Consider the following 72,089-nt stretch of genomic DNA (forward strand, 5'->3'; position numbering starts at 1 on the left):
CACACACACACACACACACACACACACACACACATATACACACACACCACTTCAAATATAGCCCATCTTTAAGACTTCCATATTTCAGTTTATGGTACCATCTTTCCATTCACCTAAGTTTGTAATGTGAGAGTCAACCCAAACTCTTCTTTCTCCCATATGACCCATATCCAAGCAGCTGATTCTAACTTTCCATAATCTTGTGAGTCTTGTGACTCTATCTGTCCCCTTCTTTCCACTTAAATGGTAATATTCTTATTTCAACTCTTATAATTTTTCGCTTAGAATACTACAATGACTTTCTATTTTTTATGTTTTCATCTTAACTTATGAAATAAAACTAGCATGTCCAAGAAGATAATTGCATGTGAAAATTTATTTGTAACTTATTATTTTATGTATGAACTTATATTTGTAATATTATTTTTACATATGAAATAAAATTAGCACTAATTATTTCCTCTCTCCTCACCTTAGAGATGGCTCTCCTTAGACATAAATGGGGATAGTCATAGATATATCTATTGATATTTATGTACATAATTATTTTATACTTTTCTATTTATCATTTATCAATTCTTCCTCTAGATAGCATCTTTCTTCATATATGCTTTATAGTTAAGTTAGGTATTTATAATAGTCAACTTTTTCATTCAAAGTTTTTCTTAACACAGCATTGCTGTTATTATATACAAGTTCTTTTGGTTCTACTCATTTTGCTCATCATTAAATCATGCAAATCTTTCCATGTTTTGCTAAGATCATTGAGTATGTCATTTCTTATAGCACAGTAATATTCCATCACAATCATATACCACTTGTTTAGCTATTCCCTAGTTGATGAGTATTCCTACATTGTTTTTCAAATGCATTTCATAGCACTCATTGAAGTCAAGGAAGTGGGAGACAGTCCATGAAAAGCAAATTAGATAAGAAATGGAGTAACTCTAGAAATAATGGTAAAGAATCCAAAGTGATCAGATCATCATGTGAGGAGGGTAATAAAATGTAAGAAAATGAGAAAGACAGAAAAATGGAATGGATTTATTCAGGAGATAGTGGGTTCTGATCATTGAATGACCCTCTAGTCAAAGTTTCATGATCACTTTCCAGGTTATTAGAAGAGAAGATATCTTTTTCAGTTGAGTTGGATTAGATGGATTCTGGAGTCCTATATATGACTAATTCCCAGGTTCATTTTTTCCATAAAAGCTATTGCCAAACAGTGCAAGCAAAACCAAACTCATTATTTGAATCATGTTGCTTCTCCATAAATTCTTAATCACTTTTGTAGTTTAGACTCTTAGTTTGGCTTAAGAATTAGAGTATCATCTCTTTTCTTTAGGTTTTTATTTCTGATTCTTCCTCTTTCTCAGATCTGTAACTAGCATAAAGTCATCAGGACATTAGACTAAGGCAAGGCAGAAAATTTAGAGGAAGAAACACTTACTATGTATGCTTCCTTAGAAGAGTATAAGAAGATAAGTGGAGTAACATTTCAAAACTGTCCATAAGACAGGAAAATCAGTTTCCTGCATTTGAAGGGACACTGGCTTGCAGTCCATTACATCGTTTTCTCTGTTGTTCTGTTCAAGAAAGAAACCTCTAACTTGTCTTAATAGTTTTTCCCTAGGACTTTCCCTTTCCCATTTCATTCTTAAACTAAACAGAGTGAGCAATGCATTAGGATTAGGAAAGAGATTCCTTCCTGGATAAAAAAATAAAACCAAAAGACCCCAGATTCCATTGATTGGCCCCATCCAGGTCTGAATTTGCACTCCTAGGTCACCCTAATAATTCTTCCTCTTTCTCCTATCTATCTAAATTTATCTCATTGACTATTTTTATTGTAACACCATGAGTTTCAAAGAAAAGCAAGATCATCCTTCTTTTATCATTACTTGCTCCAAGTGCTAAAAGAAAGAGTTCTGAAAGTTCTAGTTTTGATCATAGAAATCATAAGAACAGAAACCTAGAGCTGGGAGTGATCTCAGAGTCCATCTTGTGCAATCTTCTCATTTTATAGATAAATAAACTAAATTTCAGAGAGGTCGTGATTTGTCCTATTTCACACAGATAGTGTGGAGTAAAAGAATTACTAAACCTAGGTCTTCTGTTCGCTGCATTGCACTACTTCATCCCAATTCTATGAGTAACAATGAATTTTTCTAATAAGCATTTCCTCAAATCTCTCCAATCTGTTGGCATCACCCTTTATGCCATTAATGTCATCTCCTATCCCAATCTTCTACCCAACCCCATCTCCCAACCAAAAAGAAAGGGAGGTGACCTACTTGTCATCCATATTTTAAATACCCAATCCCAGATCCATGCTGTCATACACATCTGCATTCAGAAGTAGAATTTATTTTGTAAATATTTGAGAATTAATAAGGACATGTGATGAGAAGCCTGAGGATAGAGGAAAGAAAATTGAAGTACCAAAGCAAATTGCTATCTTATGATAAAGACCAAAGATTTGAAACAGACAGCCCTTTGAGCGGAAATCAAAGAAACCACTTCCCATCTGAACGTACATGGTATCTGTGACTTTGAACACTTCAGGGGCATTTCAAATATTTCCACACCATAAGTTTGTTCAATTTTATTTAAAATTCATCTCTTCTTGAGATATAGGATAAGGGGGAGGAGGAATCATCAAAGCAGAAACTTATGAAGGTTTCAGTGTTTGGGAAATGGAAACCTGATAGTCATTCAAGTGGGTGGAAAAGTCACTGAGTGGAAAGAGTTTGACATTTCCCCCAGAAATGACTCCATGAGAACTATTCCAGGTGACCATTGTACAGAAACTTTAAGACCTGTTAGCCCCCCATTTTTCCATAAAAGCTGATTATTCTACAAAGTTTCCATTTAAATAAAATTAGGAAACTAATTAAAACCTCCAATATCTACAGGGCAGTTCCTGGTACAAAGGAAGAGTTTAACAAATAGTTGTTGGTAGGTAGATTGATGGATGATAAATAAATGGACTGATTTGTAGTGTTACATTGTACACTAAGATGACACTACCACACCACATTTAAAAATGGACTTGATCCAACTAATACATTACTAAAGGAAAATAAATTAGAACAGTGGGAAGTCATGGAGTCCATGCCATTGAGAAGTATTTAAGGAAACTAGTAATGTTTAGTTGAGAAAAGAAGACAAAGGAAAAATAAGATTATGATCTTCAAATATTTGAAGAACTATTGAATGTGAAAAGGATTAACTTTAGTAATATCAATAAGTGTTTATGCAGAGGCTGAGTATAGAGCCACTCCATATTCTATATCAAGGTATAAAGTTTGAATGAATCAGTCCTGGGGAGTGGGAAAGAGAAGAAGGTCTTGTTCTTATGCCCCAGCTCATGAAATCTTAATCTAGATATGATTTTGTTGATTCCCTTATGTTTAGGGTTTCAACAAAAAGGGAGAGCTAAAAAAAATGAACAAATGAATGGATGGATAGAGGGTTAAAAAGGGATTCGTGATCATATAATATCATGTATGGAAGAGGTAATGCCCTTAATTTATTCCTGTATGCATGAAATGGAAAACAGAAAAGACCAGCGTAAAATTACACAATGGGAATCACTATCCTGAGTTATAATTACTTATCCATTCTACTAGAAGTAAAATACTAATCCCAATAGGAACATAATACTGTGTGCAGGAATGCTAATTAGGCATTTTAACATTTTACCTTGGCTCTGCACTGCCTCGACAATTCCTGGTATATACCTGTATGTTTGTAAAACAGACAGTCTCAGACCAGTCTCCTACCTAGATAAATAAAGCTTGCCCTGCTATTAACTAGTCCCAGCCTAATGGGACTTTTTGAAGTCATAAGGTTATTTCTAAATTTGAATATGCATTTCTTATAGCACTAGCTCACCCAGGATCCATACAGAAAGGTAGTTATATATATATATATATATGCATATATATGTGCATATATAAAACATTATAACACATAAGTAATATATATAAGTAATATGTATATAATGTAATATATATAAATAATAATATAGTAATATATAATAATAATATAGTAATATATATACATATATATATATAAAACATTTCCTTTGTGGGTCAATATAATGTAGTGGAGAGGCAAATACAAGATTTGGTGTCAAAGGAATTGAGTTCAAATTCTATTTCTGTCACTTATTATGTATGTGTCCTTCAGCAAATTACTTCAACTAACTGTACCTCAGTTTGCTCATCTGCAAAATGGTTGGTTTAAATGGTCTTTAAAGTCCCTCCTGGTTCTAAATCTATTACCTTATAATACCTATTAAAGAGGTGTTGAAGCACATGGTAGATTGCCATTTCTGAGGAATAATATTGTAGATCTGTGCTTTTGATAAGAGTCGGACTAGATAACATTGAAAATTCTTCCCAAATAGAATATTTTAATCTATTTCAGAAAAAAGTTTTCAATCACAAAATGAGTTTTCAAGGATTTTTTTTTAAATTATTCCTTCAGTAGAGATAAGATTGCCAGATAAACTCCAAGGACCCTGCATAAAAAGGAGGATCTTTCTCAGAGGAACTTTTCTTAAGTCTATAAAATGGTTACCAAAAACCATTGAGGGTGGGGGATTACTCATCTAATTTTTCTTTGCCTTATATGAATATTTTTCAGCATGACTTTTTCCCCACTCAGTGAATCTCACTTTTTTATCAAGAATTCTTATTAATAGGTCATAAAATAATTTAAATCAACCAAAAGTAACTGGGTGCTCAATTTTCCCTCAAATGATAGACAGTAGGAAAATTTCAATTATAAGATTAATTATACACAATCTTATGAGAAATCAATGATAATCTACAACATGATATGGCAGTCATAAGAATTAATACAGTCTAAGACTATGGTTTCCAAAAATAATAAAATGTTAGTTGCAGAGACTGAATAGAGCTTGAATAGTTATTATGTTCTTTCCACTAACAATGGTAAAATTAATTTGATTACCATACCTAGCAAAAAAGACAGAAATATAAAGATGGTACAGCAGCAGGACAGATAGCAAAATGATGGATTGGGCTCTGATTTTGACAGTATATGGAACATATTTGGGAAAATTGTGTCTACTTATGAGCACTGGGTTTTTAGAATGCTACTAATAATTTGAAGAATGTTCAATATAAGGCAACCAGAATGTTGAAATACTTGGAGATCATGTTATATAAGATTTATTTGAAAGAATTTAGAATATTTATATTGGAGAAGATGACATTTAGGAAATACTTGATATACTTGATAATATTCATTAAGTATATGATAGAGGATAAATTAATTTGGCTTGACTCTAGAAGATAGAAGAAAGAAGATTAGTGAAAAGTGCTAAGAGGCAAAATTAAATGACCTGGGGAAAACAACAACAATAGTTTCTCATAGCTAGAATTAACAAAATTCTAATGGTTCATCTTGGATCGTAGTGAGTTACTTTTTATTATACATCAAAAAGAAATTATATGGCCACTTGTCAGCAAAGCCATGAAAAAGAGGGATGAATTAGATAGCTCCTTGGGTGATGGTTCCAACTTCAAGATTTTGTGATTCAATAAATTGTTTTAGGTCCACTATCTAGTGGTAATCAATAATCTCACATTCATTTAACTAAATTGAATTACATGATTATATCTCCAATAGTACTGTTTTGCTTTCTGTTTGTTTCTGATTTAAGAGAAACACAATTTTCAAATTAGAAGCATGGATACAGTACCAAAGTATAAAGCCACAGCATATGTCCTCAGGATTCTTACAATGTACTCAGTAAGATCAAAGGTTATAGGGGTCAGGAAAACTGTCACAATTCTAATGGCCTTCTTTTCAGAATCCACTAAATAAATTTGCAACATGAATGTGCTCTGGCTCCACTCTCTGAGGACAGTTCTGGTCCATTCTTCCATTCTGTCTATCTCTTAAGACTGTCTGGCAAGTAAAGGGAACTGGAAATCATTTTTTTCATCTCAGCCAGTGGCTAGAGCCTTTGTTGATTGTCTTCTCCCCAGTTTGGGAGAGTCACATATCTCAAATCCATTAAAGCCACTTAATATGAGATTAGGTTTGGTTGTTGTTATTGTTGTTGTTTTTGGTTTTGTTGTTGTTGTTGTTGTTGTTGTTGTTGTTGTTTTTGCTTTTGTTTTTATGCAAGACTATTTAATTTAGAAGTATAAAATGAGCAAACAAATGAACATTTACTCCAATACTTCATATAAATCCCTCTTATATCACTTCAGTCTCTGAGGAGTTGAGGGGAAATAGGCTCACAATTTAGTTTAGTTCCTACATAGCATTAGTTCCCACTAAATTCAAGTGTAAAGCTCCCTGGACTAGGTTTAGAACCCTGGCTTCTCAGGACTTCTCTACTGAGCTGAGTACAATACCTGACCCGGAATCATGGACCCTGAGGTGCCCAGATGCTAGCTTCTGGTTTGGGAACTCTATATCCTGTACCTAGAACCTAGAACACAGACCAAATTTCCATACCTGTCTTTTTGGGCCATGTGGATTAAGAGTAAGGGAAGAAGCCTTTAGAGCAAATGAAATAATATAAGGAAAACACTTGGAAACCTTAAGCATTATTTAAAAAATCATCATAATTATACATGTGCGATGTCTATATTGCTTAGTATTCTTTGTCTTGGGCAGAAGGGGAAAAGGAACAAATATTTATTGTTTCTACTTTGTTATCAGACATTGAGCTAAGAACAATACAAATATTATTTCATTTAATTCTAGATTATAAACTCTTTAAGAGTGACTCTTAAAAATAGCAACCCCTATATTTACAATAGTGGATAAAAGGTGGACCTTTGAATTGGAAATACCTGAGTTTAATACCCATGTTTAACACATACTAGTTATGTGACTATAGGTATGTATCCAGGTGGTTATAGAGGCTTTTGAGTTTACTGGATAGGTGGGTGAAATGGTAAGACCTATACTTCAAAAACATCTTGGAAGTGGATGAATGATGAATTTTAGTGAGGAGAGATGAGCAGGGATTCCAAATATACCTTCGACAGTTTGATAAAAAAGTATAGACAAGTTCCCAATGTTCAATTACAGAGAAAGTTTTTCTACTAAGAGTTCTCTTTGTTAGTGAAATCAGATGGATCATACCCAAACTCACAAACTGAAAGATACTATTTGGGATATTGGAGATATAAAGGTAAATTTTTAAATGTCCTCAAGAAGTTTCTTTTTATTGAACTACAACTTCATAGGAAGGTTTTTCATTTTTCTTGAAGCCTTTCAGATAAATTAGAATGTTGATTAAAAAAAAGGGGGGGGGAGAAGTTGATAGGGAAGGCATTGAGGAAGAGGCACCATTACACACTGCAAATCTCCCAAAGGAAGCAGTGACAATGACAAGAGAAGGAGAGAAGGCCCCAATGTCATCTGAATTTCCCCCTCCACCAAAAGTTATCCTTCCAGAGAGGAATATCCACTTCTAGCAAAGCAGCATCTTTTCTTCAAGACCAGGTAATCAGATACTGTCAAATTCCCGTCAGTATCTTGGGGTAATCTGAAAGTAAAAAAGAAAGAGAAAATACCACTGTTCAAAACAAGTTTATTTTCATAGCTGGGTGTGCCACATTACACAGGGAGGAAGTCAATGTAATCAAACATCCTGAAGCAGGTCGGTCTTTGGTTTGCTCCCTGTCCTAGATCAGCTGAGAAGCTTCACAGCTGCACCTTGTTGACAGGATCATAAGACATCACCTACTGAATGCAATCATATCACCTCTATGTGTCACTCTGAGGCTATTGTCTGCATGAAATCAATCCAACTGGCTGCTAAAGAACAAAAAGAGTTGGAAAGTTCAACTCAACAATAAATTGAATTCATAGAATCACAGATTTAGAATTGGAAGAGACATTAGAAATGATGTAATCTAACTGCTTTGCTTTATATATGAGAAAATGGAGAAGCTAAAAGAAAGAAAGGGACTTGCTAAAGATCATACAAGTAAAGATTACTTAGGACAACAGAGCAAGGACTTAAACAAAGATCAACAGATTCTAAACTGCAGTGCCTTTCCAATGTTCCATGTTATGATGTTTGTTAAAAACAAAATCAAATAAACAAAAAGCTTTACTTACTTTTCTCTGTTGGGTGGAAATCTGATTGTTCAGATTATTTGAGAAATTATTGAAGATGCATAGACAGCTTTAATCAAACCTAATTCTTGATGTATAATTCATTCTAGGAGCCTTTTAAATACATTTAAAAAATCTGTCCAGAGATTGCTCGGGATCTTCCTTGGCCATCCCTACTCTCTACCTCAAATGAAGATTTTGTTCTGTTACTAATAAAGACCCAAATTTTAAAGTGTTTTCTTGATATCAGCTATGATGATAGTGAGGATCATAATGTCACAATAACATATTTTTTGGACTTTGCCCAGACATTTGGCACTTTAACAAAAATATGTCATCCCCCTATCATGATCAATGTCTTGAAAAGGCTTGAACTCCTTGGCTTGTCCTATGTTGTCATTTCATCAACTATCCTCAACTTATGCTCCTATAACTCCACCTGTCTGTGATTTCCCAGGCCATCATGTTTGCTCTTAGCCTCATTTGTGACTTCCTTCAAGGTTTTTTATTCTATAGTTGGCCATTATACCTTTATCTAATCCCTTAGATGTTATGAAGAGCAAATGAAATAATGTTTGTAAACTATTTCACGAGCATCAAAGTTCTTTATAAATTCTATCATACTGCTGTTACAAACTCCCTTTACAAATTCTGAGCCTGGGTTATTTCCATTATCTATTTTCTTCATCCCTGCTCAAGTGTATTCAGATGCTCATGAAGGAAATCTCATAATCATATTGATTAGGTCCACTTCAAATTCATCTTCTCCAAACTTAATGGGCCTCCACTGCTACATGACAATCCTCTAACACTTTCTTCATTCACTCTTTATCATGCTACCTATAATGTTAGTTCTAAAGAAATGTAATATTTAGCTCAACTCCTTCTCTATACAGAAACTCTTATCCACTTCAATAAAAAAATGTAGCCACATATCTCTAGCTTTCTCTTCAGAATTTGGAATCATAGAATATGAGTTCAAATGCCATCTCTGCCATTTACTATGTTGGACAAGTTACTTAACTCTCTTAGGTTTTAATTTCCTCCTCTGTAGAATGAGAATTTCAGACTGGATTATTCTTAAACTTCCTTCTAGCACTAGTTTTATGATGCTATCATCCCATGATCTCAAATTATTACCTTTTCTTCCCTCCTTTGCTTGAATGACCCTTGAACTTGCCAATATCAAATCCTCTACTCATTTCTCTATCTCTCTCTTTTTCTCTCTGTCTCACTCTCTTCTTCTCTTTCTCTCATCTCTCTCTCTGTGTCTCTCTCTCTTTCTCCCAACTTTTCCCTTTTGTTCTGATTTTTCTCTCCTAACATGATTTATAAAGTAATATGTATTAAAAATAAATAAATTTACTAACAGGGAGGTAGTTTTAACTGATCAATCCTTGTCTCTTAAATTGACCACAGAATTCTCTATTAATATTTAAAATTTTTCACCAAATGGATCTAACCTTTATTTCTAGAGAGGTTTGTAGGATTCATACAGATAATGCCCCCTCAAAAGAAACCTTTGTAGGTAGAATGATCAGTTGAGGAAGAGACTTAGGTGAGGAAGGGCATGATAATATGCTTCACCTATATCAAGGACTCATATGGGAAAAGAATTAGACTTGTTCCCAGAGGATAAAACTAAAAACACTGGATAGAGATTATCAAAAGATATATTTAAGTTTGATGCAGGGACATTTTTTTCCCAATTTGAACTATGCAAAAGCAATATGGATACCCCAGTAAGTAATATGTTTCCCTCCACTAGAGATCTTCAGGCAAAAGCTATGCAAGTACTATTTTTTTTTAGAAAGGATTCATATTCAAATACAGTTTTAATTAAATGGTGCCCCCTCTTACCCTTGAGACCTCATGATTCTGCAGTTTAAATTTCCACAATTGTTCTAGTTCAGGCCTTCATCACCTCATACCTGGACTATTGCAACAGACTCTGAATCTAGTGCTTTCCCTCTAATCCATATAGGAGTAATGTTCCAAAAGCATTAATCTGACTACATTACTCTCTGGCTCATAAACCATCAATGGGTCTTCAATGCCTACTCAATAAAATCCAAATTCTTTAGCCTGGCATTTAAGGCTCTCCACAACCTGTCCACTTCTAGCTTTATCATCCATGAATTCTTAAGTTCAGTTACCCTATAGACCAGCCAAAACTTGAGTATATCCAGTGCTTTACTGCCTCCATGCTTCTCTTTATATACTTTCTGATGCCTACAATCCCTCTTTTTTCTTCACATATCTAGCTTAAAATATAATTTTCTCCTAAAGTTTAATGATATTTTTCTGGTCAGAAATAATTTTCCCATTCTGTTTACTCTCAGAGCACTCTGCTTGTTTGTACATCTTTTATACACTTATCATGGTCTATTTTAGGGATATGAATAAGTGTGAGGGACAAGAGCAAGGATGGAGAAAAAATAAATAGAAATAATATAGTGACAGGGAGATGGAAAGAAATAATGATAGAGAAAAGGACAGAACCTATGTTTTCAGTGATAAAGGCAATTTCAAGGTGATTTCTTCTGCTTTCTCTTTACCAATTCAACTTATACTCTTAGAATTTACTAGAGCTCTAAAAATTATTCTATTTTATATATAAGATATTTGGATATAATTCTTATCATCCTTTCTAGACTTTAAATCTCTGGAACAGGAGTTTTCAACCACTATGTGTCATGGATCTCTTTGCCTGTCTGTTGAAACACAGACCTCTTCTCAGAATATATTTTTTTCAAATCATAATTGAATGAAAAGCTAAATTTCATTTAGAGGCCAATGAAAATAAACATGCATTTTCTAACCCATTCACAGACTCCACAAAATCTATTCATGGATGTTTTAGGTTCTGTGCATCCCAGATTGAGACTTCAGGCTCCAGAAGGAAGAAATTACTCTTAGTTATCTTTAGAGTTTTTGTAGGTCCTAGCTCAGTATATTAGGTCTAGCTGGAATTTGTAAAAAGCTCATATAGAACCCTTAAAAATTGCAATATTCAGTCTGAGTCTCAGAGAAAAGGAATCAGAACTACTTTCTTTCATTGAAGGAGTGAAGGGCCATCAGTATAGACGTTGTATATACTGTCAACTGTGATTACAGTACTGAAAGGTTGTGTTTGTTTTTCTTTGTTACAAGGAAAAGGTCATTAGTTTAAGGGAAAAGTGCTGGAATATATAGAAATGACTGTGACATAAAAGGCAAAAGACATCATTAAAGGTTCCCGTTAATAAAAAATGGTCATGGTTTGAATGAAAGGATAGTAGCAGCCAGACTAGTGTAAAAGCCCTAAAGAAATGGGACACCGTATAGGCGACAAAGGGATGAAAGTGCCAGGAGCAAGGTAGAGAGGTGCTGAAATAAGAGTCAGATAAATTTTATCTGCTTCACAAATTTGGCTGAGTCTGGTCCTGGGCACACAGCCTGACACTAGCAGAGCTGTTCTGCTTTACCAGCTGGTATGTTATCCATTGAAAACAATCTCAAACAAAGTAGTGTTGGTTTCTCATACCTGGCTGGCTGGTTGGTTGTTCATCACACACTCTGAATCCCTCTCTGTTTGCTGTCAGAAAGAGGTAATAATCCCATTTTCTTTATCCTATTTCTGGGATCTTAGACCGATTCATGAAACTCTAGAGAACCAACATGAAGGAATTCTTATTGGGAGCTTCACTAAGGATTATAGACAGTGGTTGATTGATTCATAATTTTTTCCTGGTCCATGCATGTCATTCTGGATTGATTAACATTTTGGCCAACTCATTAGAATAAAGAAGCTCCATTCCATTCATGACTTTTTATTCAATGAACAGTAAACAATTGAAATATATATGAGTGTACATAGGTTGGATAACTTACTACTTTTGTTCCAGTAACACAATAAAATTCATGTTTCTTCTCTCATAATGATTGATTGCAGAAGTGAAAGCTAAATGTTTTCCTAGATCTGTGAAATTATTACATTGGGTCCCTGTCTTACAAATTCTGAATTTAAAATTAGTTTTCCATATATTGAATGCATTTAAGTACTTCATTCTTGGCAGTAGACAAAAAAAATGACCAATTTTGCCCGCAGCTCATGAAATCTAAATTATTGTCATGACGAAGTGATTATGGGGACTAAATTCCAATCCTTATTTTATTATTTAATGAGCCTCAGTTTTCTCATCTGTAAAATAAATTGCTTGAAATAAATATAAGATTTTTTTCTACAAAATTGTGAAATTATGAAAAGCTACTAAGAAATCTATAAAGTATAAACAATCACTATTTTTATAGACCCACAGGATCTAGCAAATGAGATCAGAGTAAGGTAAAGTTGTTATACTTCCCTTAATCAATAAGTGTCTTCAACTTTCTATCATCTCTTGGTTTGGAGACATAGGGATCTATTTCTCATGTTCCAAAAGCAGGGGCCTTTCTGTAAGATAGTGCTACCTTTTTAGTATCTTAGGAAGTGAGAGCTGAAAAAAAACATCACTTAGTCTAACTTCATTTTATACATGAGGAAAGTGGAGTTCATAAGAGCAAAGTGACTTTCACAGGGTCACAAGATTGAATAAATTTCTGGTGTTTGGACTCCAAATCCAAGTTGCTTTAATTTTTCCAATGCTTAAAGAAAATTCAAATTAAGAAATTTTCAGGTATAAAGAGAAGAAAGATATTGTTCTGTGATAAGCCTCTGAAATGAGCTGGAGATAGAGGGTATACTTCTTTGCAAATCCTTCCAATCCAGGTTGTACTGGATAAGCTCTTAGTGTCACATTTGGTACTGATGGTATGTGTCTTTTTGAACCTAGGGAAATTCAATAAGGATGTAATGAAATAGAAATGGAAGCATGGGAAACTCAATCTTTTCCATAGATTTCATTGTAAGATGATATCTGCACTGAGAGTTGCATTGTTTTCAGCTGAACAAGAGATCAGGGAAAGAGGGAAGAAGAAATAGGACCTATTATTTTAAAATGATGACTCAGTTATTTCCATAATCAAATCAAATCTCCCCCTCCCCAGGCAATTGGAGTTAAGTAGCTTGCTCATGGTCACACAGCTACTAAGTATTAGGTGTCTGAGGCTACATTTGAACTCAGGCCCTCCTGACACTGGGGCCAATACTCTATCTTCTGTACCATATATCCATCCCCTCAAATGTTATGTCAAAGTCCATCAATTTATCCTTCAATTTATTTTTTGACAATACCATTTATGATCTAGAAATTATCTCTTACAAACTAGTAAAGAAGAAATCCATGTACTTCCTACACATATTTTAGACAATCTTTCAGAATTCAACTAAAAAAGCAGTATTAGGACTGGATAGTTATCACTCATAAAACTGTTTCTCACAATAGACTGAATATAATGTTACCAACAAAAAAATCAAAACATTTTATATTGATTTCACCATACCAAATGCTCAGAATGGCAAAGATATATGAAATAAAACCCTACAAAATACAGAAGCCTAGGAAAGTGATAGGATGTAGGAAAATGATAAAGTATATATCATCCCCATTTTTCTGATTGTCCCTGATAAACAATTTTGTCCTCTCTACTATCTAGCTGCTCCTGTCTCAGATTCTATTCTTCTGTATATACTTATTTTGTGTGGATACCTTGAGCTTTTGATCTTCTTATTACCTGAAAACTTGGTTAACATTATCTCATTTTGTAAATAGATTTGATATTTCTCTGATTTAGTTTTGAAGTTTGTACTATGCAAATGTTTGCACTATAGATCTTCCTAACTGGTACTGAATATAGTTCTCATGAGCAGTGGACTTAGAGTAAAATAGAACTAGATATGAAGTCCATTTTAGAGAGTGACTTTTTATGGGACTCTGCAAAAGTTACTTAGCCATATTGGTCTCTCTTTCTTTATCCATAATAAAAATACCTATTTCAAAGCTCATAATGTATGTGCCTTATAATAAATACAGAATTAGAAAGAAACTTAAGAATAAATATGTGGAAATTGAGTCCCAATCTGATCAAATGTCTTTCTCAAGGCAAAAATAATTTTCCAACTCCATGTGAAATCTTTCAATTATATCAAACTTCTCTCAAAATATTTTGGAGACCTTAAAAAGTTTTTAAAATATTAGCTAGGTTTTTTATTTTGTTCTTCTCATCTTTATTTCAATGGAGTCAAATAGAAACAATCCTAGGACCAGTTGCTATGCAAACATTATATTTAATGTACTAATGACTGGCAGAGATGTATGAAATAATTTTATTTTTTGTAATTGAATAAGGACATTGAGATCCAGATTCATCTGCAGACTTGCAGGACGCATCATTGGGACGGCTTCAGGGTTAATCAAGACTTTTATTTCTTCTGCTAAGCTTCTATGTTTTGTAAGGTTTCATTTCATAAGTCTTGTATTTGCAAATTGCAAATTTTATTGCAAATTGTTCTATAACTGTTTGTAGCTGATTCCAATGAAATAAACTTAAGAAGAACAAAATAAAAATAATATAATAATTGATGTGATGTATCCCTTTAAGGTATGCAAAATGTGTTAGGAGAGGAAATATAGTAAAATTGAAAGATTACTGGATTTGGAGTCAGAGACTATTTTTTTTTTCAGAAGGCCCCCTTCTGTTTATATAAACAAATCAACATGACTTGACTATTTGTCCAGTACTTTTCATGTTGACATATTGTTGATTGAGTTCAAATGGAGATTGCCCTGAAGCACCTGTTGATTTCCCCCTTATATCATAACTATTTAATAGGTTCCTTCCAAACATAAAATACTGCAGTTACTTGTTTTTTCTCAATAGTATTTTATTTTTCCAAATACATGTAAAGATAGTTTTGAACATTCATTTTTGCAAGACTTTGTGTTCCAAATTTTTCTTCTTTTCTTCCCCTCTCCAACACAGCAAACAATCTAATATAGTTAAACATGTGGAATCCTGTTAAACATATTTCCATATTTGCCGTGTTATGCAATAAAAATCAGACCAAAAGGGGAAAAAAAGAGAGAAAAAAAGCCAACAAACAACAAACAAAGATGAAAATACTATGCTTTGATCCATATTCAGTCTCCATAGTTCTGTCTGAATGTGAATGGCTCTTTCTACTACAAGTCTTGGAATTGCCTTGAATCATGTCATTGTTGAAAAAACCCAAGCCTATTCTGTTGCTATATACAAAGTTCTTTTGGTTCAATTCATGTAAGTCTTTCTAGTCTTTGCTGAAATCAGCCTGCTCATCATTTCTTATAGAACAATAATATCCCATTACATCCATATACTATAGTTGACTCATCCATTTCCCAACTGATGGGCATCCATTCAATTTCTAGTTACTTGTTGCTACAAAAAGAGTTGTTACAATCATTTTTAAACATATGGATTCTTTTCCTTTTTATAACCTCTTTGGGATACAGACCCAGTAGTGACACTGTGGGATCAAAAGGTATTACTGCAGTTACTTTTGACAAATCTGGTAGCATGTACAACTTTTTATAATTTATTCTTCTTAAAAAAGAGAAAATTATTTCTGTAAATTTTTAAACAATTTGTGATTTACTTTGATATTTTGTCTCAATTTTCCTTCTCCTTTTAGGTGGCAGAGTATTTATTTATTTTATAGATGCTTGAAATGCCCTTAGGATCTTGGATTTCATTCATTCAATACAAATATGTGTTAGGATACTTTCCAAATCTAGTAAAGTCTATTTCACAGTTCTAAAACTACATTAGGAGTAGCATTGTGTAGGCATTAATTGTTTTAAAACTGTTCTTCCAATTGAACTTTGATTTTAGTATGTCAAATGAGTCCTTTAACATACACAATCTTTTCACTTGATGATGTTATGCTTTTTACATATCATTCCTGGAGAAAACCAAGACTTTGAATCACCTTTATCCAATGGTTTAATTTGACTTCCAGTTTAAGTTCTAAATCTTCAGTCTCTGTTTTTCTTTGATATACTTAAGGAACTTTACACATCTTAAGTTCAAATTAAAGTGTATCTTTGGAGGAAAATATCCTGAGATGGAAAAGCCATTTAATTAATTTTTCTCTTTCAATAGAATCTTATATGTTCATGCCACTTAAAAAATGTTGACATCTTTATTCCTTAATTTAGAATCGTATTCATTTCTTTTTAGGGAATGTGGTAATGGATTATTTAATGCAAAACTATAAAATTTTTAAACTCTCTGCATGGTCACATGGCCACAATGTTTATTATTATTTGCATTATTTTAATTTTATTTCATATATATAACATATAATATTACATGTAATGGTATATTATAATGTATTATATTTTGGTGTTGGTAGCATATTTTAAAAAGAGAATTGTTTTCCATGTCTAGGCATTAAACAAATATACCATGTTCTTACTATACTTGAATCTTATATACAAGTGTACAAGAATACACTTGAATTAATGTATATTTTCAGCACAAATATATAATAGTCAAAAGCTCTGCAATAATTAATATCAGGTATCTATCTCCCAAAGCTCTGAAATAGCTTCACTTTTCTCCCCATAAACTTTCAATTGGTAATCTCTTTAGATTCTTTTTATTCAGTTATCATCGCTGTTCAGAATGTAGATCTAATAATCCAGCATTAATATTTCTTCTAGTACCAGTTCCATACCACAAACTATTGGACATTTTAAACTGGATGAGCTGTAAGTATCTTAAATTAAAAACATTCAAAGTAGAATTCATTATCTCTAGCCTCAAGATCCACTCCTTTTCCAAATTTCTCTGTTATTGTCAAGGGCACTACTATCCTGCCTATCATCGAAATTAACAATAATAATGGAATTCTCATTTCCTTTCTGCATCACCACATATCCAATCAGTTGCTAAATCTTCTATTTTCTTTCTCTGTAGAATTTCACACTTGTATGTTTGTCTTCGCTCACATAGATATCACTGTGGTTTAGTTCCTCATCACCTTTGTTCATCATATATTGCAATAGATTTCTAATTATATTTCATGTTTTAAATCTCCTGTCCCTTCAGTCCAGTCTCCATACAACTACCACAGTAATTTTTTTAGTGAAGATTAAATAATGTCACACCGTTTCTTAATTAATTCCAAAAGTTTTCTATCACCCATGGGATCAACTATAAAGTCTTCTATTTTGCATTTAAAGCTCTTCATAACTCAGATTTTTTCTTTAAACACTTTACTCTCCTACCTACATTCCGTAGTCAAGCCATATTGACTTATTAGGTGTTTATCACACTTATAATCTTCTATCTCCCATCTCTACACTTACACTATCAACTATATCCAAAATTCTCTCACTCTTCATCTTTAAGTCTTATACTCCCTGATTTCTTTTCGAGAGTTAGCAAGAGCAGCACCTCCTTTAGAAAGTCCTCACTGCTATTAGTGACTTACTTTACCTCCAATACTGCTTTCTATCTATTAACCTTGTATGTAGGGAATGTTTTGGTTTATCATTTATATTTCCAACTATCAGCATAGTGTTTGGCACATGTTATTGTTGTTGTTTAGTCATTTCAGTCACATCTGACCTTTTGAGATCCCATTTAGTGTTTTCTTTGCAAAGATACTCAAATGGTCTGTCATTTCCTTGTTTAGTTCATTTTAAAGATGAGGAAGCTGAGACAAAAGACTAAGTGACTTGCCCAGTGTAACATACCTAGTTATTGTATTAGGCTGGATTTGGATTCAGGCCTTCCTGAATTTAGACCTAGCACTTTATTTACTGATTGATAACCCATAAAGGCAGTATAAATTTAACCTTCACATGGTTATTATGCGATAATCTATTTTGAAAACAGATTTATAAAATAATCACTTTCAAGTGATTTGTTCAGCTATTGCATGATTTATAATGACTTGCTTTTTATATCCCTTGGACTTTGGACAAAACCTATTTTTCCCCCAACCAATATATTAATTCCTTGTAAATGGTCTTAGAATTTTGAGGAAAAACAATCTTTAAATGGTTTGTATAAAATAGACAAACACTTTGGGGTGGGGGAGCACTGATGCTTTAATCTTTTAAAAATAGATCATAAGATCATAGATTTTTGAATCAGAAATTACTATGGTAATCAGCCAGGCCAACCACCATCCCCATTTTACAAAGAAGGAAATAGAGTCCAAGAAAAGTTAATAGGGTAACAGAAATAAGAAGAGCCAAAGGTCTGGATTTAATCCAAGGTCCTCTGACCCCACCCAAACTGGCAATTGTTTTTATATTCTATGCTGCCTCATAGATAAACCTGCCTTTAAGAAAAGTACAATCTATCTGAAATCTGAGAGGAAGCTGGTAAAGTACCTAGCTTAAAAAATAACATAGCAGAGTGAGGAATTTGAGCTGATAATTATGGATCTTAAAGAAGCTAGAGTTTCAGAAACTTCCCTTTGCACAACTATTGACATTCAGTATATTTACATTTGATTTAACTTTTATGTCCATTGTATTTCAACTCCTTACTACCATATAAATGACCAGAAATTCCCTATGTCCTCCATCTGGGACTCTTGTCTCACTGATTTCTTTGTTTCTCAATTGTCTATAACGAAGTTTTTTGAATGTTTTTGAAATGTTCATTTTATTCTTTGAGTAACATGGAGCCCCCATTTCACTGTAACTTTTGACTTTTGTTGTCAACGAATCTGCAATGTTTGATAAAATTTTGTATTACACATCTTGCTCCATTTATTTTCTTTATTGTCTTTACTGGATATTATGGCATTCATACTTTCTCCTGCACATAATAGCAGGGTGATATAACTGTTCTAATACTTTGTCTCAGATCTTCAGTAGCTTTTCTTTACCCTTGCTTCTACCCTAGTGCTGTTGGACACTTATCTTTTAGAAAATGACTTGACAACCATTCCTTCCTTTTTAGAATTTTTATTATGACCACTGAAGACAGTATTTTGTATAGGTTTGAAAAGAGTTTTACTCTTCTTATAAAAATAGTTTTACTCTTATAAAATATTATGGGACAATTTGCTCATTGATGAATATAAAAACATGTTTGTGTATGTGTGTATTTGTGTGCTATATATCTATCCTACTTTTTTGAAGTTCTTAATTTTAGTATTTTTGGTCATGTACTAATCAAATCCAGGTATCTAGGTGACATGGTAGATAGATGATTAGGCCTAGAATCAGGAAGAACTGAGTTAAAATCTGGACTCAAATACTTACATGTTCAAGTCACTTAACCTCTGTTTGTCCCAGTTTTCTCATATGTAAAATGGGGAGCATAATAGCACCTGCCTCCAAGGTGAGGCTCAATTGCAATAATATTTGTAAAATACCTTGCACATTGCCTTGCACTATATAATTATTAGTCATTAATATACCTAAGAAAGGCATTAGTATTCCTAGTTTGTATCATTTGTAGCTTGCCTTCCTACTGACTATGGTCTGTTTTGTGTTTTGTGCATTGATAGGACAGTTTTGAGTTGTCAGCATGTAACCTAGGTAGTGTACTGGATACCAGGGGTACCAAGCCCGGTATCAGGAAAACCTGAGTTCAAATCTATTATCATGTACTTATTAGCTATATAACCCTAGGCAAGAAACTTAACTCTATCTGACTCAGTTTCCTCATCTGCAAAATGAACTGGAGAAAAAAATGTCAAATTATTCCAGTATCATTGTCACAATGGTGGGATTATGAAAAGTTCGCAGTGACTAAAATAACTGAGATCCTTGCTGGACATTTCCTTTGACTCAGCACCAATTTAGTCACTCTGCTTGGAATTGTATAATCCAATTAGTGGTATTACCAAAATCAAACTGTCCAGGTTTTCACAGGTTAGGTGTCAAATTCAAATGAAAACAAAGTTGGGAGCACTAAAACTTGCATAAGGATCCCTATAGTGCATATTAACTTCGACAACCTTATATTAATATTATTCTTTGTTACATTGTATTTTTATGTTGTTAAATATTTCCCATTTACCATTTTAAAATTTCACAATTTTAATCTTATAGGAACTACACTTGGGAGTATTATAATTGCAGTGTGACGGTGGACGATATACTTTATTCTTCTGCTCTTAAAAAACTGAATTTTCCTGCAAAATGGCATCTAAATTTTTCCCCTATTGTATAAATTTCTCTCTTCCTCACAGCATGAAAAATGGGGTGGGGTTTTAGAAATTTATTAATTATCATTGCTATCACCACCATCATCATCATTAACTAATAATAATCTTATTCCTCCTCACTCCATCTCAAGAAAGATAGGAATTGGCCATAAGCTAATACATATTAAAAAAAAAAAACTATATGTAACCACAAATCATCTACTAAATGACAGCTATCAACATCATTATAATTAACATACCATTTATTCTATTATTTCAATAAAACTGCTGTTTAGTCTATAATTCACCTTTGCATTTTCTATCCTATGCCACTTTCTCTTTCCACTGATTTTTTTCTTTCTATTACCTTATAACTATATTACACTTATAAAAATTACCTAAGACTTCATTATATAATTTTGTAACTATGATCTGTTATTATCTACTTAAATCTAAGACTTTATTACATAATTCAACATTGCAATATTCAATTTGAAAAGTGTTTTGAGATACTTTCCTACAAAGGTTCTATATTAAATTACATTCATTATTCTTGCTAAATGCAGACAAGTCATGGTTCAGGTGAATTAGGTGGTAACACCCACTATCCTGAGCATATTCCTTCATATTTAGTATTTTATGTCTTAAAGAATGAAAATAATTTCAAATTCCAAAGCACTTAACTAGCACTGAGCCATGCCTTATAAAATGAGCAAATCCTCATTAGCAGGAAGATAGGTCCTTGCAAGTAACTCTTTCAGGTCACCATGACATATTATTAAAGGGGAACTTGGCAATCTGAGGCTTTGCTCTGCTGAACCTAACAAGCATTAGTTACAATCAATTCTTCAATAATTCAGGATGTGACTTTTGAAAATTCATTGGCTTGAGCAATACCTTCATAACTTTCATGAGTAAGTTTTCATGAATTGCTGGGATGTAAACAAAATAAATCAAAACAGTATTATTTGGTGGCCAATCTTCCATTGAAGAATTTTTGCATTTTTAGCTAAGTACAATATTATTAGTCCAGTACTGGCACTTAATAAATGCCTTGACATAATTTGGGGATACAAAGAAAATTATTTCCTTGCTCCCCTAAATCTCTGTTCTCAACTAGTTCACAGTCTAAGGGGACAGAACAACAATGCAATTATATGCAAAGAAAATATATGCAGAATGAATTTGGGGTAACTAAGGGGAAGGTATAATGATTAAAGAAAACTAATTAAAGCTGTTAGGATTTTTTGTTTTGTTTTTGTTTTTGTCAAAAATATGATTTTAGTGGGGAAAGAGACAGACAGAAAGACAGAGACAAAAAGACACAGAGAGGTATCCAAACATGGAGGAAAGTAGTGAAAATGCCCAAAGTGAGTAAAGGAGCCCATTGTAGTGGACATAACAAGGAAACCTGTGTCATTGATTTGTAAAGTATATGAAAGGGTTTAAGGTATTAGAAAACTGAAAGATAGGGAGGGGCAAGGTTATAAATGACTTTGAAAAGAAACCAAATAATTTATATTTGATGCTAGAGGTAATGTGTAGTCACTAGGAGCATAGTTACTAGCTTATAGTACCTGCCACAACTGGAATTCAGCTATTATAGCTATTAAGAACCTGGGGCCATCTTTATAACATTATGAAATATTAGAGTAAAACACTAATAAGAGAATAATCTTCTTCAAAAGTTCTACTATGAAGCCTCATCATGATATGAAAATGACCTTACTATCACAAAAGCTTTACATAATTTTGGTCAAGTCTTACTCTGCTGGAAGGCAATAGTGCATTTACGGTGAAGCTCATTCATAGTAGGTGGGCTGTTTGATTATAAATTATTTGACCATTGAAATTCTTGAAACAAAGAATATTTCAAATTACTTTCAAACTTTGCCCTTTCAATAGTTGCTGGAATAAAGGACAGGAAGGCAAGGCTGAGAGTTGGGCCAATGAGTCCTAAGAATCATGTAATTATACAAAAGATATGAGGAAGTTGTGTCTAAATTCATTGGTTTTCCTTGGAGAAACAAACAAACAAAAATAAGTGGATGAAGCCATTTGATCCTATGCCTGAAGAAAGTCAAACTCAGTGGACATTTCAATCTCAATATACTATAGAAAATTCAACCTCAACACATTCAAACAGAGCTAATTATTCCTCCAAAAATTTCCACCATCAGAAAGTCTTCTTTTCTGTCAATGACAATCACAATCCTTTGAGTCATCTAGATTCACAACTTCATTGTCATCCTCAATTCTTCACTGTCACTCACTCTATATAATCAGTTGTCAAATCATGTCATTTCTATCTCCACAACATCTTTTATATATGCCCCCTTTTCTCCACTCATACAGCCAGTCACCCCATAGGTCAGACCCTCATTAAGTCATTCCTGGACTATTATAATGGCCTTTTAATTCAACTCCCTGACACATAAATTCCCCCCACCCTCTGACTCTAATCCATTCTTCACTCGGCTGCCAGGGTAAGTTTTTTATAAATCTAACCATATCATCCCACTATTCAAGTACTTTCAATGTCTTCCTGTTATCTCTAGAATTAAATAGACCTTGTAGACTTTACTCTCTAGACACTTCTTTTTTCTTTTGTGTCTCCCCTTTAAAATATCAGTTCCTGCAGGTGACAGTGTTTGGCACTAAATAATTGCTTCATTTTCATTTATAGCTTTTACCATTTGCATAACAAATGGTAACATTTTCCTTGTCAATGCATTTTAGCTTCATTTTCATTTGTTTTATGTTTGAATATCTTATTTAACAGGTAAATTTGAAAATTGTTTATTTTATTTCTTGCAATGTAGAATGTATTTTTATTTGTTCTAACAAAATTATGGTCTGACTTGCACTAAGTAGCTAATTAGGAAATAACTCTAATATTCATAATAAGTACTTCCCTATCTTTTAAGATGTAGTCAATATAAATGCAAGGCTTCTATATGGTCTTCAGATCTTTGAAATTTTTTTTGTTTCTTAATAACTGTTTTCCCCCCAACATCCTTTGTCATCCTTCCCTGTAATCACATTTGCAATGAAATAATGATGTCTTAGATTATTGGTTGGGAAGGAGGAACCAAGATGATGGAGAAAAGTCAGGAAGTTTCCTGAGCTCTTCCCCAGTTTCCCTTAGAAACACCATTATATCAAGCTTTTAAAAGAATTCTGGGACAACAAAATCTACAAAATATGAAGTGAAATAAATCTCCAGTGGAAGATAAAAAGACTTCAGGAAAAAGTCTGTCTCACTTGGGTAAAAAGAGAAACATAGCCCAATGCAGGTGGCAAGGCAGTAAGAGACTCTTAGCCATAGCAAAGATCAGCATCTGAGAACCCACAGTCCTAACTCAGCAGGCCAGTGGCACAGCAAGTCAGCTTAAGACCTCCTGTCCTAGAACAGCAGGCAAAGTGCCATCACTAGGATCCAGGGCACAACATGACTAGATTGGGCCAGCCTAGTGCAATAAGCAAGCCACCAGCCTTACAAATCCCAGCATAGTAAGCTAGTCTCCACAAGCCTGGTTCTCAAGAAGTTTTGGACAATGCTTTCTGTACAGAGCAGAGCTTAACTTCAAAAAAATAAGCAAAAAAAAAAAAAAAAAAAAAAAAAAAACCCTGATCATAGAAAGTGATTGTGGTAACTGGACAGATGAAAATACAAACTGAATTGGGAAGAACTAAGAAATCTTGGAAGCTCAGTCTCCATAGGGAGGAACACTTATTCAAAGGGAAAAATTAGTAACAAAAAAATTTTTTTGAAAGTTTGAAATCAGTGAATCTCAGAAGCAAGAAATTCATTTAAATACCTTGACCACAACCAGATTATTAAAAAAACAGAAAAGATATTAATAATAGAAGAAAATATGGCTTCTTTATCAGTGAATGAACTAAGCATCTATGAATAAATATTACAAGGCAAGAGAAAATTAAGATCTGATAAGACAGAAGAGTCTGTGAATTCCCAAGAGAACATTTAACTACAGCAGGAAGTTCCTGAATGACTTGAAAGAGAAATAAAAATTGTGAAATCAGGATGTATGATAGCCTATTCAGCAGAAATCATTGTCAGAATAGAAAAACTTAAATCTAAGGTGAAAAATTCAACAAAAAAACAAAAAAGACAACATTGAGAATTCAATATACAGAAGTGAAAGAGAATCTGGAAGAAAAGAAGCAAAAAGCAGTACTGTTAAAGAAAATATAATCATTAAAATACATTGATTTCAAAAATATTATATGCAGAGACAAATTAAGGATTATAAATCTCCTAGAAGAATATGACTGAGCAGGTAAGCTGATATGAGTCACAATCCCATTTTACCAGTGTAATGGATTATTGGCAGCCAAATCTTTGTGGCTGAGTGAGTGTACCTGTATAAAACAACCACAAGAATTGGGAGCAGTGATGGGGCAAGGACCCTCTGAGAAAAGCAGTGATAATGCAGACAATGACATTAGACAATGGGGAAAATAATATATATGTTATATTTGAATCCTATCTAGATTTGGAAGTTTTAAAAGTAGAAAATTAGAATGGATGCTATGTTCCTGAACCACTTATCGCCTTTTCATACATACCCCCTACCTATAGGGCAGTGATTCATTTTCTCATCTATCTTTCCTCACTTTCTCTGTCCTGGGAGGATGTGTACTGTCTCCCTCACCTCCATTTCTTAATACTTTATTGAAATTTCTGTTTTCTTCAGTTATTAAGTGCAATAAGCATAATCAACTACTTAATTGTCCATCTTTTTATTTTATTTTAATGTTGATATTTTATTTTCTCAATTACATGTAAACAGTTTTAACGTTATTTTTTTCAAATTTTAAGTTTCAAATTCTCTTCCTCTTTACCTTATCTTCCTTCATTAAAAAAAAAAAATTTGGAATAAGTTATACAGGTGTGATTATGTAAAACACATTTCTAGGCAAGTCAGCAAGTCATTTTGTGAATGATAAGATTGAGGGGGGAAAGAAATATAAAGAAAATAAAGAAAAGATATCTTTGATCTATATTCAGACTCTAACAGTTCTTTATGTGGAGACAGACAGTACCTTTCATCATAAGCTTTACAGAAATGTCTTGGATCATTGTATTACTGAGAATAGCTAAATTATTCAAAGTAAGTCATCATAAAATATAGCTGTACTATGTACAGTTTTCTCCTGGTTCTGCTTACTTACTTCATTTTGTATCAGTTCATGTAAATCTTCCCATTTTTTAAAATCATCCTGCTTATTATTTCTTAAAGCATAGTAATATCCCATTACAATCTAATACAACAACTTGTTGAGCTATTCCCCAATTCATAAATATCCTCACAGTTTTTAATCCTTTTCCACCACTAAAAAGAGCTGCTATAAATATTTTTGTACACATAGATGTTTTTCCTGTTTGTTTTTTCGTCTTTTTTTATCTCTTTGAGAAATAGACCTAGTAATGACATTGTTGGTCAAAGAGTAGGCATGTGTTTTTTGGTTTTTTGTTTTTTTTTTTTTTTTTTAATTTTGAGGCCTAGTGTTTTTATTTTCATATATTCCCTGCAACATTTGTCATTTTCTTTTTTTGTGATATTAGCTAATCTGACAAATATGAGGTACTAGCTCAGAGTTGTTTTAATTTGCATTTCTCTCATCAATAGTGATTTAATAGATAGTGTAAATTACTTTGTCTAAAAACTATCTGTTCATATCCTTTGAACATTTATCAGTTGAGGAAAAGCTTTTATTTCTACAAGTTTGATTCAGTTTTCTGTGTGTTTTAGAAATAAAGTGTTAATCAGAAAAACTTGTTGTAATTTTTTCAATTATTACCAACTATGTATTACATCCATACTATTTCACCCATTTATCCTAAATTTTCTCTCCTTTTACCCTGCCCTTTCTTAAAAGTATTTTGTTTCTGATTTTTATCTCATCTAAACTGCCTTCCCTTCTATCATCCACACACACACACACACACACACACACACACACACACACACACACACACACAATGCACTGTTCTCTTATCCTCCTCCCTTCCTATTTTCCTGTATGGTAATAGAGATTTTTATACCCAATTGAGTGTGTATATTTATTTCCTCTTTGAACTGATTCCAATGTGATCAAGGTGTATGTGCTCCCCTCCCTACTCCCTCCATTTACTCCCTTCATTGTAAAATCTTGTTTAAGCTGCTGTTGTGTCAGATAACTTATTCCATTTTATCTTCCCCTGTCTTTTTCTCCCAATGCATTCAGGGTTTCTCATCTCTTAATTTTATTTTTAAAAATCATACTCAAATCTCTGCTTTTGGTGTATGTACATTCCTACCTAACCTAAAAAAAGAGAGGGACTAGGAGTTATTAATTTCATTTTTCCATGAAAAAAAATATAAAGCTTAATCTTAAAAATCCCTTATGATTTTTTTTCCTGTTTACATTTGCATTTTGTATTTGAAGGTCAAATTTTCCATTTTTCTCTGATCTTTTCATCAGGAAAGTTTGAAGGTCCTCTACTTCATTGAATATTTATTTTTCTCCCTGAAGGATTACACTTAATTTTTTTCTAAATAAGTGATTGAACATAATTCTTGGTTATAATTCAAGCTCCTTTGCCCTCCAAAATATTATATTCTAAGTCATCTTATCTTTTAATATAGAAGCTTCTAAATCCTGTGTTACCGTGACTGTGGCTCCACAATACTTGAATTGTTACTTTTTTTACAGCATTCGGGTTTTCTCCTTGATCTGGAGGTGTGGAATTTCACTACAATACTCCTGAGAATTTTCATTTTGGGATCACTTTTAGAGGGTGGTTGGAAGAATAACTATTTTGCCCTCTGTTCCTAGAATATCAGAGAAGTTTTACCTGATAATTTCTTATAAGATGATGTCTATTACATGAACTGGTGCTAAGAAAAGTCACTAGAACTAAGAGAACATTGTACACAGGAGCAACAAGATTATTTAATGATCAACTGTGATGGACTTGACTCTTTTCAACAATGAGATGGTTCAAGCCAATTACAGTAGACTTACAATATAGAAAACCATCTGCATCCAGAGAAGACTATGGGGGCTGAATGTGGGTGGCAATATATTCTCACCTTTTTGTTGTTGTTGTTGTTCACTTATTATTGTTTTTTCTCAATTTTTCCCTTATGATCTGATTTTTCTTGTGCAGCATCAAAATACAGAAATATGTTCAGAAGAATTGCACATGTTTAACCTAGATTGGATTAATTGCTATATAGTGGAGGGAGAAGAAAGTAAGAGAGGAAGGGAGAAAAATTTGGAACCAGGATTTTTCAAGAGTGAATGCTGAAAATTATTTTCACATGTATATTGAAAAATAAAAATCTATTATTATAAAAAAGAACTATAAAATAGCAAGAGTAACAAAAGTGCTTGATTTAAAAAATGATGTGTAGACTTTTTTCTTTGTTTGTTTTTGGTCACATATTTCAGGTAGTCTTAACAATTTTAAAATCATCTCTTCTGGATCTATTTTAGATTGATAGATCTTTTTCCAATGAGGTACTTGACATTTTCTTCATTTTTTTCATTCTTTTGATTTTGCTTTATTGTTTCTTGATGTCTCAAAATCATAAATTTCCACTACCCAATTCTTGCTTTTAAGAAATTATTTCCTTCAGTAAAATTTTCTATCTTTTTTCCATTCAACCAATTCTCTTTTTTGAGTTCTTCTCCTTGGTGATTACATTAATATAGAGAGATATTTTTCATAAGCTATTCTTTTCTTCATTTGATTTTTGTGCATCTTTTACCATTTGCCTGTTCTGCTTTTTAAGATATTAATTTCTTCAGCATTCTTGTTCTTCCTTTTTCAGGGTATTGAATCTTTTTTTCTTGACTTTCTTGTAACATACTCATTTCTGTTCCCAATTTTTCCTTTAGCTCTCTTACTCAAATTTTAAAATTCTTTTTGAGTTTTTCCATGACTTGAGATTAATTTGTAATTTTTGTTTGAAACTTTGCATACAAGAATTTTGACATTGTTGCCTTCTTCTTTCCTCTCCTTTGCATTGCTGATAATAGTTACTCAAATGCAGGGAGGAGTTTTGATTTTCCTTGTCACCTTGTTACTTTCTATGGTCAGAATTTTTTTATTGTTTGCTCATTTTGCTTATTTTTTGACCTTTAACAATATGCTAAACTGTGACTCTGTTTTCCAAGTGGAGTGGGCACTGCCACAAGCTTTAGGGATTTTTTCAGCTGTTTTCAGAGGTAATTCTGGGAATCTGTAAGCTTTCAGCTTTTCCAAATGATTTAGGAAGAGATGAGTTTACTACTCTTAAATACTGTTTTTGAATGACCACAAGCACTCTTTTCAACACTGGAACTGTAACCAAGTTCCTATTCTCCTGAGAACATAAGTTCTCCTGTGCTAGTGCCTCTTCTTGCACTATATTAAGATGTAGGGCCATGATCCAGATGCAATTAGAGTTAATAAAATAGAGTTCTACTCCTGGTGCCAGCAAAGGGACCCCTATAAATCTTCTTCTGATCCATTGCCTGAACCCCATACAGTCTGTGGGCTGAGGTCTGGAAAATGACACTGCTGCTACTCATACAGTCTTCCTGCGCCTAGTTTCCTTGGGCCCAACCCAGGCAATGCTAACAGGACCTTGCTGGACTGTACTCCTCTCTTTCCCTGATGCAACACACCTTTCCTGTAGACATTCTAATTTGTCTTAGGCTGGAAATTGCTTCACTTCATTTTTATGAGTCCTGCCACTTTTGAATATATTTAGAATCATTATTTAAAATTATTTGAAGGGAGAGCTCAGACAAGTCCCCACCTTTACTCCAACATCTTTCCTCTGCTTTGCATTGCTGATATCTATGAATAGTTGCTCAAATGCGAAAGGAGGGCCATAAGGAACAATTCATCACAGAAAAGATATACAGATTTACAATTATAGCATTTTGCTCTAGTGGTTGACTCAAAGCTGAATTATTGATGTTTTTTAAAGAACTTTCCTGAGCATAGAGAAAAAGGACAGCCTTATACCACAGTCTGCCTGAGATTAGAGGAATGTAGCTGTCAACAGAAGTAAAGAGTTCACCATTTTTCTTCTTTCCAACTTAATTCAAAAGGAAAACCACTGGTTTTGGTTTTGGTTTTATCCTCAGAGAAGAAGAAGCAAAACAATGGTTGGAAGAAAAAAAGTCACACTTTAGAGCTCAAATGACTCAACCTGCAAAAAAGTGGGAATAATTATAACTAATTGTCCTACACCAGAAGAGAACCACACCATCATATCACTTGTTGTATTCAAGAAGGAGTAGAAAAGATATTATCCCATTAGAAAACAATTAGAGAAATAGAGATGGATTTTTAATAGGATAAAAATGAAGAAAAATAAATGGATAATCTGAGTCCTAAATTGACTTACATTCACATGATGTTGAAGAACTTTAGAGACAGGCTTCTACCATACTGTGTAAGCCTACAGTGGAGAATATGAAAAAAAAAGACTTGCACAGAAGTCAATTGGTCAACTAGTATTTATTATGGGTCTATTTCATGCCAGCTCCTGGAAATATTTTTAGTTATTTTTCAATTTTTTTCTGACTCTTTGTGATCCCATTTGAGATTTTATAAATAAAGATACTGCAGTGGCTTTCTATGTCAATCTCTAGATCATCTTATAGATGAATAAAATGAAGCAGTGTCAAGTGACTTGTCCAGAGTTGCACAGCTAGTAAAGGTCTGAAGCTAGATTTAAACTTCAGAAGAAGAGCCTTCCTGACTCCAAGTCTAGAGCACTCTCCACTGTAATTTTCCATTGGGGATATAAATAAAGCAAAGCATAGTTCCTGTTTTCAAAAAGTTTTCAGTAAAATCGGGGAAACAACATGCAAATATTAATGTTTAAACAAACCATATACACAATCATATGGAAATAATCAACTAAGGAAAGGCATTAGAATCAAGAAGGTCTAGGAAAGGCATCCCATAGAAAGTGGGATTTTTATTGGAATTTGAAGGAAGGTGAGAGGGTCAGAAGTAAAAAGGATGAATATAGTGGACAGCCAATGAAAATGTGTGAAACTGCAAGATAAAATGACATATCTGAGGAATAAGGAAACTGGAATTGCTGGATCAAAGAGTCCTTGGAAGTGTAAGAATACTGAAAAGGTTTGTGTGGGGTTGGGGGAAGGCATGTTTATTTTTTTATTACACCTTTTTATTTTCAAAATATATGTGTGGATAATTTTTCTACTTTACCCATGAAAAATCTCATCTTCCAAAATGTTCCTTTCCTTCCCTCATCCCCTCCCCTAGATTGGCAACAGATTCTCTAGATTGGAATTTATTGAGTTGGGATGGAGGAGTTAACATGGTTGAACTTAAGCTTTAAGAAGATAACTGTCATTATTGAAAGAGTAAATAATAGGGTTGGAGAATAAGAAGCCCTGGGTTTGATTTTTGAGTTCATAATTTATTCATTTACTCACCATGTGCCTGAAATCATGCCATTTCACCTCTTTATTACTTAGTTTATCTCCTAAGTATAAAAATGAGATAAACATTATAGTACAATTAAGTGGTATAGCAGATAGAGCAATAATTTGGAATGAGGAAAACTCATTTTCATGAGTTCCAATCCAGCCTCACTTACTATTTGTGTAATTCAGGGCAAGTTACTTTCCCCTATTTGCTTCAATTTCTTCATGTCTTAGATGAGCTGGAGGAGAAAATAACAAACCACTTCTGTCTTTGCCATGAAAACGCCTCCAAAGGAAGAGTTAGACACAACTGAAATGACTGAACAGCACACTTATCTCAGAAGATTCTAATCAGTTTGCCAAATTAAATACACTATTTAAATGTGGATTGTCTTTATTAAAATGGAGGTGGGGGCTCTTGGAATTCAGGAAAGTGAAGAGTGGTTCCCGAGAGGGCATCTTCTCTATTCTTTCAGCTTATGAGAAAAGATATCTGTGTATCTTCCCACTCATTTTCCTGATCCTATTGTTGCTGCTCTGTTTAGCCCCAGGATGAAGGGAAAGAATCTTCGTTAGCTCCTTAATTACCAGACCCCTAAGCAATTGGCGTCCTTCACCCTCTTATTATTGGCTCATGGAATCCCAATAGGGGAAATTCCAGTTGCTCTCCAGCTGCTGCTGTGGGGACCCTCTTTTCTAACTCCTCCCTCACCCATTATGGATCTGTTAAATGTTAACACCAGCTCAAACAGAAAGATGCTACTGTGAGCAGAGGCTGATCATTAGGAAAGCAAGCTCCCAGACAACCAGACACCCTTAATATGGCTGCAAGGGATGGACTTAAAGAATCCGTCCTGTAAATTAGGCCCTTTCTTGCTGATTTGGCTGTTTCAGCTTGCACTTCAACAGAATGCAGAGACTCACCTTCAATTTACCATTTTTCAAAATGACTGAGGCAGCAAGATTGCAGAAGTCCAAGTTAGAGAATTTTTTTTTCCTTTCAAAGTACTGCCACACTTCCTTCTCCAATGATTCCTGTCTAACATGACAGAAAGTCACAGCCATATTTTCTCATAAAGTACATATCAGGAGATCAGCCATGTGGGCCTTCATGAGCCCAAACCCATCACAAAGATTAAGAGTCCTTTGTGTTAGAAGAAGACTGACTGTTTCATAACTGGTCCATTATCAGAGGCTATGTTTAAATGCTAGTCATTGTCTAAAAAGGACTTGATATGGGACTAAATGAGCAAATCCTGTTTAATTTCATTTTTCTTTTCTTCAGTTCACTTCCCTCCTCCTCCCCTCTTTCTTTTGATCTCACTGTTTTATTCCAATTCAATTCAATTATTTATTATATACTTGGCTCATAATATACTCATTTACACTGCTTTTGTTGTTTGTTCATATATGAAAGATATGTCCCTAAAATCAGTCTGATCACCAATTCAAAGCAAAAAAAAAAACCTGATTTTGTTGTTGATGATGATGCTCCATAATACACCTAGTGTAGAGTTTTATAACATACTAGTCTTTCTGTAACAGAACTAATTCTCAGTTACCCGGGGTGGGGGATAAAAAAATTTAACAACCTTATTATAATACCAAGTTTTTCTCTAAAACAGAGACATCTTCTTTTTTTAATACTAATATCCTTTCTATAATGTTGCAGTCTGGAAATCATGGAATGTAACAGTCTCCAAAGAGTAAAAATTGAGAAACTCTCAAGTGGAAATGGAGAAGTACAGAATGGGTATGAGCAGGTTAAAATATATTGCAAAGTAGAAGCAAAAAAGAAGTGGTGCCAGAGATGTCTTGGATGGATGGATAGGATCAATAGATAGATACATGAATGGATAGATGGATGGATAGATGGATAGAGATAAGATAGATTAACAGATGAATAAAGAGATGCATAGATGGTTAGATACTGCAAGAGAAAGGTAAGATAAATGGCAAATAGGCAAATAGTGAGAAAAAATAGAGGAATTAATAGGTATACAGACAGTAGAATATTTATTAAGTGCTTATTATATGTCACAAATACTATGTTCTGTGCTGAGAATATAAATACATGCAATAAAAAATAATCCCTACCTTAAAAGAGTTTATCTTCTAATGGGAGTGGTACAACACATAAAAGAGAGACTAGAATGGAGAGAGAAGTCAGGATGAAGGAGTATAGAGAATGAGAAGTAGAACTAGAATATACATATGGCCTTTGTGTCTCATGAAGAATGATCTGGGCAAAGGATTTACCACATCAAAAAGAGAACCATTGGAAGTATTTTTAAGATGAGAAAGATGCTAGTTGAGATATGTAAAGAGTATCACTAAGAAAGAAAATGAGCCAGTTCTTTAAAAAGGTGAGAACTACCCAATGAAGAGCCCATACCAGTATTATTACATTGGTATGCATGTAACATTAAATGAATATCAGAAAAATCCCAATATATTGGATAGTCCCCTTTAAAGAATTTATATGAAAATATTGATTAGAGTTGCATAAGGTAAATAGAATTTTCAGCATTGGAGAGAATGTGCACATGAGATCACAATCAACATCTTAGCAAAATAATGATGTTAATTTCTGACATTTAAACAGAAATTAAAGGTTTCAAAAACATTTTATAAAAGTTGTCTCATTTGAAAGACATTACACAGTCTCAGTGGTGAAGTGAGGTGTTGGATTTAGAGTCAAAGAAAGAACTTAGACTCAAATTCTAGTCCTGATACTGAGAGATCTTGAGCAAGTCATCACTTAACAGCATAAGGCCTCATTGCTTCATCTCTGAAATAAGGAGATTAAATTAGATATTCTCCAAGGACCTTTCCAGATTTAAATCTCTAAGCTATGATCTAAATGGTCTAAATCTGTGATTCTCAAAACAATTGTAAGAGGTAACAAGTATAGGAATTGTTATCCCAATTTGATATGTATGGAAACAGACATCTGCCATTTCTGTTATCTTGAGTAAGCCACTTAAACTCTGAGTCTGCATTTCATCATAATGGTGGAAGGGACAGAGGCTTTCTAAATGACTTCTGAAGTCTCCATGTAAACCATAGTTCCATCATTCAATATCTGTGTCACCTTGAACATGTCACTTCTCTCTGAGATTGATTTTCTTCATTTATGAAATGAAGGTACTGATACATGCTCAGCTTAGCTCATAAGACTCAAATGAAATAATGTACATAAAGTGCTTCTTAACCTCAAAACACAATACAAATGTGAGCTATAATTATTATTACATAAAACATAATCCTGTATTCTTGTAAAAGACAAAAGAGGTGAATCACCAGCCCACATGTTTATGAGCCCGAACATAAAATGGAATAATTGCTTTGTCAGCTGATGAATGAGAAAAGCTTTCTCCCCACCCTCATGTTTCTTTCCATTGGCATATTTCTTGATGTTGCTGAAAGTTAGGAACGAGGAATCAACATAAAGAGGGGCCATTTCAAGTAGCTGGAGGCAGAACCATTCTTTAAACCCTTCCTCACCATTATCCCATTAGCTTTGTCTATAGGTCATAGAATAATAGCTAGAAGAACATTTGATATTATCACTTGCAACTCCAGAATTATATAGATGGATAAACTCAAAATTAGAGAGGTGAAGTGATTTGTCTCATCTCACACAGCACACAAAATATGAGAACTGAGATATTTGAGAGTGAAAATGGGCAGCAGTAAAAAAAAAAATTCATAGAGACTACAATTAGGAGAAAGAATGCTCAGATATTGTTTTCAAGGGTGAAAAATAACAAAGTTAGTTATATATTGTTGGGCAGCAAACTCAAGAAGTTGCTTTGGAATTAATAATTCAACAGACAAATCTGTCAAGCAATAAAGATGTATTAAACACCTACTGTGCATCAGGTTCTGTCCTAAGTGCTAGAGTTACACATACACACACACACACACACACACACACACACACACACACACACACACATACACACACATACAAGGCAAAAAGAGTCTCTGCTCTCACAAATCACTTATATGCTAATCAATAGAATCATCTTATGCTCATTTGTTTCCCTGCATTGTATATCCAGGGTCAGTGGATTGTCATAAAAGTATAACAAATATTCTAAACCCATGATGTGGTTTCAACTTGGAATTATCAGCGTGAGCCCACATTAGAAATAATTTGTTTAGTTGAGATCAATAAATTTCAAAGGAGCCAAAGCTCTTTTGAAATTCATTGATCAAAATTAGACAAAATGGATTATATCTACAGGGATAGCAAGAAAACTCAAACTATTGTGAATATTAAGTAAAGAGAGAGAGAGAGAGAGAGAGAGAGAGAGAGAGAGAGAGAGAGAGAGAGAGAGAGAGAGAGAGAGAGAAGGGGAAAAAATGGAATATTTAACCTATAGAAGACTTAGAGTAGATAAAATATCTCTTGACAAACTTTTAAAAGATTTTTAAGTAGAAAAGATAGAGATTAGACTTGTTATCCTAGATTCTGGAGGTCAAAAAGAAGAGCAATAGATAGAACTTTCAGAAAGACAAGATTTGTTCTAACTATAAGCAGAGAAATGATTTATAAACCAGACCTATACAAAAAATATAAAATCATCCTTAAGAGCTTATGAGAACTATGACTAGAAGGGCTCAAGAAGAAAATGAGCAACTAATCACGAAAGACTTTGTGAAATGTATTATAATCCAGAGTAGGAAATTGTACTAATTGACTTGCTAAAACACTTTCTAGTTTTCTCATTCTATGAATCAAATGAGAAGTTCAGAAGTCATCAGTTGGAATAGAAAATAAAAGTTAAAATATTCACTAAATCAAGAAAAAAATCAGATGGTAAATCTCTCTCTCTCTTTCTCCCCCTCGTTTTCTCTTTCTCTCTTCATATACATAGATGTATATGTGTGTATGCATGGATACATTTTTGTATATATAAATATCTGTGTATATATTTTCCCAGAATAACATTTTAATTTTAATGTAAATCCAAAGGAAAAAATTATTGAATTATCTATATGTTTGTACATCACAATATATTTTAATATATATGTATATGTTACAATGCATGTATATTTTATCAGGTTGCAAAGGAGATATTTATATCGACAGTTCAGAGACACAGATACCTAGATAAAAAGATAGTTAAATATATATGCATGTATGTTAACTTATGTAATTACCTATATGTAGTTATATTTTGAGATATGTAGAATTATATATGTTAAAATATCATCATATCTATGCACATACATTGTAATATATATACATTAATACATACATGCATTGTAACATATATACATACCTATTATAATATTGTGATAATCTATGTTTTATGAACTTAAAGTTATTCTGGGAAAAAGGGGCCTTTTATTAAAATAAAATTTAAAAAGTTAAGTCCTGCCCTAAGACTTCCAAATAATTTCTATGCTAAGTAAAAAGGCTGCTGGGAAACAGGGAAAACTGAGTCTTCATCTCTCATTCATAATTAGTGAAAGTCATATTCTGAAAACCATGAATGAAAAAACTCAGATGAGGTTTGAGGAAGTTACTTATCAGGAATGAGAGGAGTGTGATCTTTCAAATCAGAGGGAACTCAATACTTCTTAATTGTCTAAATCCACAGAGAAATAGAAGGAAAATTTAACAGTACCATGCTGATTAGAGAGGGTCTGATCCTAGTTCTCACTAGAACAGACTTTGACTGCCTATAGATACAACACTTCCTGATATCCAGAGTGCCTCACAGTACTTTAATAGTTTCTGATTGGATTGGGTCCTTTTGTCTTGATTTTTACCCAAATCTATTATGTGTTAACCAGATTTAAATACTGCATGAAGTAGGACTTTGGATGATGTAGCTCTGATAATTGAGCCATATTACTGGAGAACCAATTCCTCTTCTTGGCATAAATCCAGGAACTTGAACCCCTTTCACCTATTAGTATTTCCTAATCTTTTGTTGATCACTCACAGTACAACTCAGAGGAATTTCCTCTCCTTCAGATCTTTACACTGGCTCATCACCATGGTTCAGAGAGCAGCCAAGCCAGCTCCTTAATTGTCTGCCTTGTTGCTACAGCCAAAGTATGTTTTGCTGCTTTGTTTCCATACTTGCTTTCTTTTTTAGAAAGCATACCTCAGAATGTTTTCCAAGGTTTGTTTGCAAAAGGAAAAAATGGCACAAATTCAGAAATAATGCAAGAGGACAAAAAAATGAAGGTATGCCCTCCCAAAAAAACAAAACAACAACAAGAAACCCTCCCCAGTTCCAAACTAGGAAGTTGTCAATTTCTATGCTACTACACCATATAATGTCTAGTTTTTGTTCACCTAGACTCATGTTCATCCCCTGTAGATTAAAGCAAGTATCCCCCTTATATGGAGGTAAAGCTTTTTCCAAGTATAACACTTAATTGATTTGGAGATATCTGAATTGAACTCACTATTCCGTGGTCAATTTTGGTCTCCAGCTCATCTAGTCAAAAGGTTTCCTGATTTCGTTGCAGATTGTAGTTGCTCCACCTACATTCCTATATAATCACTTTGATAATTGTTTTCCCTCTCTGAGTCCAAAATGGAGAGAAATAAAAAGCCATGACATGCAGTTTAAATAAATTTTCCCCATGACCTCCAAAACAAAGAAAATTCATTTTTTTATCGCATTTCTGGTTGAGTAGCCAGAAAATGTTGGATATGAATAAAACCTAATCGATCCCCACATTCACCAATTTGGGGATGAAGGAAGTTCCTAACACCCATGTAGCCATTCTTATCAACAATCACTATTTCTGTGGGTCACAGAAGCAGAGGGAAGAGGGGGGGGTCTAGGAGAAGACCAAACAAAAGATGAAAATGTATCTGCTAACTATTTTTTTTTCTTTTCTCTGGTCCAGGAGGTAGGAAGAGAGGAAGTATTGAATCTGACCACTGACCTCTATTTTTAGGACATACCTCAAGGCCTGAGCCTAAAATCAGCAGGATGTATCATTAGAATGGAATGGAAATTGTCACACTATCCTATTCTATCATTAAAAAACAATGATTTCTGGATGTAGGAGAGCTGATCTCATGTTTGTCCAGGATAACAAGAGCCAAAAAAAAAAAAAAAACCTGGAATAAACCATCACCATCATATATATTTATAACCGGCACAGGAAGAATAAAGATAATAAATAGATAGCCAACCTAAGTACTGCATCGGTACTTTCAAAATATTCAAAGGAGCAGAAAACAATTTCTGAATTTTGGGAAACATTCCTCTTCACACTGCTAGGGAAAGACATTAACAAAAGTCATAGAGGACTAAAAGAATGTAGGATTCTGATCTCCACCTTTGGAGGGAGATACTCTGACAATATTGATTAATATTTTATAAATCTTTAAGGCTTGAAGAATGCTTTCTGTGAAGAACATTATACAAGTAATATAATCACTCTTTTATACATGAGAATAATGAAGCACAGAAAATAAGCATGACTTGTTCAGGATCATCTACTAATAAAAAACAGAACCAGGATTCAACTCTTTGTACTTTGCCTACAAATAGGGCTGTTTTTTCATTCCACCATAACTATCTCTGTGCAAGAACTCAACTGTACTCACTCCTTAAGCCTTTTGCATCTCCCTTTTTTCTCTCTCAGCTAAAAATCACATTATTAAAATTGACATGAATTGCTTCTTCTCCCATTCTTTACATTTCAAAATCTCATGACATCTTCCATTTTCTTCCTTTGTCTTAACCTCAGATAAAAAAGTGACTTTTTTTGTGCCAAAGCTGACCCCTCAGATATATATGCACTTAATTCCATCCCAGTCTGTCTTCATTAATAGATTACAATACCAATTATCCTTTCTCTAATCTTCAACCTTTCCCTATTTGCTGCATACTTACCTCATTATACATACCTAAGCCTCATCCATTTTAAAACAAAAACTGAAAAAAACTTTCACTATAATATATCACCTATTCAATCTATTGTCCTCTACTTCTTTTCTCCTTGAAAAACCTACTTATGCTAATTTCCATTTCCACTTTTCTCACTTACTTCTCGCTGTCTTTTTACTTCATCACTCAACTACAGCTTCTCTCCAAAAAAATGTCAATAATCTCTTGATTGCCAAATTTGATTTTCACTTCTCAGTCCTCAAACTTCTTGTAGCACTTCCTGATGCATTTGATGCTATTTATACTCTTCTCCTCTTGGCTACTCTCTCTTCTCTGGGTTTTCATGATATCACTTTCTCCTGTTTTATTTCTCTTACCTGTATGATCACTCTTTCATTATCTCTTTTGCTGGTTCAGCATCAGTATCATGTCCCTAATTGTGGATGTTCTCCAAAATTCCATCTTGTGCCCCCTTCTGTTCTCCCTCTACAATTTCATTTTAATTCCCTCACCAATTGACATGTACTTACTTATAATCTTTGTAGATGAATTGAAGATCCATCAATCTATCATCTATTATCTATTATCTATCTGTCTGTCTGTCTATCTATCTATCTATCTATCTATCTATCTATCTATCTATCTTCTATCTCCCCAGGTTCTTCCCTGACCCTCAATCTAGAACTTTCAGTTTTCCTATTAGAAATATTAAAGAAAGTATTCTACAGACATCTCAAACTCAGGATGTCCAGAATTGAACATATTGACTTTCCCCTCAAACTGTCCCCTTTATCAAACTTCCGCATTTCTTCTATACATGGCACTGCCATTGTCCTTCCAGGTTCATAGGTTCATAACCTCAGCATTATATTCAAGTTTTCAGTCTCCTTCAAATATTACGATTTCTACCTCACAATAGAACTTATATCTGAGCTCTTTTATCATTTCACACAGCTACCATCTTAATTCAGGCTCTTATTTCCTCTAGTCTACACTATTGCAACAGCTTCCTATTTGTTTTTACTGCCTCAAATATGTAACCACTCCAGTTCATCCTATATATTGCTGCCAAAGTAATCCTTCTTAAGAACAAAACTTACCACATCAACCCCTACCCTCCTCCCCATTCAATTAACTCCTGGAGCTCCTGATTTCCAATAGGATAAAATAATAAAATATAAACTCCTCTGTTTAGCTTATAAAGCCCTACAAATACTGGCTTCAATATATGCTTCCAGCCCTATTGGAATTCCTTTTCTTACACTTTGTAAATAGCTAAATCAGTCATTTCTTTGACATCATATGTGAGACTTTGCCATCCTTTTCTATGCCTTTGTTTATGCCTTGGATGTACTATCTCCTTATTTCTGCCCTCCTCCCAAACTCCTGTTTTGTAAAGATTCAACTAAAACATTTTCTTCTACATTAAGTATTTCTTGATCAGCCTTCCTTAACTGCTAATGCCTTCTCTCCAAAATTACCTTGTATTTATTTGTATGTATTCAATTTATGTGTATGCTATACATATATATGTGTATATATATATGTATATATATATATATATTCTTATAACTGTCATTATTTTCTTCCTTAAGTAGAATACAAGTTCTTTAAAAATATGGATTATCTCATTTCTGTACTTAAATTCTTACTTTCCAGCATAGAGGCTGACATTCAGTGGACAATAAATGCTTGATCTAAAAACCTAAGCAATCACTTCAATTTTTTTTCAACTGTAAAATAAGAAGGTTGGACTAGCTAAACTCTAATGTCCTTTCTCAGGCTAAAAATCCTATGTCCAACTGAGACAGTTTTTGACCCACATCTACAGTAAAAGATTCCTATATCTAAAAATCAGAAAGACAATGAATGGCCTACGAAATTTGAAGGATCTGTTCATTTAGAATCAGTTGTACAAAGAAGCTTCTCTCCTGTTTGTAAGAAGACTTTTCCTAAACCAGTTTTTCCTATTTCTCTTTATCACCAATGTTACAGTTTCAGGGTCATGAGAACCCCTTTGTCTCCCTAAGGCATTAAAATGACCCCAAAAAACAAGTCAAAAAGAAAGGTTTTTCCTTATTTGCTTAACTTACACATAGATATCTTTGCTCTGCTGCTTAAGATAAGCCCCTTGAACAACACCAATGGCCAGTGTAATTATATTTATCTTTCAGGAGGCAGATAATTCTGTGCAGGGATAAGCTCTAAACTTAAAAATTCCACTGGGACCCAGAAACCATGCTGAGGATGGCAATAGCAGGGGTAACTGAAATCTTGGCAAAAAATAAAATGAAGCATGATGAAATAAAATAAAGTGACAGGGCTTTTTTAATGCATTGGCAAAAGAAACTGCTCTGGCAAAGTTTTTGAACAGTCCTTCAGGGTTGGCAAGGACCAAGTCTCCAGTCCTTAGGTTATGACATCAATCATCGAATTACAGAATGTTGGAACTGGAAGAAGTGTTAAAGAAGGCGATATAGACAATACTACAAAGAATGCTAGACAGGAAATAAGGATTTTGAAGTACTAATCTCATCTCTGCAGGTAAATGACTGCATGACCTTGAACAAACATCTCACTAGGCCTGGGTTTCATTATCAGTAAGATGAAGGAACTAAATGAAAAGATTTCTGAAGTCCTCCTACCTCTGGGTGCCATGCTGCACATCAGTGTTATCAAACTCAGAAACACAGATTCCTGTGGGGTATATATTGATTTGAAAAACCACATATTAACATGATCCATGTTTTATTTTATTTATTTATTTTGTCAAATATTTCCCAAATACATTTTTCATTTTCTTTCATTTTTTGATTTTGATTTTATTTTTTATGGAACTAAGTCCAAAATAATAAAAAACAGAAAGAAAAAAGAAAGAAAAGGAAAATAAAACAAAACGAAACATTATCTTGTGCCCAATGGAACATCAAGGATCCCAAATACATTTTAACCTAGTTCCAGCTATACTTCCGAGTTTTGCAGACTGCCCATGGATTATAGTTTTGAAACTTCTGCTATATACAGCATGGGATATGGGAGAAAAAATCTGGGAATGAAAGAAAATTTAAAGACCATCTACTACAAACCCCTCACTTTTTAGAAGAAGAAACTGCAGCCTAAGCAAGTTGTCATCCAATTCCAATTAGAAATAGAGCTAGAAATAGTTCTAATCCAACAAAATGGTACCATAGATAAAACAATATGTTTCTTGTCAGAATGTCCTGAGCTCAAATCCTCCTGAAGTCTATTATATGACTCAATGCAAATGGCTTATCCCATTTCATCCTCAGTTTCCTCATCATTAAGGGGTGAATTGGCCTATAATCTATATTTCTATGATCCTAAGATCAGAAGATATTTTTCAAAGTGAAATTATACATGATTCCCGGACTAGTACTTAACTGTTCAATATATCTCTACTTGCTCATATTCAAGCTTTCAGAAGACTTTCTTCCCTTCAGTGAATTTTGGAAACTTGTGCTATTATCTCAGTAAAATGTGTGTCCTCTGGTGGCATTAAACAGTTCTTCTGGGGAATCAGAAATGAACTCTACATAAAAGAACCCAGACCACAGCAGAAATTACATAGTAATGAGATTTCAGATATGAGATACAAAGACACTTGTTGCCTTATAAATAAAGGAAAGGAGTTCTCCCATCCCAGGGCAGTCTATCCCCAAATGAGGAAAAGGAAAGATGATTTAGCAGATAAAATACTGGAATTGGAGTTAAGAGGATCTGATTTAGAATCATACCCCTGGTACTTAATGGTTATGTGATCCTGAGTATAACCAATCTCTGGACCGCAAGCATTCATTTAAGAAAATGAGGTGATTGATCTAAATCTATGGTCCAAAGATCCAAAGCTTAGTGTGGATATACCTTTGCAAGTAGCTGGGCTTTTTTTTTCTGGAAGAGAGCATGTATATAATTTTATCTTGGGTGAGAGAATATTTAACAGAACAAAGGACAAATCCCTTCACATGTATCTTGTTTGTCTACTCTACACCCTAATTACTACATCTTATGGGAAGATCAATTTCTTCTGAACAGATTGATTTGTTTTTACAACTCTTCCTTCAGGATCTTAGGATTTAGAATTATGAGGGACTTTAGCCAGCACCTAGTTCATTTTGTAGGTTAAAAAAAATGAATCTCAGAGAAGAGAAATGTTTTGCCTAAAGTCACACAACCAGTAAATAAGAAAGCCAGGAATGGACTTCAGGTTCTATGATTCTGAGTCCAGATTTATTTTTACTAAACCTTGCAAATGCTTTTCAGAGAGTGAAATTTTCTCAGAAAAAGAGAATGGATACAAAAAAAAAAAAAGATGCAATAAGCTACATTTTTCTAAAGTTTTAAGATTTAGAAAGAGCTTTCAGAAGTTGAAAATTTTGTGAGAGAGACAGAGAGACAGATAGAGAGACACAGTTAAAATTAGAGGAAGAAAGAAAACAAAAAAGGGAGAGACAGAGATCAGAGAGACAGAGAAAAGAAAAGAAGAGACATGCAAAAAAGAGAGAGAAACAGAGAGAAAGAGACAAACAGAGAGAGACAGACAGAGAGTTTTGTAATGGAAAAATCACAGAAAGTGGAACAAGAAGACCAGAGGTTGAATACCAGGTTATCTATTTACTTGGACTCAGGGAGATCTCTAAAACAATAAGCTGGAAAACATTTGTAAATTTTCTGAATGAATAAATTATTTTTACTATTATCAATAACCAACTTAACTATAAAGGACCTATAGAAAAAGATGCTACCTGCAATCAGAGAAGAAACTGAAAAATAAAATTATGTACAGAAAATAATATTACTTATCTCTCTCTCTCTCACTCACACACACACACACACACACACACACACAAACATACACACAGTCAAAAGCAGTCTTGGTCTTGGGAGATTTTTCCAAGTGGTTAGAACACTGTGCCAACAGGAGCAAAAGTCATAAGGTTCTTATAACCTAGAAGTACAGCTAATCCAGAATCATTATGTCAGTTCATTGAGTCTTGTTACCTTACTTTACTGATGAGAGGTGCTGAGAGTGAGAGAGGGGAGTGGCTTATCCAAGAACATAGTCATTTAGTTTGTGTTAGGTTTTATATGTTTTAGGCATTCTGTCAAGGACTAAGGTATCATTGGGTCATTTGTCATGCTCAAAAAAAAAAAAATCATATCAAAAGGGGGAAAAAAGCATGAGAAGGGGAAAAAGCAAACAAAAACAAGAAAAAAGGTGAAAATACTGGTGTCCCATTTTTTTTTCCATATCCTCTCTAACAATTGTCACTTTTCCCTTCTATCATTTTAACTACTTTGGTAAGTATAAAATGATATTTCAAAATTATTTTAATTTGCATTTCTCTAATCTTTAATGATTAGAGCATTTTTATATGACTATAAATTACTTTGATTTCTTCGTCAGAAATTCACCATTTATCAGTTGAGGAATGACTTATACTCTTATAGATTTGATAACATTCTTTATATATTTTAGATATTAGATCATTATCTGTTTTTTTCTACTTGATTATTCAGTGAACCTCATAGAGGAATTTGTTTGTAATTCTAAGATGTCCTTATTGACATGTATTATATCTATGCATGTTTATACTTGTATTAGACTATGAGCTCCATTAATATGCTTGGCTATCCCTAAGGAATTATAGAATTATAAACTGCTATTAATATTATAATCATCATATAAACTTTTTATCTCATCCAACACCCATGAAAGTTTTCATAAAATTAAAAACTTGATGTAAAATGTATTAAGAAAGACATACTACCTTCCAAGAATCAATTGAAGTCCCTTAATATTCTACCTTGATCTGACCACATTTCAAACATTTTGTTCAATTAGGGTCAAAATATTTGTTTGTTTCTTCCTTAATAGTATTTTATTTTTCTAAATACATGCAAAAATAGTTTTCAATATTCATTTTTGCAAAATCTTGTGTTCCAAGTTTTTCTCCCTTTCCTCTCGCTTGTCCCTTCCTCAAGACAGCAAGTATCTGATATAGATTAAACATGTGCAATTATTCTAAACATATTTCCATATTTGTCATGGACAAAAAAAAAATCAGATCAAAAGGGGAAAAATAACATAAGAATGGGGGAGAAAAACAAACAAGAATAAAATGTGAAAATACTATGCTTTAATCCTCATTCAGTCTCCATACTTCTCTCCTTTGGATGTGGATGGCACTTTCCACCACAAGTCTATGGCTACAATAATTTTAAAAGGGTATCAATAGGCTAGAAATCATTCAAAGGAGAAGCAATCAGGATGGTAAAGGGCCTTAGGTCTAGGTTACAGATATATAAAAAAGAAAATGAGGTAGTATGACTTAAAGAAGAGAAGAATCAATAACGATAGGAGAGCTGTCTTTAAATAGTTAATCGTTATCACAGAGAAGAGGAATTAGACTCATGTTATTTGGTCCTGGAGAGATGAACTATGAGTTAGAGATAGAAAATGCAAAAAGGTAAATATAGATTTGAGATTATTTTTAAAAGAAAATATATCCAAAAAAAGAAAAAGAAAATATCTCTGTAATAATTAGAATATCCCAAAAGTGGAAAAGACTGCTTTGAGATCTAGTGGACCACATATGCCCCATTTCAGAGTTCTTCAAACAAAATATAGATAATTGCTTGTCAGGTATGTTATGGTGGGGATTCTGTTGTGCATAGGTTGGAGTAGATGGAGTCCTTTTTTTCTCTAATATCTTTTTATTTTGTGATTTTGTGATCCAGCAAATACATGAATGACAGGAATGGTTGGTATGAAACGAACAGTTTAGCAAAAGTGTATACATTGACTGAGAAAAAAACAGATGTCAGACACATAACCCTGCCCCCACTCTCCACTTTCTTATGTATGTGACATGATGCTAATGAGGCACATTTAAAAACACCTCAGTCAGGGTAGCACTTACAACAGCCTTCTCCTTGCCTAAAGCTCTGTTCCATATGTTGATATCCCTGAATCTATACTATGGGGGGGGGGGGAGTTGCAATCTTTCAGAGCACACCTTAAAACAAAAGAAATGAAGATGAGCAAAAAAGGAAAGAAAACTTTCAATGTTTAAGGCTGAAACACCCATTATTTTTAATCATTAAATGGATCACTTTCTCAAAGTCAATGTATATAATAGCTAAACAAGTTGTAACACATAAATATAAATGAATTGTGCTATATCATAAGGCAAGAAGTAGAAATAATTTAGATTTGGGGAAGCTTATAGGAACTGTTGCAGTAAGCAGTAAATAGAATTAACAATCTATTATGTAGCAATCTATTATACTATATTAGAAATATATTGCTGCTCAGTCATTTTTCAGTCTTGTGTGATTCTTTATGACTTCATTATGAGGTTTTCTTGGCAAAGATAATGGAATGGTTTGCCATTTTATTCTCCAGTGTATTAAAGCAAGGAGAGGTTAAGTGGCTGATCAGGATTACACAGGTAATAAATGTCTCAGGCTCGATTTGAACTCAAGGCTTTGTGACTGTTCACTTTGTTTTCTTTCTCATTTATTTTTCCTTTTTGATATTTTGTGTGTGTGTAGCATGATAATTGTGGAAATATATAGAGAAGAATTACACATGTTTAGCATATATTGGATTACTTACGATTTAGGGGATGGGGTGGGGACAAAGGAAGGAGAAAAAAAATAAGAATTCTGTAATACAAAAAACCTGTATAAATCTGACCTCATAGAATTGGACAAATACAAGCAGTTTCAATTAACTGTTCCCTTAGTGGGAAAAGAGAGAGATAGAATCTCATAGAACCTCAGTCCTGAATAGTTTCATAAGAGCAGAAAGGAAAAGATTAAATTATTTATAGAACAGGAAGTTATTAATCTATATTAACATAATTTATTAGTTATATCAATTATTAGATTACTTATTTATCAATTATATTAATAAAATATTCATTGTGTTTTACTAATATTAAGGATAATGAATTAAATTAATAATATTGATGTTAGTAATAATAATGCTGTGCAGCATTCATGACATATTAATAATAATCAATTATATGTTTACTAATAATATATTAATGATATGTTATTAATGATATTAATAATAAATGATAATCTTAATTTAATGGTATATTAATAATAAAATATTAATTGTTATTACTAAATATTAAGGATAATGAATTAAATTAGTAATATTGAAGTTACTCATAAAAATGCTGTGCAACGTACTTGACTCAGGTCAGAAAGACTTTGGTACCAAACATGCCTTCCACACTTATAGTTGTATAACCTTAACCAAGTTACTATGAATCTCAATGCTGTCATCTCTAAAGAGGGGATAATTATACCTGTGGTAAACACTCTATGTCTAAACAATCTTAGTAAATAATATTATTTAAATGTCAGTTTTCCATCATTGATGAAAGAACATGAAAAGTCATAATAGAAGTCCAGAATTTGAAAAAACTTTAGATAATAGAATGTCAGAAAAGAGAATGTTACTATTGATAAAAATGATTCAAAATAAACTAACACATTTGAAAGATGGAGAAAGTTAGATCCAATTAAGGGAACATCTCAAAGCCAGCTATGGGGGAGGGAGGGAGAGAGAAAAATAGACATACAGACATATAGACATACAGAGAGAGAGGAGAGAGAGAGAGAGAGAGAGAGAGAGAGAGAGAGAGAGAGAGAGAGAGAGAGAGAGAGAGAGAGAGAGATTGTTGATTAGAAAACAATCAGGGGGGAAAAAAATCAGGGTAGTGTAGGTTCCATATGCACCAACTTTATAACATATCTGTCAAAAAAGAAGTTAGTTATTTTTTTTCATTTTCTTTTTCTTGTCTTTCTCTATATGTTTTCTTTTGCAACATGGTTAATATGAAATGGTGTTTTGCATGATTTTACACATATAATCAATATCGAATTACCTTCCCAAGGTGTGGGGGAAGACAAAAAAGAAGAGAGAAAACTTAGAAGTCAACATTTTAAAATGAATCTTAAGTTTTTAAAATGTAATTGGAAAATTATTAATGAACTAAATAAAAATATATTTTTAAAAGTGTGTTATCCTAGATTGATGGAGAGAATAATAAGTGTCTAGGAAAAGAGAGATAATAGTTCTGCTGTACTTTGCCTGAATCAGATCACACTAAAAATTCGTATTCGATTCTGGATATCCCTTTTAAGAAAGACAGAGACAAACTCAAGCACACCCAGAAGAGGGTGACCATTATGATGAGCGAAAAAGACAATGTCATAAAGAGATTGATTGAAATAACAAAGAATATGTTGCCTGAAAAAGAAAACTTGGGGCAAAGATTCCAACTCTGCTTCTATTGTGAATCATTTTTTTTTTGGAAATCTGATGAAATCTATGGACTCCTTCTCTGAATGTTTTTACCTAGCCAAAATAAAATATAAAGGTTGTAAAAGAAGACAAATGTATTGAAATACATACATACATACATATGTATGTATATATATATATATATATAAACTTTTTTTTAAGTTCATGGACTCCAGATTGAAAGCCTTTATTTTAGGACTCTCATGTGGAAGAGAGAGACTTCTTTTTCTTGATCACAAACTAGTAGTGATAGGTGGAAACTAAAAGAGAAGGCATACTTTATTTAGACTTATTGTAAGACAAAACTTCATAACAATCAGAACCTTTCAGAAGTTAAACATATTGCCATTGGAATTGATGGCTTTTCCCTCATTTGGAAGTCTTTAAAAACAAAGAATCTGGATAACCACTTGGAGGAGTTTATAAAAACCTCCCTTGGACTGAGGTAGTACTAGAGATCAACCATAGAATCAGCTGAGGTACATCAAGGAGTCTGAGCTTCCTTTAGAATGAAGAGAGATCACTTCCAGTTGATCAATGATGGACAGAAATAACTACACCCAGAGAAGGAACACTGGGAAGTGAATGTAAATTGTTAGCACTACTGTGTATCTACCCAGGTTACTTATACCTTCGGAAGCTAATAATTAATGTGCAACAAGAAAATGGTATTTACACACATATATTGTATCTAGGTTATATTGTAACACATGTAAAATGTATGGGATTACCTGCCATCGGGGAGAGGGAGTGGAGGGAGGGAGGGGATAATTTGGAAAAATGAATAAAAAAAAAATAAAATTTAAAAAAAAAAAAAAGAATGAAGAGAGATGATCCTGGCAAAAGAAATTCCAAATGGATAACTTTCAGCCTGAGGGGTGTTCATTAGAGGAAGTTGGAGCAAACAAAAGATGAGAAAGATCTGACTGGTTGTACAAAGGTTTAAGAATGTTTTTTCTTACCAATAGCTGGTGAAGAAATCTTCAGCACTCATGCCTGCTACCTCTCTGGACTGTTGTCTAAATCATGGACAATGAAAAAGGAAACTGAAATTAAAACCACAGGGTCTGGATTCAAATTCTGACAGTGTGATTTCCAAATGCACAAATTCTATAACTTATCTATAATTTAATTTCCTCATTGGTGCAGTGAAGATCTTGCTCTATATGACCCCTAAGGTAGTTTCCATCTTTACAATCCTTTGTCTGATCCTAAAGTAGGCCCCAAAATTTGGAGCCTTAGAAGATACAACTCTGTATAGATCTTCTTTTATCATTGAAACATTTTATGACCTGATAAATCTGTGCTGAGGTCACAAAGCAACTCATTCCTGTTGGAAAGTATCCTAGTGAACTAAAATACACAGAAAGTCAGAAAACTGGGGCTGGGCTTTTGTTATGGGTATTCTATTAAATGGTAGCAAAACCTTAGACAGGTTCCTTAACCTGGGCTTTGGAATTAATTAAGTCTAATCTGCCTGCCACACTTGCACATACATACATGTGCAGACATAAAAATGCACACTTTATAAATGAGGAGACTGAGACTGAGATATTAATTGATCCCCCAAGGTCTCAGATAAAATTCAAACATTAAATATTTTGAAAATCATATTTCCTATCCCATCACTCTATTTCTCCTCATTTCCAAAATGAAGAGATTAGACTGCATGATTTTCAAGATCTTTTCACTATATCATGAAGAATCCCCCTGCTGTGGGACACATTCACAGCCTCTTCCACACAAACACTTTTTTTTCTTTGAATGCTTAGGGCACCAATTTGGCTCCAATCACCAATAGCTGATGTTTAGTTATCTTAAGACCTATCTGGGGCCTTTTTCCATGACAGTAAACCTTTTGTAGCCAAGACTGAGGTTGTCACAACCCCTTTTCCCCTCATCTGTAAGTTAGAAAGTTCAGTCCTGAGAACACAAGGGCAAAAACCTAAAATAGACAATAAGACAACTCTACTGTCAATCAGTTCTCTCCACGGGTGGCCTTCCTGAATTTTTTTTCATGGAAAGAAATGACGAGCTTGGCTGTTTCCATGTGTGGGCATCTTCCTGCCTGGACTGCCTCCTGTGAATCTGGCCATCTGGGTAAGTCAGTTGAGTGACTCACTGCATTTATCCCTCTGATGAAAACCTTGGCTCTGAATATGGCTCACGGCTATTCCACAGAATTTACCCAACTCTATCCCAAATAGTTCTGGACTCCAAAAGGTTCATGATTTCATCAGCTTTGGTACTCCTTCCCCAGTACTGAGGGAGGGAGGGAAGGAGAGAGGGAAGGGGGAAGGGAAGGGAGGGAGGGAGGGAAGGAAGGAAGGAAAGAAGAGAGATGGAAGGAGGGAGGGAGGGAGGGAAAGAAGGAAAGGAGAGAGGGAGGGAAAGAAGGAAGGGAGAGAGGGAGGGAAAGAAGGAAGGGAGAGAGGGAGGGAGGAAAGAAGGGAAGGAGGGAGGAAAGAAGGGAGGAAGAAAAAGAGAAAATTGTGATTATAACTGGGTGGTTAATCTTCTGGTGATAAACCTCTCTCAATAAAACTAAGCAGATCTTTAACACAATAGTCATACAGTCCCTCACTGGGCTCATCCTCAGTGCCTTTCTAGCTTGTTATAAACTTGTGATATCTTGTGCTCAACTGGAATAGACTTTGGGAACCCAGAATATCCCTTGCCATGATGAGTTATTGAAGAAGAACTTTGGTGAAGATCCACCCAAATACCAACAGGAGGGAAGGGGAGAAGAGGGCAGGGAAGAAGAAAAGCACTAATTCTTTGGTAAAACTCATCAAGAAATGGAAAAATTACTCTTGTTGTTTACAAAATAGATTTTAATGTAATAGCCAAACCAATAAATCCTCCTGGTTTTAATAATTAGTATTACTATGACTTCAGTATACTGAAAGAATAGTTATAAAGAACTATGGATTTTGAGTTTAAGGCTCTGGGTTCAAATTCCACTTCTGAGACTTTCTATCAGTGTGCTTTTGGTCAAGGCTCTTATCTCTCTGGGCACAATTTTCTTAATGTGTAAAAAATGAGTGGTGGGGACGGGGGGGGGGGGGGGGGGGGAGAAGAGGTTTTCACCAAATGTCTACTGAGGTTTCTTCTAGCATACAATCCATAATCTACATCTCAACAGAATGATTATTTCCTCTAACTACATATGCAATTTTTATGGCTGTGTTCATCAATTTCTGAGTTTCCCAATCAGAGCAAAAAACAGGAAGAGCTCTTGTTTGATTTTCTCTATAAGATCTCTGGGTCTTTCTCTTCCCAAAAATTGTATAACCTTCTCACAACATTTTTTTACTTCTTTGCAAGTACCATATTTTGATTCATATCAGACAGAGTTTATATATATATATATATTTTATATATATATATATACATATATATATATATATATATATATATATATATATATATTTCATTATACTGTCACTTTCATGAGGACAAGGACTGTGCTTCATATATCTCAGCATCCCTAACGCAGGTTCTGTTATAGCCAATATTCAACAAATATTGAATGACTGATGCAACTTTTGTTCACCAATGAGATTGGTGGTCAAATTGAATAGTTTCCTTTCATAATCAAAGGTGGTAGTTTTCAAATCTCTGTTGAAGTAATTCTTGAAAATTTCCTTTTCTCCTGATTTTTTATCACACAATGGTAATGGAGAATGCCATTAAATGAATTAAGGAATTCATTCAATAACTAGGAATCCTTAGGATCCATAGGATCATAGATCTAGAAATTCAAGGGACCTTAAGAGGACATGTACTCCAAATCCTTCATTTTTTTTAGATGAGGACATTGAGACTAAGGAGGGCTAAGTAATTGGAATAACTTCTCAGCTATTCTGCATCATACCAGATCTGGAAGGGACTTAGGAAATGTAGTCTGAACATTAAACATTTCATTTTAATGAAGAGGAAAACAAAGTTTGGAGAAACAATATTTTTTCCAAGGTCACATAGGTAGAAAAAATAGGACTAGAGCCCAGTTTTTATTATGTTTTCAACAAGAGATGGAAGTGGGGAAGTTGCCTAAACCTTTAGTTAACCATGAACTAGAATAAGGAAGACATCTTCATGAGTTCCCATCTGGCCTCAGACACTTACTAGCTATGTGACCCTGGAGAAGTCAATTTTGCGGTTTAGCTCAGTTTCCCCATTTGTAAAATGATCTGGAGAAGGAAATTTCAATTTCAATATTTCATTTCAATATCTTTGCCAAGATAATGCTAAATGGAATCACAGAGAATTAGACATGACTGAAAAACAATTAAACAACAAAAATGTGTTTATTCATTCATTCATTAATCACTGTCATTCTATTTTCAAAGGGAAAAGACAAGATTCTTAATGATAAATAAGAAAGTGGACTCGTATGAGAAATTTGAAATAAAAAGTATTCTGTGTAAAATTTAAAATCAGCACATATTCACCTCAGTTGGTTATACTTAACATCTTCTGATGTGTCTGCATTCCCATTGATGTTCAGACTGATAATCCTATGCCTTTATAAGCACCTAATTCACACATTGTAGAAATATTCAGTAATCTTTCTGACAGCAAGAAACAAAAGGAAAGGAAGAGAACTCATAACTTTTACAAAGATTCTCATTATTTCATTATCAAAGAATGAAATACAAATACATTTCTAGGTAATTTGCAGCTTATTAGAGGATACTACTTAAAACAATTATATGTATTATGTTCAAAGACCTTTGCTGGACATTAGAGAGCTCCTAGAGTCAAATAAGATATACTTCTTGACCTCCGTGAGCTTATAAAGTAATAGTTTAATACATGGAAATGTGATGAGGGAAAAAAGAAAAAGTTACTAGTTAATAAGAGTCCAGCTATTGAAGCATTAACAGATATTCTTTTTGTTTTCAACCTAAATATGTGGGAAATTTGGAGAGCTAATTTTCAGCCTGAAGTGATTGAAAAGCTGAAACTTAGAGAGCAACTAAGCAGGAAGCAGGTAGGGCACAGGGCCAGCCACAAGATCTGACATCAGGAAGATCTGAATTCAAACCTAACCTTAGTCATTTACTGGCTGTGTGGTCCTAGGAAAATCGTTTAACTCCTATATGCCTCTATTTTGTCACTTATAGAATAGTATTAACTTCCCATGGTTTCTGAAAAGAACAAATGAAATAATAACTGGAAAGGTCTTAGTAAGCACTATACAAATACTTTGTTGATGTTCAGTTATTTTCAGTCAGATCCAACCCTATATGACTCCATTTGAGGTTTTCTTGACAGAGATACTGAAATAATTTGCCATTTTCTTTTCCAGCTCATTTTACAGATGAGAAAACTGAGGCAAGCAGGGTTAAGTGACTTGTCTAGGTCACACAGATAATATATGTCTGAGATCAAATTTGAACCAGGAAGATGAACCTTCCTGATTCCAGAATCTATCCACTGTACCATCTAACTGCTTATATAAATCTCTTTATGTATGTAGATATACATTAATTAGTTGATTTGATTGGTTAATTTGAGAAGTCTTCTATTTGGCTAAGAGCTTTAAGAACTAATGATTCAAAAGTGGTTGAGCTGAGGTAGAAAGTGCATACAAAAGACAGTTTCTTATACTCTTTCCTCAGGGATTCAAATTGGGAAGGCTAGTTCCAATTCTAGACTCTAGAAGAGTATCTTCCTGTATTCTACCACCCTAATAATATATGTATATGAGTACATTGTGCCCTCATATTCTTTTATTTTAATACTTTTCTAAAAAGTATTAGATGAGTCAATTTTCTAAAATGTTAGTCTCTAAGAGATCTGGTGAGTTTCGAAGCTCCAGAAGTTCCATCAGCCATCAAAGGTAATAACAATGACTCTCAGAATTGCTAGAAGCCAAGAGGAAATACCTGTAGATTGAAGTGGAATAAAAGTCACATATGAATGATGATAACCTCAAGGAGTGAGCTAATTTATAAAAGAGTCATACTAAAATGTATTTAACTGAGACATTCACTCTCAGGGACAAGTTGCAAAGTCCTAAATGCCATTATGCTTTAAGTACAAATCCACACTACAAGAACTTTTCAGGTGAAATGAGAGTGCTCCCAGTTTGGAGGAATGTTTTGTAACAACTCTTCTTGCTACAAGTTGTTAGTAAATTCTTCTCTAAAAGTTAATGATTTATGATGGGACACTGGTGGGTATGAAGCTCAGGAGCTGTTCTACTAGAAATTCAAACCTTAAGGGTTATTTCCTAGATCTCTGAAGAGAGTGGTGATCAACAGTCAGTTTAAGGACCCCAAACCACAAGTGCAAGATCTGACTGGAAATGTAAAAGTACAATCAGATTGTGAAAGTTTCTAAATGTCAGAAGGAGGAGTCTAGACTTTTCTTCTGGAGACAAAGGATGTTTGAACAAATGCAAGTTTCTAAAGAGAGCCAAGCAGTACCTTAGGAAGATGATTTGGAAAATAATATAGCTCATGAGTTGGTCAGGGTAGAGACTAGAGGCAGGAAAATTAGTTGAGCTTATTACCATAATGCAAGAGATAGATGGTGAGAACCTGGTGTGAAATTGCCAATGTGAAGATGGAAAATAAGAGTTGGATGCAAAAAGATTGGTGTAGATACAATAAGCAGATTTTGACTTGCTAGATGTTAAGGAGTGAAAAAGAGGGAAGACTAAAAGATGACTGAAGTTTCAAGTATGCATTTTTAGGAGGCAGGCAGCAACATCAATAATTTTTTTAAATGTTAGGAAAAGTGTAAGCTTTGAAGAAAAGATAATAGATTACAGAATAGTACATTTACTATTGGAAGAGCTACCTAATCAACTTCATCTTACAAAAGAAGAAAATGAGGATCAAAGCAGTTAATTGATTTGCTTTGGGCTACAGAAGGAAGTGGCAGAACTACACTTTAAATACAGATGATTGTGTTTCAAAACTATCACCTTTTCCCTGTGCCCCTGAAATATTTTGGAAATGTCAACTTTAAAGTGTTAGAAATGAGACTTGGATGGACAAAAACCGGTGTGTTTTGGTGAAAACAGAACTGGTTTGGAACCCAAGGATATGGATTCAAATCCTGCAACTGATATTTTTCATCTCTTGGGTCTTGTACAGGTACCTTAACAGGTACCAGTTTCTTCGATTTCAAAAATAATAAATTTTAACTAGATGGCCTCTGATGTGATTTTTAGCTCTATGTCTATTTTCTTATGATCTTTTAAATCCTACTACTTGAGTTTCAATATAGTGAGAGTTTGATTATATTCGAAATAATATATATATATATATATATATTAAATTAAAAATTATGAATTGTGAATTTCTTCAGTAGTAAAGGGATAAAATACCCAGCCTAGAATCAGGAAGACATCTTCCTGGGTTCAAATTCAACTTCAAATGCTTGCTAGATTATGTCCCTGGCAGGTTACTTAATCCTGTTTGCTTCAGTTTCTCATTTTAAAAATGAACTGGAGAAGAAAACAGCAAACCACTCCAGCATCCTTGCTAAGAAAACGTTAAATGGGATTATGGAGCATTAGACAAAATTGAAACAATTCAACAACAACAACAACAATAAAATCAATAATAAAACTTTGCCCAGGTTGAGAAGAATGCCAACAGATGAATGCCCTTTCTGAATCTCTTATTGTCAGGAGATGAATCAAAGCCACCTAAAGCCAATCATGAGGTTTACGAGCACTGATAAGGAAAAGCTGTTATATAGTTTATGTGGGTAAGTGAAACTCATCTGATTGGTGTCAGCATAATGAGAATTTGTCCTCATACTATTTTGATAACACAGCCATTAACTAGGATGAAGGAAGCCGGCTGAAGTCTGTTATCTGTGAACAAATTCAATTACCTCTGTTCATCTAGAAAAGGGAAGTTACCATTTCTTATGTCATGTTCAACTGTTGAGACAATTGTTCTCACCTCATCACATGAAACTTCCTTTTGTCCCTTTTAAAGAGATCCAGGTTCTATAGTAAATCCTATAAAGACTTTTGAGATCTTCATAGACCTTCAATTCTCACTACTGCTACAAAGTGGCTAGTGATATGTCAGATTTGTGAAGGTCTATCCTTAGAAGTATGTCAGGAATGAATAATTGCCAGGAGTGATGGTACATGCTTACAATCCCTACTCAAGGAGGCTGTGGCTGGTGGCTAACTAGAGCAAGGGAGGTATGAAATGTAGTATGGTTAATTCCAATCAATATACACACTAGATGCAGTACAAATATGGGGGAGAGGCAGGAATCAGACTGACTAAGGAAGTGAAAATGGGTTTATGTTAGAAATGGAACATGTTAAAACTTGATGCTGATTATCAGTGGGATTATCTGTGAGCAAACACTAAACTTCTAGCCTGAGTGAAAGGAAAGGAAGGAAAGAAAGGAAGGAAGGAGGAAGAAATAGACAGCTAACAAAACAAAATAACTAAATAATAGGAAAAGCATATCATATCTTTTATAATACATAAAAATAAAATTATTTATTATTAATACTCATTATTTAATTCATTTGAATATAATTTAATATACCTATGTTTTCATCCTAGTTTTTTTCTAACTAGTTGCAAGCCATTTACTTTTTCTGGGCATAGTTTTTCCCACAAGCAAAATGAGTGGGTTAGATGAGCTAATCTCCTGGGATATTTCTAACTGTAATTCTATTCATCCTATGACACCATGACTTTCTATTTATAAATCATGAAATCTGCCAATTGGAGTAAAAACCAAAAGAAACAAGATATACTAAGTGCAAATGATGTACCTTGTTACTAACTCAACTGTGACCAAATCTTTTTATAAATATTAACTTTCCAACTTTCCCTTCGTGGCTTTGTTAAGACTTCTCAGCGTTTTTAGCTTGCTATTTAGTTATAGCTTATCTTTATCTACTAGTTACAAATGTAGTATTAAAGATATTATTAGTATCCTTTGGCTAACTCAGGAAGCTTTAAATTTCTCTGACCAACCAATTAGGAGCCTAAACATTTTCTACCTTCTCTAATGGCTCTCAAATGCCTTTTACATGACAGAATGAACTTCAATGTTTCTGCTCCCGATTTTCTAATTCATTACCTTTAGGGCTATTCCTTCTGAGTAAATGAAACAAATTGGCATTTAAAAGGATCCAAACTCTTCTGATTTTTTCAAAAGGGAATATATATTTTCATAGCTAAATAGATTAGTTCACACCATTTACCAGATTGATCCCAAGATAAAAAAGCAAGGTTCAGTAGACCATTATTCATTGTCATCCATTGATTCATCTATTATTTCATCAAACACACAATATGTGCAAAGGACTACAATGACATATTGGGGTGTATATAAGGGTTAAAAATGCTATTCCTACCCTCAAAAACTCTATAAGGCATCATATGAACAAATGTCCTCCATATGAGCAGAAAAAGGTTCAAGCTTCAAAACCTCTTTCAAATTATGGACTCATCAAGGGGATAGCTATAGCTCTTACTAAGACTAAGCAGTATTAAAGACTATTCCAGCTTTACCATCCTTCCATACCCAACTAAATGAGTTACACCTTGATGCTTTGTGTGACTTCATCAAAAGTTCTCATATCATCTGCCTTTGTAAGTGCATTCTGCCTCCTTTTAATACCTTATCTGTATAGCAATATCCCTTTACAATTCCTTTCCTTCTGAAATGAACTCCCGGGTACTCTGTATATATCTTGTATGCATTTATTATTTTATATTGCCATATAAATGTTCACATCACATAGAATGTGAGCTCTTTTTAAGTTAGGGACTAATTTTTAACATCTTTTTGGATTCCAACACTTAGCACTCTACTTGGCAATACAAAGTACTTAATACTTTTTGATTCCTTGATTGATATGAGATATTTTCCTTTTCCATTGACCCTATTACATTATGAATAACTGGGGAGAATAAATAGTATTCTTTTCTGAGAATGACATGGTATTGAGTGTGGTTGGTGGAAAATAGTAAAGAAAAAGAAGAGGAGAGTCCAACAGAAGGAAGGGGTGGAAGTAATTATCAAGAAGGAGATGGGATGACATTTTACCCTCATTCTTAATAGGGGAGTAAGAAAACCCTAGAGATTTACTTTATTTTTGTGAAACTGGTGGATTGGTGCTATGGAGCTGGAGAAAACAGTAAAGGTGATTACAATGAAAGAGACAGAGACAGAGACAGAGACAAAGAACCAGAAAGACAGAGAAAGAGAGTCAGACATTCTACTTTCAATTCTTTCAACTAGACTGGTCAGCAAGTCAAGTTGGAACTTGAGATAAAGGAAACAGTCTCATATTAAGGGGCTTAGAATTTACACACACACACACACACACACACACACACACACACACACACACACACACACATATATATATATATATATATATATATATATATATATATATATATATATATATATATATATATATATATTTCCAAGTCAAAGAAGGCATCAGAAATTATCTAATTCACATGAGCAGGACCAGGAGATCATTATATACTTCAACAGCAATACTATATGATGATCAATTCTGATGGACATGGCCCTCTTCAACAATGAGATGAAGCAAATCAGTTCCAATAGAGCAGTAATGAATAGAACCAGCTACATCCAGCAAAAGAACTCTAGGAAATGAATGTGAACCACTACATAGAATTCCCAATTCCTCTATTTTTATCTGCCTACATTTATGATTTCCTTTACAGTTTAATTGTACATTATTTCAAAGTCTGATTCTTCTTGTGCAGAAAAATAACTGTATGAACATGCATACACATATTGTATTTAATATATACTTTAACATATTTAACATGTATGGGTCTACCTGCCATATAAGGGAGGGTGTGGGGAGAAAGCGGGGAAAAATTGGAACAAAATGTTTTGCAAGTGTCAATGCTGAAAAAAAATTACCCATGCATATATCTTGTAATAAAAAGATATAATTATAAAAAAGATAAATTATCTAATTCACTCTTGGCTCAGTGGATAGAATTCTGGGCTTGGTATCAGGAAGATTTAAGCTCAAATCTAATCTCAAACACTTATTAACTGTAAAACCCTAGGCAAGTAAATTCATTTATATTTATTTTAATCCCCCAGAGAAGCAAATGGCAAGCCACTCTAGTATTTTTTTTTTCAAGAAAACCCCATGGACACCATTGACATGATAATGGTCCACAGAATCACCAAAAAATGGACACTAATGGAAGACTGAACAAGTCTCTTATAATAGTTAATGCTAAGATTCAAAGGGTTTGCTCTGAGTACAATGGGGTTCCAATGTGAGGACTCTTTCCACCAGTGCAATATCCACCCCTCAAAATTTAGCAAATGCCTTAGGCTTCTGCTGAAACATAACACTCAGAATCAAAGAAGTAGAAGTTTTGAGATGGGAATTTCAAAAGAGAACTTGCTGACTATGAGTCCAGAATCATATATTTTTTCCATGTTTCTCCATCCTATGACATTCATTGAAAGACTAAAAGATAAATAAATCAACACATAGGCAGTTATTGGATGAATAAATAAGTTAGAAAATTAAGCCACAGCCCCATGAATGAATAAACAAATGAATAAATGAGCCTTAATTTAAGGATCTCTAGTGAAAGGGGAAGGGAGCCTTCTTACCATTAAAGGTGTGCATTACAGAACTATTGTCTTGCTTTCTTACGCTCTTTTAAAATATGACAAAGCTACAAGTTTGCAAAAGTTGGTGAAGGTGATGCACTTTCACTGCTCCAGAGAATAGCATGCATACATTTTTTAAAGGATGGTAACACAAGTAAATGTGAAATATCCTCTTCTCGTCCCACCATACATGAGTCCCACATGATGTAGGACTGTATCTGGGACAAGAACTGGGATGCTTTCTCCTTTACACAGTTGGATTTTAGACTAACTATAATCACTGCATACCCAAAGCCAATGTGTTTTACCACCATCCCTAGAAGTCTGTGTGGATAAAAACAGGCAAAGGGAAAATCATTGACATAGCCAGCATGAATCAGAGTTGTCACATGTCAAAAGTTTAAAACCTAATTGTACTGAATGCTATTCATCACCATCATCATCAATGTCATCATCCTAGGTGACAGTTGCATGGTCCTGCTTTATACTTTGCAAGATTCTCTACAGACATTACCTCACACCATCCTCAGAGCCATGCTGAAAAGCAAGGAAAGATGAGTTGGATTTTAATCTCCATTGGACAAATGAGGAAAGTGAGGCTCAAAAACATCATGTGACTTGACCAAAATGATACAGTTAGGGAGTAGCCAAGCTGGGACGCCATCCAAATGCTCCGATTCCAAGCCCAGTACTCTTTTCATTATGTCCTGCTACCTCCTTTGCTGATCTTCCGTGCTGGATGGAATCTGGGAAGCATGCCAGCATCTTCCCAGAATAGTAATTTTTCATTTAAATTCTCCCTATGGCTCCTCTAAAGGCAGACCTTTTCTGTCATCTTGCTAACCTATGGTTTCTCCCTCCCTACTGTTCTCTATAGGGAAAACACCCAGATTCATCCATAGGAATGCTCTTTTGCTCCTAGGAGATGCTTTATGTAGTCACTAAAGTTACTGCTTTAAGTCCCATCCATCTACTACAGAAAGATCACTCAAGATATTATGGGAAGGTACTCTCTTCCTTGCTCATACTTACCTTGATTTCCTTTAAGTGCTAGCTGTAAGAAAAAATTAAGGAAATTTGCAGTCAGGATGGCTCCATTAATTCAGAGAATAGTTGTTTCAGGCCCAGAGAAAAGGACAATTATGGAGGGGGTGGGAAGAAGAAAGACTGAGCCTGCTGTCACTGATCCAGGAGCAAGTGAGCACAGTGGTATTTCTTGAATTTTGATATTTTTACACACGTAATATAGTCTGCTGGGATTAGGGAGTGTCTGTCTTGGAAGTTTGCCTGAAGTTTAAAGGACTAAAATAGTATTTGAATTTGGAAAGGAAAAAAATAATTTGGACTTTTGCAAATATCAGGTTAATGTATACTTAACTCATGTGTATATATGTGTTTGTGTGTGTGTGGTGTGTGTGTGTGTGTGTGTGTGTGTGTGTGTGTGTGTGTTTCAAATGGACAGAGGATAATGAGATATACAGTGGAATATGAAGCAGGAGATCTCAGTTCAAATTCAGTCTTTGCCATTAATTCAGTATGTGATCTTAGGAAAATGACTCTTCTATTTATTTATGTCCTCCTTTTAAAATGAAGGAGGAGAAGGAGCTAGATGGCTTTAAAATTCCCTTACAGGTCTCTCATCTTCTGCTTTCTAGAGCTTAACATTCTATGTTCTGACATCCTTTACCAGCTCTTATACTCATCATTCTAACATCCTATGTCCCTTCCAGTTCTAATATTGTTTTATGACTCCTACCAGCACCCCCAAAAATTTTGCTAATTCTAAAAAATTATCCTTCAAGAAGATCATATTATAATCCTGAGTACAAGTTCTACAATTTAGATGGCTTTTAAATTATATCACTGCCATAATTTGGAAAAGCAACACATTGGCCAACCTTCAGAAAGAATTTCACAGACTCTCAGAGATGGAAGTCTCAGAAGATGTGGGATCCAATCCCTAACAACTGGAATTCCGCCATGACATTCCTGAAAGTAACCCTCTGGCCTCTATTTTGAAGACTTAATGTGATCTGAAAAAGAAAATTCATTATTTCCCAAGGTGGCCAAGCCTAATCCTTAAGTTTTTCCTTCTATCAAGACAAAATCTGTCTTTCTATAGTTTCCATCTCTTGCTCCTTGGGATGTTGTTGGGGGTCAAATGGAATACATTGAATTCCCTTTCTATATAAGAGTATTCAGCTGTGTAAAGACATATATCATGCCAGCCACCCAGCTTACACTTTTTCTTCTTCAGGTTAAATACCTCCATGTCCTTCAACCAATCCTTATTTAGCATAGACAGAATGCAAAGGGTGCTTGTCTTTCACACCACCAGTTCTCCTTTCTGTGCCATTTTCCCCATTTTTAGTGCCTACTCCTCATAGATGTCAAAGCTAATCTGTTATCATTGTGGCACTCCATCCAGATCTGTCCTTCTCAAGAGCTGGTACCTATGTTTCCATCTCCCTACTCTATCTCCTAACCCAGTCAAACTTTCCTGTCCATCCTCTTTCACGTGTGGTCAGTCATCCAATCCATAAATTAACATAACATAATTCTTAAGAGATATTTGAATTGAAGACCTTTACCTATAAGGACTGGCCCTTAAACTTATACTTTCAAGAAATTAAATATTATTCTACTCTGTGAGTTACTATAACTATAAATTAATAGATGATATATCTTAGCTATGCATTGGAAATAAATGGAGTCTGGAATAAACATTGTTTTCATAGAGTTATAAGACATTATGAGCCAATGCAGACAATAGACAAAATCTTACCATCCTTGGGGTAGAAGTTATACCCTACAAAAGGGATTGTAAATGGTGTACAGTATTTATTACATAATATAACTCCAAGGTCCAAAGTACTGAAGTGATTTATTTAACCAGGTAACCACTTTGATGCAGGTTGTGGTCCCTTTAAGAAACTAGTCCTTTCAGATTGATTGATTCCTTTGTGATTCCCAACCCCTTCTAGCTGATGAATTATCAATTCAAAAAGCTATCTTTGCCAAGAAGCCTCCAGAACAGTATGATCTGGGGGGGTCACAAAGAGTCAGATATAACTGAATGACTAAACAACAATGTTCCAGATATTTTGCTGTGTTCTTGGAATATAAGCAAAAGAAAAAGGGGGGGGAAGTCTTCCTAGCCTGAAGAAGCTTCCTAAAAAGGGAAGAAAATACACAAAAGAAACCATAAAAGAGAGGGTGGGGTGAAATATTCATGCAGAGATAGGCTAACAATGCCTGGAAATGCAAAGGAGAGACTATAATGGAAATAAAAGTCAACTGGCCTGGGCCCTTCCCCAAAATGGAAGGAAACCCTTGGAGAAACCCAGTGGTAGAGGGGGCCAGATATGTGAAGAAATATTTCAAGATGAGAAGACCATCTAAGTGAATGGGGGTGTTTCATACTTAAGAAGTTCTAGGTTCTGAGGGATGTTCCAGGGAGAGACTGTCGCTAAAGCATGGTGGCAAAGCCTGGAAGATGAGAAATAGAGCCATAAAGAGAGACATTTAAAAGTGAAATGGACTTTACTTCATGAAGTAATGATTTTCTCATCTCTGGAGAAATTCAAAGAGAGACTAGATGACCATTTGATGACATCACTGAAAGGGTTCCTGATTTTTAAAATGGATGGATTATTGTACTTTTCAACTCTGAGAACATATGATTCTATGATGAAAGAGAAAGCATTCCTCATTGGCTGTCTGCCCAAGGAACTATGCTTCTAGGATGTAGATATTCTTAGAACCTCATTACTATGACCTGGAATGCTGGTCCATTTCAGGGCAGATGATCTGCCATTTCCTGCTTCTCTTTTTTGCTTGACACATGGAATATGAACATAGGTAATTTCTCATCCCTGTAAAATTTCCATATTGGGTGTGTGTTCTGTCACCTATTGAAGATAGATTATCTTCTCATTTTGCTTCAGTTCTATTGCTGGAACAGGACTGGGATGGAAATTTAAACTTCAATTAGTCATTTATTCTTCTTATGCTGACTGGCACTAACAATATTTGGGGGGAAAAAATAAGAGGTTTTACTATAAGTTATTGTGGGAAAGCTATCATCCTTATCATACTCCAAAGGCAGCATGATTAATAAGTCAGCAAAACAGACGTCATGAAACCATGAGTCAGCAGTAAGCAACATCTGAGAGTGAGCCAGGGAAGAACTTGAACATTTTATCCAAACCTCATAAGCATTCCTTATACTAAGGCTTTTAAGACAAGGATGATGTGGGTACTTAGAAACACTATATCTCTATCAATACCGAATCTATAACTCTCCTCCCAGATAATCAGTAGGCTGGAAGCCTGGAAAATGCCAAGGTTCGAAGAACTAAGTAATGGTGGACTATTTGTTTGAAACAGATGTTATTTCTGATGGGTTTTCATAATTACGTTTCTTTTTTTTCTCACAGAGAACAGAAGGAGCCTTGAACTAAATAAATCATCAGTTAAAAAAAACACCTATTTATCCTGCCCCTAGCAAGAGTTGATGAACAGGAAGGAATGCAGATTTAATTCTTCTCATTGCCACAAGAGAAAAATAATGCATGCAAAATAATTTCTTTATTATTCTTGAGGCTGAAACCCCAGGAGGAAAATGGCCAGATCTTCAGTATTCAATGCTTTGTTTGAAATATTTGAGGGAATAGCACTGACCAAATGAATCAAACATTTAGAAATTCTGTATTTGATCTGGATAACTCTTCACAAGTTTTCTAAGACCTGGAAAATATTTACATCTTGTTGCATTATGTGAATATAGATTATGGATTTAGAACTGGAATGAACCTCAGAAGCTGTTAGATCTAACTCTGTCGTTTTAACAGGTAAGGAAAGTGAGTCACAGAGTGGTTAAGTGACTTCTCCAGAATCACATAGGTAGTAAGTGTCCTAAGCATAATTTGAATTCAGGTCTTCCTGACTATCCACTACTGACTGTCTCAAAACAAACAATAAATATATTTTCTAAAATGCCTATAAAATTCCCTGATTCTATGTTTACATTTTCCAAATGGTGTCATTCTTTCTCTTAAATCATCTATGTTACAATAAAAATAGCTCCTTGATGAAATCTTCATCCACACATATAGATTTCTCCAATTCTATTCCCAGAAACTAAATCTGCTTCTGAAACAACAGAGCAGAGGAATAGATGTCTGAGTGTCCTATCCTTGTCGGTGCTGCACAAAGGAAGAAAACTTTGAGAAGTCTCCCATGTCTATCAAAGAACAAAGATTAAAGGTGCTTACTATGTGGTAGGAACTGTGCTAAGTTCTAAAGATACAAAGAAAGGCAAAAGCAGAACCTAATTCAAGGAACTCCTAGAATAAGGGGAGAAAATACATGCAAATAATTATGTCAAATACATATGTAGTATAAATAAAATGCAGTCATATAGGAAATGAATTAGGGAGGGGGCAAGAGGTTGGGAATAAGGAAAGGGATTCCGTAAGAACTATTATTTTATTTGAGTTCTTAAGGAAACTAGAAGTTATGGTGAAGAGCATTCCAGACATGAGGTGGGAGGGAGCGGGACCAGCCTTTTCAAAGGCACAGACATGGAAAATATATACTGTGTATGAAGAATGGCAGAATTGCTAGATCATAGAATGTATAGAGGAAAATAAAGTATAAGACAGGAAATGTAGGAAATTTCAAGGTTTTAAAGGACTTTGAATATTAAAAAGAACATTTTATATTTTATTTTGGAGGCAATGATGAGCTACTGGAATTTATTGAGTATGGGGTGGTGTGACTTCACCTGCATATTAGGAAGATCACTTTGGCAGGAATGAAGAATGAATTGGAATGGGGAGAGATTTGAGGCAAGGAGAAAAACTAACAAGATATTAGAGAACCAAGGAAGTATATTTTAAATGTTTTTTTAAAAAGTTTTTAAAAATGTTCCAAGATTTGTCGACAGATGAGATATGTAGGGTGAATGCAAATAGGGGCACCATGGGAAGTAAAGGAGAAGTTAAGAAAAAGGAGTATTTGAGGAAAAAAATAATAAGTTCTGTTTTGTACATGTTAGTTTTAAGATGTATACAAGTTGTTGAATGAGAGATATCCAAGACTATTGGACCAAAGGGCTATTGGTGGGGCAGTTTGATGATGCAGTGGATAAAGACCCTGGAATCAGGATGACCTGAGTTCAAATCTAGCCTCACACACCAAACACATCCTAGCTGTGTGTGTGACCCCAGACAAATCAATTAATCTCAATTGTCAGCAAAAAATAAAAAAATAAAAACAAAACCAAGTGAGCTGCAGCTCAGGAGAAAGAGTAGAGCTAGATATATAAATCTGGAAATCATCTGCATAGAGATGATGGCAGCTAATGGAATCACTAAAAGAGATAATAAAGGGAAAAGAAAGTAGAAGGCTTAGGATAGACCTTTGGGAAATACCTATAGTTAGTGAATATGACCTGGGTTGAAATCCAGCAAAGGTTACTGGAAAATAATTGTCAGATACCTCTATGAAAAGAATCTAGAGAAAACAATATCATAAAAATCTGGAGGAGAGGGTCAGCTAGGTGGTGCAGAAGATAGAGCACCAGCCCTGAAGTCAAGAGAACCTGAGTTTAAATTTGGTCACTGCCACTTGACTCTTTGTGACTTTAGTCAAGTCACTTAACCCCAATTGCCTCAGGGGAAAAAATTTGGAGTAGAGAGACTCTAGAAAGACTATAAAGAGGTCAAGAAGATCAACAATAGAGAAAAAAATAATAGATTTGGCAACTATTTTGTTAAACAAAAAAGCATAATATAATGGAAAAAATCTTGAAATGAGAATTCTGAAGAAATCAAGGTTCAAATTTTGGTTCTGCTTTTTAATACCTATATGACCCTGAGCAATTAATTTCTCTATCTTTTTTTTTCATCTATAAAAAAGGATAAAAATAATTTGCTCTACTAACTCATGGGATTTCCTAAGGGGATCACTTTGAAAACCTAAAAGAACTCTGCATATATGTGAGTTATTATTAATGCAGAAAAGGTAAGAAGGGTTCAATAAAGAAGTCTGCAGTTTCTACTAGGATTCAGTTGAGCACTTAAAATTAATTTGGTGCAGTTTTCCAGTGCCCAAGATGAGAGCAACCATCTGGTGTCATAGAAAGGTCACTGTACTAAAAATCCAAAGGATCTGGGTTGGAATCTCACTAATCTCAACAGCACAATTTACCTCTTGGAGTATCAATTTTGCTATCTGTAAAACTGGAAGATAACCTGCCACCTATCTGAGAATGCCTTGTTTGGTTTCTGTCTGATTACATTTATTAATTAATCAACTAGCAGCAATTAAACTTTTTTATTATTATGAGGAAGATGACTTGTAAAGTTCCATATGAAAATTTTATCTAAGGGAGATTTGAATAATCTAGTACATAATACCTATCTCTCTGCAACTAAAGGCTTTTATTCTCTTTATTTCTATCCCCGCTGATTAGCAGAGTGCTTAACAGATAGAAACTGTTTAATACTTAACAACTGATAGACTGATGATATTAATGCAAAATAATATATGAAAAAAATGGTTGAGTTAGAGAAATGCAAATTAAAACAGCTACCACCTCACACCTAACAGATTCGCTATTATGGGGGAAAAAATGAAAACTGTTAGCGGGGATATGGGAAAAATGGGACAGTTATGTACTGTTGGTAAAGTTGTGAACTTATCCAACCAACCATTATGGAGAATTGGATTATGGCCAAAGGGCTGTCAGACTGTGTGTACCCTTTGATCCAATAACACTACTTCTGGGTCTATATTACAAATACATCAAAAAGGGCCTTGGGGGAAGGAAGAACCTATTAGCTCAAAAATAGTTAAAGCAGCTGTTTTTGTGATGGCTAAGAATTCAAAACTGAGATGTTCATCAATTGGGGAATTTCTAAAGCAACTGGGGTATATGATTGTGACGGAAAATTGTGCTATAAGAAATGACAAGCAGGATGATTTCAGAAAAATATGTAAAAAGTTACATGAATTGAAGCAAAATTAAATGAACAGAATCAGGAGAACACTGTATACAATGTTATTATACAATGAAGAACTGTGAATCACTTAGATATTTTCAGCAATACAATGATCCAAGACAATTCCAAAGGAATTGATACTATCTGAATAGAAACTGAAGTATTCTATTTTCACTTTCTTTTTCTTCCTTTCCTTTTTTCTTCTATTCTTCCTTCCTTCCTTCCTTTCTTTCTTTCTTTCTTTCTTTCTTCCTTCCTTCCTTCCTTCCTTCCTTTCTTTCTTTCTTTCTTTCTTTCTTTCTTTCTTTCTTTCTTTCTTTCTTTCTTTCTTTCTTTCTTTCTTTCTTTCTTTCTTTCTTACTATATAAAATTACTTCTCATCCCAGGAAGATGAGAGAGGAATGAGGGATAAGATTTAGAACTCTAAACTTTAAAAAAAAAAAAAAAAGTAAAGAATAGTTTTAGCATGAAATTAGGGGGAGAAATAAAACATAAAAATAATCCATGAAAACTCTCTTGGTGCAGGGTAAGTATGTTATTCATTCAATGAACATTTATTAAGCATCTACCATGTGCTTTTTGCTTAAGATAAAAAGACAAAAAGTAAGCAGTTCTTGCTCTCAAGAAGTTTATACTCTATTGGCAAAATAAATAAACAGAAAATGAATTTCTTTTATTTTACTTTCACATAGGTAGAGTGCATGAGCAAATCCAGAGTTGTCTAGAGCAGAAACAAGGGTAGCTGTCCATTTGTGGTCTCACCAAAGGTCACTTATGTGTAAATTTTCCACCTCCCCACAGTCCCAACTTTAATCTTTGAGAAGCAGCTGTGGGCCTTCAGCTCTCAGAGTCCTCTAGCAAAAGAAACAGCTGCTTTTCCCATAGCATCTGGCTTTTCTCAGCTCACTCTTTGTCTTTTCCCACAGGATTCATAAAAGAAATGTCTAGGATTCAAATAATCTTTAATGTATTGACAATAAATTGTATAGTCTCTCACCCACTCATTAATTTTGTCCAGCCCAAAAGGACAAAAGTAAACCAACCTTTTAAGGAACATATTATCCCCTCTAGATGTCAAACAATTAAGCAAACTCAAGTTGATGGTAACTAAGTGTTTTTATAATAACTTTGAATAGCATAAAGAATAAAAGTGAGCAACCAGGAAAATAATTTACTCAAAGGCTGTTTGCTTGGAGTCATATTGTCAAGGGACAAATACATTCTTTTCTTTTTTCAGTTCCTCCTGTCATAGAACAGAAAGGGAGGGGAAAGCAGAAAGTGGATGTACAACAGTTAAATATTGGTGGTTCCATGATGCTGGGTAAAGAAGATGGAAATGGAAGGCAGAGGCAGAATCTATCTCACTAATCATGAACTCTCATCTTGACCTAATCATTTCTTTCCTTTGCATCTGATCAGTCAGTCCACCAAGCTCCTGATCTTCTTGTAAAGTAACTCAAAGAATACTCTCCTGAAATCCAATAATCCCTCTTTCTAGTACCACTGTCACTGCCTGCTACTCCCAGGTAAAATGGAAATTGCTCTTCCCCCAAACTCACCTCCCACACACAGGTCTGTTCAAAACCATGATCATGATCATCAAAATCATAATCAACCAAAATACCAATAACAAAAACAACAATGGCAACAACAATAACCAAAAATTGTCATAAATTTAGGGGAAACCAAAGGTAGAGTCTGCCTGGCTAACAGGCAGAAAGCTACCTTAATATTCCAAGTCTCCACAATGATGGCATTGGAAGGACAGTTAAACTTAGTATTATACAAACTATCTACAAAGTAGAGGAATGTATTTTTGAGGGGCTGGGAATTGGATGAATCAGGGTTGTCTTCCAATAGGAAGCAGATTATGAGATGACCTTTGAAAACTAGAGATTTTGTAAAGAACAGAATGAACCATGATTCAAACACTGCGGAACAAAATTTAAGGGAGAAAAAAAAAACTTGATAGATATGTAGTTGGATAGATACTAGATGATGGACATATAGATGGATGAACATATAGACAGACAAATTAAATAGATGATAGGTAGATTGATTGATTGATAGATAATGATAGCTAGGAATGTGCATTAATATAGAGATAACAAACAGCAGACAGGCAGACAGAAAGATAGGTAAGTAGATAGATAGACAGACAGACAGACAGACATAGATGATAGATAGATAGATAGATAGATAGATAGATAGATAGATAGATAGATGGATAGATAGATGGATAGATAGATGGATAGATAGATGGATAGTATTTACTAACTGTAGACTTCTATTTAATGGAAAGCTTTGAGATATGGGGAAATTACAGAAGTGAAGAAGGTAAAAGAAGACATTTCATATCTAAGCAACAACTAAGGCAAAAGTATGTTAGGTGGTAAATATTGGCCAATTTGGGGAGACATACTGTACAGGCTATAAGTCTAGAAATGGTATGAGAACAATCTGGAAATGTAAAGTTGCACCATACACTGTTTAGGAGGGATGGAAATTCTTAAAAGACAGGCTAGGGAGATTGCAATTATGGAAATTAAATGTCAAGTTGAGGTTGAAATTTACTCCATAGGAAATAAGATACCACTTAAAATTATTGAGAAGTGGGGTGATTTGGTCAAATCTGTACATACATTAAGTTTGTCTAGCAGCTATATAAAAATGACACAGCAGAAAAACAGGAGAGATTATTAAATAATGAATGAAGCTATGCTTGCAGATGATCATGTGGATTTTTTCTCATGTTGAAATGAAAAAAAGAAAAGAAGGGAATTGCAGTGAACTCTGATAAAATTCTAGGAATTTATATGTCTAATAGTTTAAGATTCCATGATTTAACATATTTTATTAAATATTTTATTTTCCAATTATGTGTAAAAAACAATTTTAACATTTTTTTTAATTTTGAGTTCCAAAATTTCTCCCTCTACATTCCCCTCATTGAGAAGCCCAGAAATTTGATTTAAATTATAGATGTGCAGTCAAAAAAAATTTCCATATTGACCATATTATAAAAGAAAACAGACCTAAAAATAAAGATTCAAAAAAAAGTAAAGAAAGTGAAAAAATACACTTCTGTCTTCATTAAGACTTAGTTCTTTCTTGGGAGGTAGATAGAATTTTTTATCATAAATTCTTCAAAATTGTCTTAGATTATTGCATCATTTAGAATAAATCATTCACAGTTGATCATTGTGCAATATTGTTGATACTATGTGCAAAATTTTCCTGATTCTGCTCACTTCACATTGCTTCAGTTTATATAAGTCATTCTTGATTTTTCTGGAAGTATCCTGCTCATCATTTCTTATAGCACAATGGTATCTGATAACAATCATATCTCCAACTTGTTCAGCCATTCCTCAATTGATCTACATCCCCCTCAATTTTCAATTCTTCATCACAAAAAAAAAAAACCTTTATGATAAACATCTTAGTGATTATAGGTTCTTTTCCCTTTTTAAAAATCTCTTTAGAATACAGAACTTGTAGTGATATTGCTAAGACAAAGAATATGCATGGTTTTATAGCTTTGGGGACAAAATTCCAAATGACCTTACAGAATGATTTGATCAGTTCATAACTTCACCAACAATGCATTAGTGTTCCAGTTTTCCTACACTCACTTCAGCTTTTCTCATTTTCATTTTCTGTAATATTAACCATCTGAGAGGCGTGGGGTGGTACTTCAGGGTTGTCTGAATTTGCCTTTCTCTGATCAATAGTGACAGAGCATTTTTCATATAACTATAAATGACTTTGGTTTCTTCATCTTAAAACTGTCAGTTCATTTCCTTTGACCATTTATTATTTGGAGAGTGATTTGTTTTCATAGAAAATTAACTCAGTTCTCTCTTCATATTTGAGAAGTAAGGTCTTCATCAGAGAAACTTGCCCTAATTTTTTTTTCATAACTATCATTATTATGCATTTACCTTCATCCCTTCTCTTGTTTAATCTTCTCTCCCTCCTTTCACTCTGTCCCTTCTCAGAAGTAATTTACTTATATAACCCTCACCCATAAATCCTTCCTTTTACTATACCTCCTTTATCTTATCTCTTTCTCTTCTTACTTTCCTTCAGGGAAAGATAGATTGCTAAGTTCAACTAAATGTGTATGTTGTTCCTTCTTTGAGCCAATTCTAAAGAGAGTAAGTTCAAACAATTGCTGCTACCACCACCCTCTTTACCTCCACTGTAAAACCTCTTTTCTACCTCCTTTATTTGAGAAAATATATTCCATTCTACCTCTTCCTTTCCTTTTTCCCCAGTTAATCCCTGTCACCCACCTTATTTTTATTTTTTTAGCTATTATTCTGTCCCAGTCAACTCACACCTATGTCTTTAGTTTAAATATATGCCTTATATGCCTTCTAATTGCCCATTAATAAGAAACTTCTCAGGAGCTACAAATGCCATTTTCCGAGGTAGGCATCTAAACAATTTAACTTTATTCAATCCCTATTGTATTTTTCTTTTTTACCTTTTAATGCTTCTCTTGAGTGTTGTATTTAAGAGTTAAATTTTCTTTTTAGCTCTGGCCC

General features: G+C 34.0%; 1 long non-coding RNA gene across 1 annotated transcript; it reads right to left on the reverse strand.

Moving 5' to 3' along the window:
* Nucleotides 1-7,204: 7,204 nt before the first annotated feature.
* Nucleotides 7,205-49,133, reverse strand: LOC141552732 (uncharacterized). The gene is made up of 2 exons (XR_012485241.1): nt 48,856-49,133; nt 7,205-7,546 (listed from the first exon to the last, which is right to left on the reverse strand). It is a non-coding gene; the product is annotated as an uncharacterized LOC141552732 (long non-coding RNA).
* Between the last annotated feature and the right edge of the window lie 22,956 nt (nt 49,134-72,089).

This window comes from Sminthopsis crassicaudata, chromosome 1 (assembly GCF_048593235.1).
Source record: "Sminthopsis crassicaudata isolate SCR6 chromosome 1, ASM4859323v1, whole genome shotgun sequence".
In the NCBI taxonomy this organism is placed as follows: Eukaryota; Metazoa; Chordata; class Mammalia; order Dasyuromorphia; family Dasyuridae; genus Sminthopsis; species Sminthopsis crassicaudata.